General features: G+C 36.4%; 1 protein-coding gene across 1 annotated transcript; it reads right to left on the bottom strand.

Moving 5' to 3' along the window:
- Positions 1-17301: 17301 nt before the first annotated feature.
- Positions 17302-48878, bottom strand: LOC150085677 (uncharacterized). Its single transcript, XM_090374641.1, has 6 exons — positions 46756-48878; positions 39357-39444; positions 31886-32007; positions 23835-23893; positions 17431-17508; positions 17302-17333 (listed from the first exon to the last, which is right to left on the bottom strand). The coding sequence occupies exons 1-6, from the start codon at positions 48876-48878 to the stop codon at positions 17302-17304; spliced, it is 2502 nt and encodes an 833-aa protein (XP_090230767.1).
- Positions 48879-72089: the final 23211 nt, after the last annotated feature.

Consider the following 72089-nt stretch of genomic DNA (forward strand, 5'->3'; position numbering starts at 1 on the left):
AAAATTTCATTGGATATCATCAGACTCACTTTTTCTATTCCCAGTTTCAAATGGATGTTGTTTAAGTTGGCTGTATTGCACATTTATGTGTAGTATTGATTGCAAGTAGAAAGAGAAAACGATGGTGGATTCATCTGGCAAATTCAAATACAAATAGGTTTTTAAAAAAAAAAGAAAAGTTTTTTGTATTATGTTTGAAACACACAGTAAGTCCCCGAGAATTTTTTTTATTTTACAGAATGTTGATAAGGGTTTTGATGAACTTCGAATTATTTTAAAAAAAAAAAAAAACGCAAAATTTTATACAATGATGCAGAAATCAATACCGATGTTTACATCTATGCTTTATGTGCTGTACCGGCAGGCCAACTCCTACTAACTGAAATATTTTCTTTGTTTTTAAAACTATTTTATTTCTACCTGATATTTTGATTCAGAGATGAAGGTATTGTAAGACTCTGTGTCTTACCAAATTACTTTTGGGAACATAAAGGGTAACTTCCTGTTTGATTTTACTGCACGGGGCTTCTCAGAATGACACACCCTGATTACTGTCTTCCCACCAGTTGACATTATTTTCAGATGGAATATTGACCAAGTACTTTCCATCCATTTGAAGCAGAAAACTTTCTCCACTACTCACACCATAACAGAGTACTTTTTATGCAATAAAGGATTAGTGTTGTTTGATTTTACGAATGTACATGCGAAGACGCCAGTTTTGAAGTTCGCAACACAGCTAGCTATCAATAAAAATTTTTTCTTTAGGAGATTAAAAGGTGCTATACCGATATTGATCCCTAAAAACAATTGCAGTAAAGCAAGTTTTTTTTTTTTTTTTTTTATCCAATGCACATTGCAGTGTTATCGGTTTTACACTAATTTTCCCTGTTTCTAGTGGGGCTTCCAATAGATGAATTTCCTCGATTTTGTGTTAGATGCAACACACGTTGAAGAAAGGAAGTACAACTTTTTCGTTTTTCAGAAACAATCCGTTAAATTCTTTTGGTCATGTTTTTTATGCTAAGAAACAGTTGCGTGCATTATTTTTTTCCTGTAGCACACTGACGACTCTGTGATTTGCAGCCTTACTGCATGCTTTCATTGGTTTCACAATTTTCAAAAAAAAAAAAAAAAAAACCCGAAATTATATTTGGGATGAAAGGTTTTCAAAATTCGTTTTGGAAGACACAGCATGTAATTTACATTTGTTAACACCAACGTTAGTTGTACTGCTGCAGGGGATATTCTTCAGCAGTTTTCCCGATTATCTTATTTAATAATAAGGTTCTTAATTAAATTATGTACGTTTGCGATTCCACACACAGATAACGAGAGGAATCTACCAATAAATTGTCTCTGCAAGTGAACAAACTTTTATTTCGTTAACTAATGAAACAGTACTAAAATAGAAGTAATATAAGGTTCAGAACTCGGCTTTCTGTTTCTTCTCATCATTACATAGTTCAACCCAGTTCGGAAACAATTATTTTTCAATTTCAGTACATTTTGCCTTTATTTCTTTGTTGGAGCAATCTTTTAATGATGTGTTGTACAAGGGAGGCCTCCTTTGCATCTCACATTAAGGCCAACCACCACATACACAGGGAGAATGTCTCCTCAGGCTATGCAAACTCCAAGGCATACGTGCTTGTAACATATCCAAAAGCATTCGCAGGCATTTTGCACCAGCTTATGCCGTCCTGTGCGGTGTTCGAAGTGCCCGTCTAGTTTGCATGCCTTTACCCTCTGCTTCCTGTAAAACTGGGCGTTAGAAGGTGATGCAAACTTCAAGTGCTTGTCTAGTATAGCCCTTAATGGTAGAAAAATAGCAGTAACAGCATGGTCTGATGATGGTATCAGTAAGATGCCTGAAATGTTACCTTAATTGTATAGTGGTTTTCAGTTTTCCGTTATCATTTAGGCAATAGACATCTGCCTAGGGCTCCAAAATCACTGTTTCAAAAACTCATTGGGTTTTTTTTTTTTTTGTAATTAGCATTAGCATTAGTAGAGGCATTTGATGCAAGAAAGCAAGCTTATGCAGCATCAGCCAAAAAAATTAAAGTAAAATAAATAAATAAAAAATAACCACTTCCACTTCACCCATTTGTTCATTCGAAATACCTGTCTAGCCGAGCCTTAAACTTATTTAGGCTATCAACTTCCACGACAAGGGATGGAAGTCTGTTCCACCTACCAACGCTGGCTAAAGGCAAATTTCCGCACGTCTATCCTACATCTGTCTTTCCTCAATTTGAATTTATACCCTCTCAGGTGATTATTCTGAGCTAGAGGAAGAATCCCATCAGCATTGAGCATGCTCAAACCATTCAAGGCTTTGTACACCTCTATCAGATCACCTTGCTGGTGCCTAGTCTCCAGACACTGTAATTTGCAAAACTTAAGCCTTTCTTCGTAAGAGCACCCCTTTGTTCCATTCACTAATCTTGTTGCCCTTCTCTGTACTCGTTTCAGCAGCTCTACATCCTTCTTGAAATGAGGTCTCCAGGCCTGTATACAGTACTCTAGGTGTGGCCTGACCATTGCCTTATACAAGGGAATAATCACCTCCTTATCCCTGCTAGAAAAATTCCTATATATCATTGACAATACACCATGAGCTACTCTTTCAGCCCATCTGCACTGCTCAGAGAACTTCATATCTGCCTGCACAACCACCCCCTGGTCCCTTTCATTCTCTACCACTGTCAGTGTAGTACCACAGAGTTGATACGTTGCTCTGGGGTTGCTGTTTCCCCTATGTAGTACTTTACATTTGTCAATGTTAAACTTCATTTGCCACCTCTCAGCCCATCTGCTCAAACTTTCCAGATCCTGTTGCAGCAGCATAGTGTCAGTAGTGTCCTTGACAACCCTGCCAACCTTCGTATCGTCTGCAAACTTGGACATTAAGCTTGATATACCATCAGCAATATCATTTATAAATACAGAAAACAATAAAGGACCCAATACTGAACCCTGAGGGACTCCACTAATAACATTAGTCCACGATGAGCAGTGTCCATTGATTACCACTCTCTGTCTTCTCTCCCTCAACCACCCCTTTATCCATAGCAGTAATTTGCCTCCAATGCCACACTGCTCCAATTTGTGCAGCAGTCTTCCATGTGCAACAGTATCAAAAGCCTTTCTAAGATTCAAGTATATAATATCAAAGTTATTCCCTGCATCATAGTATCCAATCAAATTGGTCAGGTGTCTGAGCTATAACTGAAGTCTTGTCTAGATGCTCCTGCAGTGCTTCTTTAACCAGTGCCTCCATTAATTTTTCCGGGAACAGAAGTTAAACTCGCAGGTCTATAATTACTTGTCAGCCTTTGATCCTCCTTTGTGAATTGGGATCACATTTGCACATCTCCAGTCCATGGGTACCTTCCCTGAGTCCAAGGAAGCTCTCATAATTATGGCTAAGGGTTTGGTTTGCTTACTTCCATTGCTGCCACCTTTAATATAACTGGATAGATTCCCTCCACCCCAGGTGCCTTTCTTGTGTTTATCTTCAACAATTTTTCCTCCACTTTACTCTCAGTTATTACAAGATTCTCTAGCTTACTGCCAGAGTTGAATACACCTCTGTCATACCCCTCGCTGAATAACTCATGTGTGAATGTCGATGCAAAATATTCATTTAGTTTGTTAGCTACCTGAGCAGGATCATCAACAGTTGACCCATCGATATCAAGTGGACCAATCTGATTCATCCCCTTCCCTCTAGAGTTTACATAAGTAAAGAACTCTTTGCTGTTTTTCTTCGCATCCTTTGCCAAGGATTTCTCATAATCTGCCTTCGCCTGCATAACCTCCTTTGTAACTTGGTTACAGATCAACTTGTATCTATCATAGGCTTCTGTGTCACCTGTTAATTTGTATGTATCCCATGCATTTTTCTTCTCTGCCATATGCCTCATTAGTTCATCTGACATCCATTTAGGCCTAAACCTTGAACAATATTTCTTAGTTGGTATGTAAAGCCTAGTAGCTTCCAAGATAAGTTCTTTGAATGCTTCCCATTTTGAATTTGCTGTTAGTAACATCATCAGTTGATCCCACTGAATTTAAATACTGTCTCAGTCCACCGTAGTCGCCTTTACGAAAGCAATACCCCTTCCCTTTACCCCTAATGGTAGTTACCTCTTTGAGTAAATCCCACTTCAGAACACTGTGATCACTGCCACCTAGTGGTTCATTTATCTGCAGATTTTTAATGCATGAAGAATCACTACTGATAATCAAATCAAGAGTATTACTCCCTCTAGTTGCCTCCCGAACATGCTGAGGTAGAAAACAATCATCCAATAAATCCACAAAAGCCTTGCTAGTGTGTGAGTGACCAGCCCACAAATTCCAGTCAATATCTGGGAAATTAAAATCCCTCGTAATAAGACTCTCTGATTTACTGGCCCACTCTATTTCTCTGTACAGATTCTTATTATACTCATCAGTCATTAGGCCTATAGCACACTCCTACTCTCAATTTTGATCTGCCAATATTTATGTCACACCAAACTGACTCGACACTGCACTGTCCAGCGATGTCAACTGGCTTCACTTCCTTGGATTTTGTGTTTCTTAACTAATAGCATAACCCCTCCTCCCTTCCTATCCTGTCTATCCTTTCTGTAGACATTGTACTCCCCAAATTCCAGTTCTGCATTCCTTATATCTGTCTGACACCACGTCTCTGAAATCCCAACAATATCTGCCTTTGATGTTTTGAGCAATACCTCAAATTCATCAAATTTATATACTAGACTCGTAGCATTGGTGTACACGCAAGTATACATGCACCTGCTCTTCCTCTTAGCCTACTGCCAGGCTGCTGCTCATTCCAATAGAAGTAGTGCAAGAATCACTTTCTCCTCTGCCAGTGGCTACTGTTAATCTATTAGTCCTTGTATCCTCCCCAATCTAGCAATTTTCCGACCCTCCTAACACTGCCCCGATAGCATCAGCAAACATTCTTGCACCCTTTCTATTTAAGTGTATCCCATCCCTGTAGAAGCAGTCTCTCCTGTTAACAAGTACAGACCAGGCTGAAAATAATTCTATCCCCTGAGCACTGCACAATCTTTCCAGGGCCAAATTGATCGACAGGGCTCTCATCATATACTCCCTCCTATCGTGTCTGGGCAGAATTGCAGACACTTTCAAATTCAACCCTAATTCAAGTACCTACTTGCCAAGATCAATGAAGTTTACTTGAAGATTGCGTTTTTTTTTTTTTTTCCCCCATTTCCAAAAAAATGGTTTTATTGATTTTTATGAAATGTTATACAGCAGACTCTTGATTAACTGGGGCACTTTAAGGCTTCAAATTAAAAAAAAAACCAGCCAAAAGTCAAATTCCAAGCAATAACTAGAATAGGTATAAACAGATATATTGCAAGTTGTAAATAAGTTATAAGTCGTCGTTGGGAGATTAGTGTGCCTATTATCTTGCAAACCTGCCATTCAAAAAAAAAAAAAAAAAAAAAAAGACCAAATTTTAGTGAGTCGCATCGATTGTTATGTTCCTTTGAAGTGCAAAAGGATAAATTCTTTCGTTATTTTGTGTCAGGGATGTTGGAATTTTTTTATATAGTACTTTTTTTTGTTTAGAAATCGCGAAAATGATGGGTAAACGCAAAAGTGTTGTTTTCAGTTAAACAAAAACTTGAAATTATTCAAAGTTTGAAAATGGGCGAACGTTAACAAGTATCGCACGGAATTCACATTTGTCAATAATAATATAGTAGCAATACGTTATTAGTCATTCCTGAGTTATGTAAAACTCTACGAAGTAAGTAGTCCTGGAACGTATCTCTTACGTATGCCAGAGACTTTTGTATTATCCTGGATTTGTTTTTCACCATCTATCCCAGAAAATCAAGAGTCTACTGTATTTAGTTCCTTAAATAGTTGAGCTAATTGAAAAATAAATACTGCCTTATAAGTAACTGACACTGCTGGGGCCATTATGCTTAAGATGCAGTACAGTAGCAGGTAGTCACAATCTTTATCAACCAGTCTTGGGTGGAGCAGAATAATTCGGCAGTTTTTGATTTTAATAAGTGTAAGGACATTAAATATTGAGTGACAGAAGAAGACGGAAGAGCTGAACTTGGTTCAGCTCTTCCGTGTTTTTTGTCACTCAATATTTAATGTTGATGGGGGCTCCCAAATTCCATTTTACCTTTTCCTATCATTGTATAATGTGCCAGCAGTGGTTTTGGCTAATAAACTATATTATTAATTTCACGGTATAAGAGTGGTTTTAAAATATAGTAATTAATCAGCATGGAAAACAATGTTCTTCCGTAACTGTATTAAACTTCCACATCTGTCAAAATTCAAGGAAGAACTGGACAAACTTCTGGAGTTGAATGGTTTTTTTTTTTTTTTTTTTTGCTGATGCTGTATGAGCTTGCTCTCTTGCATCTCATGCATATGCTAAAGATGGTTAAATTATATCTTTCCTGATATTTTGAAGAGATAGTGAATAGTGTTCTAGAAAGAATGTCAGAAATGAATTTTCTGTACTACTAAAGAGGTCCACCCAATATGCATTGGGAAGAGGTAGTTGCCTTAACGTGCCGTTCTCTTCTTAATGCAACAACATTCTATTTAAGAAAACTAAATTAAGTCGTTTGGTTTTCAAAATAATTATGTAACAACAGTGAAAATGTTACTGCATAAGCCACCATTACTAGAACAAAATGGGACATTTGTACATCCTGTGAAAAAAAAAAAAAAAGATGCCTGGTCACACTAGTTTAACATGAAAAGTTTGGGATCTGCAATTATTCAAATTCTTCAAATTTAAATTACAGAAACTTTCCATTTTTCAAATAATGAATTTCATGATACTATCAACAATGGGATAGAGTTTGAAGGATAGAAGCTGAAGTTTAAAGTAAAGTTAAAATTATTTATCACCTCAGGGGCTGACATCTGGTGAGTGGGCTCGGCACACCCAGGGTACTGAGCTGGATATCATTATTCTTCTCTTTCTTGGTGATTCCCTTTTGTCTCTCTCTCTCTCAGGGTAACTTGATTTTTTTTTTTTTTTTTTTTTTGGGCTGGTGCAGCATAGGTGCAAGAAAGCCTGAGGCTTTCTTGCACCTAAGTAGTAATCCCCTTGAGTTGCTGAATTAATTTTGTGGGTAGTTGCTGATGTAATGTACCATTGAAGTGAACAAAATAAACAATGCAAATGCCACACAGAATATTCCACTTTTTATTTTTTTTTTTTTTTAAGAAATAGCATAATGTTTCCTTTAATGGTGATTGAGAAGGGAGGTGCCTTTATTAATTACTGACAAGGCAGTGTTTTGGCCCATATCTGCAACTCAAACTTTGGGATGGCAGCAAGGACTACCAATACTATGTTGGAAGGGTAAAGTTTGTTTGATAGCTTTGGAAATATGCTTATGGGCCATCCAGTGCCATCAACACCATGAGCACTTCAGGTACACTTGACTGGCTGGATAGAGGGACGTCTAAGAGTTCAGAACAGAGAAAAATGCAGATAAGCACTGGCTTATCTGCATTTTTCTATAACAATATTATAACTGTTATTATAGCTAAAACTATTTTCCTGTCTGTTGGTTTTTTTGGGGCAAAAACGCTCTCTAGAATTTGGGAGGACTTTGAAGAAGTAAAAGCTTTTTAATGAAATTTTTACTGCAAATTTCACAATTTCTTTCATTCATAGTTGACATCTTCAGCCATTTTAAATGATGTAAATTTGTGGTAGCTTTATATGGGGAGATTATTGCATTCGAGAAAAAACTTACCAGAATCAAGTTTTAAAAGTAAACTGCTGGGGAGTGCCCATTTGTAATGAAAGATGTTAGTGACCCAAGAAATACTTGAAAGAGCACCTCCCAGAATTTAAATTAATGATAAATTATGGAAAATTTGAAATCAGTAACAAACAAATTTTCAATGAAATTGAAGTAGCAGCTGCCGAGTTAGAACTTGTTGATATGCAGTCGTCTTTAGCTCTGAAATGTCTTCTCCAACACAAAACTATATTAAAATTCTGGGGTTTTTCTGACTGCACAAAATGTCATTTTTTTTACAAAGAGAAACGTTTAAAGTATTTTCTATGTTTGGATCAGCATACACATATGACAGCACTTTTTCATTAATGAACAATTTTAAAAACAAAAAAGGTACAGATTGTTGACATCACATTTGGAAGAAAATTTGTGATTATCTTTTCATAAGTGAGAAATTAATTTCTAAGGTTTGACATCTCTTCAAGGTATTTAGAACAATATATTTGATTGCCTTAATCTTCCATTAAGTACAGTATGTGTTAGTGCATGTGTTAGTACTTAATGGAAGCAAAAAAAAATGTATTGTAAACTGCAAAATCTTGCTTGCTTAAAGCAAAAGGTTAAGAACCCCTGGTCTAAATAGACTATTAACCTTTTCCAGCCTACATGCATTTATATATCAAATATATTGTTCAAAATATATGCATTTACATATGTAAATGCATATATTTTGAACAATATATTTGATTGCCTTAATCTTCCATTAAGTACCATCTAATCTGTTTTGCAAAATTACTTTTTAAAATTGGAGGAGGTAGCACAATGGCATCTCATGCTACTCGTAGAGCCTCATTTGTCTATTTCTCCTGGCAGGAAGAAATTCTGACTTGAAGTGTTATAACATTGAGTGATCACTGAATTACGACCACCTACCGTGTGGGGTTGCTATTTGCCTAGGTAATGACTCTTCTAGATGAGTCATTGCCTAGGCAAATAAGATCTTCCTCCTCTAGATGAAGATCTGCAGCCATGTCGTGACCTTGTTGGTCCACAGTGTCGGAATAGATGACAGTTACGTGTCCACGTGCCTTACTTCCCAATTCAAAACATCCCACGGGTGTGCGAATCAAGATGGGTGACAGCTTCACTATGTTCCTTGAACCACTCGTGCACAGTGTGGGCCCAATGATTATGGCACATTATCGTCTTGGAAGATCTTGTGTCCATGAAAAAATGCAACATGGCACGGTGCATGGTCTCCTAAGAGCTGCTGGTAGACCTCACTAGTGAAAGGTTGGTCCATATTCACCAGCGGTCCTATTTTTGCCAGCAAAGCATGCCCATGTTAAGCATCCATCACCATCTGCCTGGATAGTGGGCACCATACATAATGGGTCCATGGACTTGTGTTGTTTGTGCAACACACAAAGGCAGCCAGGTATTTCGACTCATCTGGCCAGCCCACTTGTTTCCAATCCTCCAATGTCCAACTAGCTTGTTGCTGACACCACAGCATTCACCATCAAGTGAAGAGGAGAGGGGTGTCTCTTGGGTCATCTGCTATGCATCATATTTGGGATATTGTTCTTGCATTCCCCATATTGCATTGCGATGTAAAGTGTTGCACAGTGACCTTGTTGAACCCATACAATGTGCTGCACCCTTCAGTCAGTAGTTTGACCCATTCTTTATACACCTTAACCACAGAGGGCCATAAGCAACTGACAAGACATGCTTTTTCCGATATGATACGAAAGCATCCTCGCACAAGCTCCCACTTTTGAATTGCCATATCTTTTCTACATCCCATAACTGCTACTTTATCACTTTGACTTGCAGAACCAAATGCAAATTACCACTGCTCTAGCATAAGAAGCTGTTCAGCTTTTAATACTGCAAGCTATTACACATTGCATTCTATTATTTAATAGTTTGTGAAGTGCATTTGTGAATTCTTTTCCATCATAACTTAAATACTGTATGTATTAGGTTCTCTAAATACAGTGAATATGTTACCAACTGTGTAGGGTAGGAGATATCCCCATGCACTTGTTTAAAAAGCTGAAAAGGAAATGGAGCAGAAAATTATCATATTGCTTCCCATTTTGCACTGTCCTGTCATCTCTTCTCTGATTTTTAAACCAGGGCATGAGTGAATGTCACAAATCTAATGTTGTGGAGAGGTAATATAATATGGTAACATGAGTATGATATAAATAGAATTGCTTTCTACAGGTACCAGCATGCACTTAGAAAAGTTGGGTGGCTGTTATGAATATGCCACACATATAGGCTCCACATAGTTTTTGATTTTAAATCAGTTAATATCTATTACACACACACTTGATTGGTTGGTGAGATTAAGTAGAAATTCATTCTGTTGTGACTGTCAAACCATTTCAAGAGATTCCCCACCTCTACTAACAAATTGCAGCAGTCTATTCTTTGAAGTTGAAATAGTTTGGGATACTTATAAAATTTAACTTTCAAGTAATATTTCACAATAGGAAATCAACATGTGCAAGGCATGTTGGTGCTTTTGAAATTTGAATCAATTTTTTTTTTTTTTTTATACTACCTCAATCATCTGTCTCTTTTTTTTAGACACCCAGAATCTACCATAACATGAAAGAAAATTTACACAACTGATAAGCTGATATATTAGGAATCACTTTCCTTGCATGCAAAAGGAATGACAATGTTCCAGTTGGTTGGTTTTAGTAATGAATTCACTGCCAGGTTCTAATTTCTTAATGTATAATCAGTTAAAAACTTTCTTTTGCTTTCTAGGAACTGCTGCCAGCTAGAGTAAATCTTTTGTGACTTCTGCTTTTCTAACTGAAAAAGAAATCTTCAATCAAAATCCTTGTTACCCGTACCTGCCTACCTGGTGACTTTGGCACTCCCGGATTTAAAGAAAGTGAAACTGATGTGAAAAGGCACCTTTTAAATACGTAAAATAACATGTATTTACAATTTGATATACAAAATTTACAATACAGTGTACAAAATTTACAATCAGTGTTTCATATATTTTTTTTGCCTTTTGTAATCACGTAATAGATCATCAAAATTTTGCTCGACATGTTTTTTCTTCCTTTCGCTGTGCTCAGCAAATGCATCTGTAATAAAGTAAGATACAAAAGTATCATCACACTGCAACTATAATACATATATAAAAGAGTTAGTATATCTAACAGCTCAGGAAGCTTGAATGTGCCTCCACTCACTCACACACCTATACATTACTTTCAAACAAAATACCTGCTTGGATTTGAGAGAGGGCTTCTTTTAGTTTGAGTTCACAGTTCCATGGCTGTTCAGGCTCATCATAGCAGAAACAGAAATCAAATAAAAGACCCTCAGAACATTGTGTTCACCCCCAGGTTCATGAGTAACTTAAATTTTCTGCATGTACTACCCCCCCCCCCCCTTCGTATCCTCTTATAACAGACTAATTAGAAGACAAATAGTAACTATTTTAGCAACACAGCTGGTGAAAATGAAAACCAAGAATTCCAAAAAAACATCTAACAAACTAGAGGGAAGCCCTTTGGTTGGAAAATGAAACCAAAATTTTGAACTTATGCACAGAAACCAGAATCTCTGAAACATACACGACTAACTCACCAAATTTTGACAATTTCTTCTTTTGACCAGCCATACTATCCTTAGCATCATATTTCCCCACCCACAACATGGTCTGGCTGAGTTAAGTTCCACCATTTGTCTTTAGAAAAAGCTCACATTCTCAATTACATCTACTTTAAAGGGCCACTAACCTTAACTATTGAATCTCTGCTAGGCCAATCATCAGTCTGTGGGAAAAGTGGCACTTTTGGTACCTCGTCATATCCTTTTAGTTAGAACTTCCCATTTCACCCATCCATTTTTTTTTTTTTTTCTTAAATTTGTTTAAGCTATTAACTTCCACGACAGATGGAAGTTTATTCCAGCAATCAATCACTGGCTGGCTAAAGGAGTGTAATCTGAGCAAGTGGAAGAATCCATCAGCATTGATCTTGCTCAAACCATTCAAGGCTTTATTCACCTCAATCAGATCACCTCGCAGGTGCCTAATCTCTAGATGCTGCAATTTGCAGAACTTAAGCCTTTCTTGGTAAGAGCAACCCTTTGTTCGTCTTGCTAATCTTGTTGCTCGTCTCTGTGCCAACAGCTCTACATCCTTCCTAAAATGAGGAATCCATACATATGCAGTATTGAAGGTGTGGTCTGACCATTGCCTTATACAACAGAATAATCACCTCCATATCATTGACAAGACCCACCCAATAGGCTGTTCTGGAAGCCTGCCACTGCTCAAAAAACTTTGTCTGGCTGCACAGGTCTTTTAATTTTGTACTTTGCATTTGTCAATGTTAAACTTCAGTTGCCACATCTCAGCCTATCTGCCCAACTTTTATAGATCCTGTTGCAGTAGTGCACTGTCATTAACAATCTTGCCAACCTTTGACATTAAGCCTGATTAATTGTTCAAAATTAAGCTTCATCACTGATAAATAGAGAAAACAACAATTGTGCCCAACTTACAAAAAAACAGGATTGTGTGTGTGTGCCATTTGCAGGAAGTAGTTCAAAATATGACTGAAAGCACTATTTGCTCCTTGATGAAATTTGTTTGTTTTTTTTTTTTTTTTTTCCAATGAATTATTGTTCCATATTTTCATCAGTAAGTGAGCTCCTGTATCTTGATTTGATGAATGTTAATGAGCTAAAAGCACTTTCCCAATTCCAGGTTGACACAAACATTAGACCTTTCATAACCCTTGGTTTTGTTGTAAATACATGCATTTTCAATGTACACTGAGCCTCATCTCTTTCAAACCATTCTTTTATTTCCTGCATCCGTTCAGATATGATTTCTACTATGTTAGCAGCAAGCTGTAGCACACTGTTTGCCTTCCAGATTTTTGATCACTTTTTTTGGGGGGGGGATCTAATATTATATCAGTTTCATACATTGTTACTTCATCTAGTAATTTTTAAGAGTGGAAAAGAAAATAAATTCATTATGCATGAAAATCTCAAGTTTTCTTTTTCAAACTCTATCCTGACACACAGAGTTCATAGATGTTTTTACCTATCCTTGAAGACAAATGTTTTGATTGGAAATGTGGTGGGCATCCCTCACAGTGTCAGCAAAATATTTAATGTATCACTGTTTCCAATCTGTTGAAAAAATCAATTTCAATTCTCAATCCCATATCCTTTTCAGCAGTGATTGCGGAAAATTAACTAATTTGGTCATTTCATCCAGGAGAAAACGAAAGTCCCTACTCAGTTTTGAACAGTGTTGCAGCATGTATATTACAGTGCTATGAAATAAGATTGTGATTTGTTTCTTTAAGCCTACCAATAAGCCCACTGCTATCATGGCTGGAGCCCTATCTGTTGTAACAGAGAGCACATCTTTAGTTTCAAGTTCTTTGGCAGTTAATAATTTTAAAACTTCATTAGCATTAGTAGAGGCATATGATGCAAGAAAGCAAGCTTATAGAGCATCAGCCAAAATAAAAACAAAACCCCTACCTGTTCCGCACATCTATTCCACAACTGTCTTTCCTCAATTTAAAGCTATATCCCCTCATTTAAAGCCTTATACACCTCAATCAGATCACCTTGAAGGTGCCTAGTCTCCAGCCGCTGCAATTTGCAAAATTCCTGTATATCATTGACTGACTCCATAGGCTGTTCTGGTACTGCTCAGAAACCCTCAGGTATTTTTCATTCTGCATTAACCTGAGTTTTTCATCAGTAAGTGAGCTCCTGTATCTTGATTTGATGAATGTTAATGAGCTAAAAGCACTTTCCCAATTCCAGGTTGACACAAACATTAGACCTTTCATAACCCTTGGTTTTGTTGTAAATACATGCATTTTCAATGTACACTGAGCCTCATCTCTTTCAAACCATTCTTTTATTTCCTGCATCCATTCAGATATGATTTCTACTATGTTAGCAGCAAGCTGTAGCACACTGTTTGCCTTCCAGATTTTTGATCACTTTTTTGGGGGGGGGGGGATCTAATATTATATCAGTTTCATACATTGTTACTTCATCTAGTAATTTTTAAGAGTGGAAAAGAAAATAAATTCATAAATATCACATGGTTGGTGTTACTGCTACCCATACGCAGTACTTTGCATTTGTCAAAGTTAAACTTCATTTGCCACCTCGGAACCCATCAACTTTTCTAAATTTTGGATTGTTTGTTATTTATTATTTGGGAGCATTAGCAACTAAGGCCATATTGCTCTGTCAATATGTGGTGGTCGTTCCCTGACCTTACCGCATCCTAAATCTTGGTGCAGTAGCATATCGTCCTTACTGTCATTAACAACCAACCTTCATATTGTCTGCAAACTGGGAGATTAAGCCTGATCAATATCATCAATATCACCTTCATCAATATCATTCAAAAATAAATCCTCTTTTGCTACTGTTGCCATGTGCAACAGTAGCAAAAGCTTTCCTAAAAGCCAAGTACAGTAAACCCTCGATTTAATGGACTGATAGGGCAGAAGGGGTGTCCATAAATGCCGAAAGTAACCTGGGGGGAATTTTTTTTTTTTATTGTTCTTAATGTAAAAAAAAAAAAGCTTTAATACAGTACTGTACGATATAAAATTATGTTGCAATTTGGCCTTTGATTTACAGATATCAGAAGCAGTTTGTTTTTTTTTTTTTTTTTATGCTATAAATTTCACAAACACGTGCTACTGAGATGCCTTGTTCTAATTTCTGTGCCACATTTAAGTTCACACACTTTCTTTTAACTCCTCTATCACTTGATGCCATTTTAAATTGTAGGGATTGCAAAATTATTTAATAAATAAAGTCACAATTTAGAAATCACAGAAACACAACCTTGTATACAACCTTGACTTGCGTGATAACTTGAGGCAGACTGAGACCGAAACAAAGTGAGACCTGCAGTTTAGTTTCCCGAGTCACGGGCTGCTCTATGTAATCTAGGAAAACAGCTATTTGAACATGTTTTCAAAAAGAATAAAAAACAATTTCTTGAATTTGATTATAAAAATAAAAGTAGGTAATTACAAAACAATAATGGAAATAGGTAATTATTATTAATTTTTAAATAATAATACTAGTTTTGTATAACCTAAAAAAAATATATGGTCGAGATTAATATGTACATTACTATATTATTTTTTGCATCCAGTTCCTTTGTGACCACATCATATTATCCAATCAAATTGGTCAGACAAATCCAATGAAATCTTAAAAAACCCATGCTGTGTCTGAACTATAACTGAAGCTTGTCCAGATGATCCTGCTGGGCTTCTTTAACTGGTGACTCCATTATTTTCCCTGGAACAGAAGTTAAATTAACAGGTCTGTAATTACCAATGTCATCTTTCAATCAATGAATTGGGGATACATTGGCACATCTCCAGTCTGTGGGGACCTTCCCGAGTCCAAGGATGCCCTTGTAATCATGACTAAGGGCCTGCTTACTTCATTTGTTGCCTTCTTTAATAACTGGATAGATCTCATCCACCCAAAGTGCCTTCCTTATATTTTTCCAGCAATTTCTCTTCTGCTTTGTTCTAGTGTTTACATAAGTAAAAAAATCTATGCTGTTTTTCTTTGTATCCTTTGCCAAAGATTTCTCATAATCTGCCTTTGCTTGCCTAACCTCCTTTCTGACTTGATTACAGACTATCTTATATCTAACAAGCATCTGTGTCTCTTGAAAATTTGTATCTCATTTATTTTTCTTCTCTGCCACAATTCTCATTAGTTCATCTGACAACCTTGAACAGCATTTCTTATTTGGTATGAACAGCCTAGTAGCTTCCAGGATTAATTCCTTGAATGCTTCCCATTTAGAATTTGCTGTTGGTAATATCATCAGTTGGTCTCATTGTACAGAATTTAAAAACTGTCTGAGACCACTGTAATCACCTTTTCAAAAGTAAAACCCTTCCCTTTGCCCCTGATGGTCGTTACATCTTGGAGTAAATCCCACATCAGTACACTGTGATTACTGCCACCCAGTGGTTCCTTTATCTGCACATTCTTAATGCATGAATAACCACTGCTGATAATCAGATCAAGAGCAACTGGCTCTGGGTGCCTCTCAAATATGCTTGCTGTAGAAAACAATCATTCAATAAATCCATAAAAGTCTTGGTAGTGTGTGAGTGACCAACCCACATATTGCAGTCTATATCTGGGTAGTCAAAATCACCCATTGTAAGACAATCTGATTTACTGGCCCACTACTTCGTGCAGTTGTTAGTTGTAATCACCAGTCATTAGGCCCATAACACACTCCTACTCTCATTTTTTCTTTCATAGTGTTTGTCACACCAAACTAACTGTACACTGCACCGGACACACTTCCCTAGATTTTTGTTTCTTAACTAAAAGCATGACTACTCCTCCCTTTCTGTGCACACTGTACTCCCAAATTCCAATTCTGCATTCCTTATCTCTCTGCCTTTGATATCTTCACCAGCACCTCAAATTTATTTACTATACTCCTACCATTGGTGTACATGCAAGTATACATGCACCTATTCTTACTCTTAGTTACCCTAACACAACCCATGTATTTACTTTTCATGATGACTGCCAGCAGATCTTGAAATCCCAAGCACCTAGCTTTCCAGGCTGATGCTCATTCCAATAGAAGCAGTGCAAGAATCACTTTCACCTTGCCTGTTGCTATTGTTAATCTATTAGTCTATGAAGCCCGCCTAAGGTAGCAGTTTTCCGACACACCTAACACTGCCTCGATAGCATCAGCAAATATTTTTGCACCATTTCTATTTAAGTGTATTCCATCCCATTAGCCTTGTGCAATCTCTTTAGGGCCGAATTGATTGAGAAGGCTCTCATCATCCTATCGTGTCTGGGCAGAATTGCAGACACCTTCAAATTTAACCCTAACTTGCATTTTTTTTTTTCAACATTGACCTGTACTTGTTAAGTAAATCTGCTGATCGTGTACAAAGTTTACCCTTTGTGCTGTTCAAAGATGATATCTGAAATGTCATCAACTTTGCCCCTGGCAGACATACCCTGGTCCTATTCAACCTATCCTTTTTTGCACAATATATGTCCTGTCTCCCTGACAATAACTAGCTCCTGTGGGACCAGTGCATTCTGACTTGAAGATTTCGTTTGAGTTGACAAGTCGCACATTTTTTTTAGGCCATGATGAGTTTGAGAATTGCCGCCTTCATTTCTCCGAATACTTTCTTTTGTTGCTCTAGTCTGGGGCACGATTTTCTTTTAAATATGATATAACAATGAAAATTGATAGGATTAATTGATGCCAGTTCCTGTAGTTCAATTAAGTTTTTTTTCACTGTAATTATGTGAAAAAAAAAAAAAAAAACTAACTGCCACCAACCATAATGGTTATTCTGGATTTTCAGCCAATGTAGTTACATGGACTGAAAATCCAGAATAACCATTATGGTAGTAGATTAGGTCCAGGACTCATTTTGCAACTAATAATTTACATTTCCCAAAGATCACTATTACAAATATCTGTTATAAAATTAGCTATACATATTTACTCTAAATGCTAAAACTGTTATATCTGATGTTACAAACAATAAAAGAGAAAAAATAAATGCATACTCACCAAGGTCTCTATATGTTGCTTTTTTCCGGTTGCCATAAGCTAAGATATATTTGGGCAAATCTGGATCGTCATTTCCATCTATGAAATAATAAATCTGTTTTTGTAATCTAAAACACATTTTCAAAAGAGTGAAATATTCCACCAGATAACTTAATGATTAGGATGAAATTCAATATGAATGTATTTAATCTCACTGAGCTCTCATGGGTGTACCCTAGAATGTGAACTCAGTATGATTAATAAACACCCTCTTTGCTGTCATACTTTTTCTGAAAATTTTGAATTTGTTAAAACTGGTTTAAATATTACTGTTTCAGTTCAGTACAAGTAGTACCATTAAACATCTGAGAATTATATATATTTTTTGTATGCAAGTTGACATAGACAATGAAATGGAGATTTTTCCTAATCTCCATTTCAAGTGATGCAAAATTTCAATAGTGGAGTACTGTTATTGAGAAAAATTTTGAAATGTGTTTTATTGTACTTTAATTCAATATTTTTTTATTGTTATTTTGTTTTCACACTTCCTTTTACATAAAATGTAAACAAAGTTCAACAAAAATAAAAGTAATTCAATTTTACATAAGGATATAATTAAATTAATAATTAGTATTAAATTAAAAGTTGTACTTTTTGTGAATGAAATATGATCTCAAAGTTTGGTTTTGTTTTTATGGCGCATGGTCAACTATGCCAGTCTCAAAAAGCAAAGAATATATATATATATTTTTTTTTTCTCTCTCTCTCTCTCTCTCTCTCTAAGATACCTTTGGTCATTGTTAGGATTATGCTGTTATATTAAGTGTTATTTCCACTGCAAGATATGGAAAAACATCTGAATCTGCCTACTTTGTTTTCAGCCATACATTTTTAAGTTTCACATTCATTTTTCCTAACCACAAGTTGTTCATTACAAATGCAACTGTTGCACCCACTGTTCATAAGTTGGCATATCTGCATAAAACTTCAACACCTAGCTTCATAGGTCCAAAAGAACAGATATTAAATTGTCTGAAATTTTTTTTTTAATGAAAGTCTTTTTTGAAAATGAAAGTTTTTTTTTTGCTGGGTGATAGAGTTTTACAACTTTCTGACTTCCTTAGTACAGTAAATCCAGGTATATAAATTATCAAATTAATGACACATTGAGATTGGATGTTTACGTACAGTGCAGAAAAAAGAAAACAGCATCACTTGATTACTGTATTTGTTAAATTTGCCATTTTGAAAGTGAATTCTGTTCTGATATCAGAACAGAATTCACAGATTATACTGCTGTTTTACATTTATTTTTAATTAAAACCCCTCACTATGGCTCCTAAAGTAATAAACCTCATACAGAGAAAAGAAGAACATAAGCTTAGTGACAAACTTGATATAATAAAGAAAATAGAATGGGGGCATAGGTAGGAGTGTTTTAATGGCAGAATATAACATTGGACTGTCAACATTGCGTGATATTAAACATTCAAAGCAAAACTTTTAGAATTTACTGTTTAGAGCCTAACAATAAAATAGCTGATTTTACTTATAGAAAAAGTTTACACAAGCCAATATTAGATAACTTAGATAAAGTGCTGCACGAGTGGTTTTTATTAAAACGGTCGGATGGTATTGCTATATCAGGGTCAATGATTATTGCCATAGCAAAAGGTTTTAAAGAAAAAAATGGACGTTGATACAACAATTGCTTTAAGATGAGGAGTGGAATTAGAAAATTAGACATTGCGGAGAAAAAAAGTCTGCTGACACACCAGTGGCTAAAGAATACAGTGTGACATTTGAGAAACTTGTTAATGACAATAATCTTACAGCTAACCAAATATACAGTGCTGATGAAACTGGTTTCTACTGGAAATGTTTGCCACAAAAAGCATTGATGGGTTTCAAATCAAAAAGTGAAAGTAGTTTTAAGCAAAATAAAGAGTGACAGTTCTTATGTGTGCAAATGCAAAATTGGGCCAACACAGAATGAAGCCTTTAGTAATTGGTAGATACCATAGCCTTGAAAGAGAATTATGCATTTGCCAGTGACTTACGAGGCCCAAAAAAATGGATAAGGAAATTTTCCAAGACTGGTTCACTTGTGAATTCGTTCGAGCAGTTTAAAAGAATTTATGTGATATGGGGAAGAGATTCTTGATAACTGTGGGGCCCATTCTCACAAATCCAAATTAGTTTCTGATTGTGGAAATATTTTTTCTTTTTATTTACCACCAATGTCATTATAGAAGTCATTTTATGAAATGAATGATCAGCAAGGATATTTCCATTCTCAACTTTCAACATGGTTTCACAATTAAAGATGAAATATATTCTGTATGTAGCATTTGGAATACTGTGAAATCCATCACTCTTGTGAGAGCATGGAGGAAATTATGGCCAAGTATCACGTCTGCCGACGAATCTTCCATATCATCTTCATCAGATGAGATGAAGATGATATTGATGGTCAAGGCAGTACAGTAAATCCAGGTATATAAATTATCAAATTAATGACACATTGAGATTGGATGTTTGCGAACAGTGCAGAAATAATACAAATGCAGAAATAATACAAACAGTTCAATCAGTGATAATTCAACAGTGGTCTCACACAGTTTTTAAATTCTGTACAGTGGGATAAACCGACGATGTTACCAACAGTAAATTCTAAGTGGGAAGCATTCAAGGAATTAATCGTGGAAGCTACTAAAAGGCAGTAGCACGCGCTCTTTGAGTAGACAGGGGTTCAAGCCCCTGACTGCTAAATATGGTTAATCTGCCAACCAGCATGGCAGATTATGGTCCATTTCCCTCATTGTGAATTGTTGAGGAGGCTTCCACCCTGCAGTGGGTTGATAATGGCTGCAGGTTTATTTATTTAAATGGTAACTATGAATACTGATACTAATGTAATTCATCAGCCTCACATAACCAAGACAGTGGTTTACAATTCATTATATTTATATGTTCTGTACTGTACTCAAACTATGTTTGCAATTAAAACTCTTTTTAAGGTCTCCTGAGGCCAATCTTACTTTACTTTGTTGCTAAGGGTGTGAGAATTTAGAACAAGAGTAGAGATTTGGATATTGTCCAATTAGATGTCTGAAGGCTAACCTTTGAGCATATTAATTGTGGGTGGGTCTGAATCCGTCCCCAACATAAAGGTTCAAGATTATGTTGGAGAGGGAATCAGAATAAACTTATTGTGGTTCTTATCTTCTCTAATACTGTTCTTGATGGGAGGGGGATATATATATATGGTTATTGTCTATCTGCATGCTTTTGTTTTGGTTAATATTGTTTGTTATGCTATAATGAACAATTCTTTCTATAGTCTGCCTTTTTATGTATCTGTAGGCAGTTAGGACCAGGGTACCATTGAAATCCCATTGGCGATCATCGCAGCAGATGTAGAAAGCTGGATCTGATTTGGTTATTTGGCCATGACCATAGATATATATGTGGTTATTGTCTATCTGCATGCTTTTGTTATGCTATAATGAACAATTCTTTCTATAGTCTGCCTTTTAATATATATATATATATATGGTTATTGTCTATCTGCATGCTTTTGTTTTGGTTAATATTGTTTGTTATGCTATAATGAACAATTCTTTCTATGTATCTGTAGGCAGTTAGGACCAGGGTACCATTGAAATCCCATTGGTGATCATCGCAGCAGGTGTAGAAAGCTGGATCTGATTTGGTTATTTGCTATGTCATATTTATGTTCTTTTGAAGGTTCTCATTTACTTAATGATAACTGATTTTTTATTAACCTAATTAATGACTAATGTAAAAAAAATTTTTTATTTAAAATGTTAAAACTGAATTCTTTACTTGATAGTCACTAATAGCTATTTCTTAAATAATTCAAAACTAAACCTTATCAAATAAGAAATATATAATCAAAATTAACAATTTTATGTAAATCTTATCACCCTAATTTACCAGTTCAGCTGTCTTTATGGTCACTGAAGAAGTACCATGAAACATCAGAGAATGATATGCAATTCTTTAAGAAATTAAAGGCAGTTTACACTCCATGCAAGTTCTCATTATTTCACCAATATCCAGTTCTTGATATATTTGCAACACCATGGTGTTAAAAGAATACAATATTTAAGACCATAACTGAAAATTAGAAAAGTTGAGAAGTGGTTTAGTGCGTAAGTTCCACTTGTTCTTTGGAACATTATGACCAACAATATTTCACAAGGTTAATGGGTGTACTTTTCAGTTAATAGCAAAAAGAAAAATGTCCTCTCAATAATTGAAGTAGATTGCTTCCACATTCTCTTGAGTGTTGCAGCTTGTTTCTGCACAGAAGTGAAAATTATACCTCAGAAATGAATATATTTTGTGTGTAACAGTTTTTACTTATTACCAGTGCTTTTTTTGTGAAAGTACGGCGTACCGGCACCTTTATTAACAGTGACGTGTGACATTTGGATGCAATGCACTTCGAAATTTATAATATTCCGTAAATTTTTTCACATGTTTACCTACTATTCAAATAAGCTTAAAATGATTTAACTAAACTTGCATTTTTTTATTTTCTATATAAAACTGTATAGCCATTTTTATAATTCTAAATTACTCAGTCTGACATCTGTTTAATTATTTTGAATTCCCCTTGGAAGTTACAATTAAAATAATTTCAGTTGAGGGAAGAATTTTTTCGTATAGCGACGGATTAGGAGAGAGTTAACTGGATACGCACTTTTTGCATTTCTGGCCTTCAGGCCATTAGTGCTGCTGCGCGAATTAAGAGAGCTAAAGGGCCATTCTACAACTTAGCGGTACCTGGTAAAATCTATTCGACCACCAGTCCTACATACAGAGAAGTTGCGCTGGTCAAGAGTGAGTAGATCAAGGGGTATTCCCAATGGGCTCTTGCCCATCTTCTGCAGTGGTGTCCAACCTTTTCCAGTAGGAGGGCCATATTCAAAAAAATTCAAAGTTTCTTTAGTGTGTTACATTTTCGATATCTTATTGCATGTAAAATTGAAAATATTCAAAAATTTTATTAAGTACAATACACAGTTACATTTACTGATTTACAGTACAAAATTACAAAACGTTTAATGAGAAAAAATTTTTGATAATAAAATTTTAAATGCTGTTTTAGTTCACTTTCCTTGCTGCAACCCCTTTCGAGAATTAGAAAAGTGATTTTCTTTTACCCCATAAATAATTATCTGTTATTTCGCGGAAGTGTTTCATCCAAATTTTTCCGAAAATTTTCCCCATCTCTGTTTACACTTTACTTTACCTGAATATCCGAATGATACCGATATTTTGGACAGTTTCAAAAAAAATAAAAATATTTTAATTTAAGAACTAGTGACAATACCGATGACGAGAGAAGGAAAACGAAGGTATTAAACCTTCTAAACATGAATTGTTGGCATTTGGCGAAAATGAAGTTAGAAAATTGTCAATTAGAGTTAAATGCAATTTGTGGATACCTAATTGATAAGAAGGTTTCCGAAGAATTGAAGCATTTGATGAACGCTCTGAGTACAATACCAATTTGGAAAAAATGTCTGAAGAACTTCTTTCCGAATACATTGGCAATAGATCCTGTGAAATACTGTGAAGACAAGCAGTACAGAGTGAAGAGCCTCTCTGAAGCTTACAAGCTTGCTTGAACTAGGAAAAGCTATGAATTTGAACTGTTGGACATCTACTTTTAAATGGTACTGTGAATAATTTCCTCTTCTAAAGTTGTCAATAATTATATTCTGTAAATATTGCAAACATGATTTGTAAAAATTGCCATTCTTGCATTTTTGTACACTTATACACAGCCAACCGGCTAGAAGGTTGGCTGTGTGGGTGAACTTGCTATTATAAATAAACGGATTTAATAATAATTTCACCGAGTGAATGCGAATGAGGATTTTCAGAAATAAATCTGATCGCCAACCAGTGCTTTGTTAATGACAAACAGTTTCTTCACTACTGTTTCTTAAAATTGTGAGCCGTCCGCTGACCTGCTACAATCCAGTAAAATATGTCATTCGTGGCTGCTTTGGATTTTGCAACACACACACAAAGAGGAAGAAAAGAAGTCAGCATAGGGTGTCGGATGAGAGCTTAATAAAAATTTGGAATATTCTACAAAAACTTTATTATGAAATTATTTTACTCACATTTTACTTATTTTTTATATACATGAATAATAGATTTATGCTTAATAAACTGTGTTAATATACTTAATTTCTTGTTCTTATTCTAAAAAAAAAAAAAATACTACTAAAGGAACAATATTGGGGGGGGGGGTTAGAGTACTTTTCATATCCTTTTTATTTTCAATTTTTCTCGATAGCAAAGAATGAGTACCAGCACCTATTTTTTTACAAAAAATAGCACTGCTTATTACTAAAATTAATTTTAAAAAAACTTACGTTGAATAGCTTTGGCAGTTGCTTCTGGAGTTGCATAGGTCACAAAGCCATAATTGTTACTGAAAGAAAAATAATTACCACACATTATTAACAATTCACGATTCACCTAGAATATTCAACCATGTTTAATTCTGATTAGTAAGCCTGTCCCTTATTCTGTTGATGATTACAGCAAAGGAAATTAATTAAAAAAGGACTACTGAAGCTCATCAACAGTTTCTAAACAAACAACCTAAAACTACAGCTCTAATTCACTGTTTCCCGGGGCACCTGCAAATATCCACCACTTGTGATTCCATGTTGAGTTATTCACGTAATGCAGTAAAGCAACTGAAGCTGTGCTACACAATATATGATGTAAATTATTTAAAGTTCCCATTTTAGACAATCATATCCCAGTTGTTATAGCATTTCACATGCTGCATCTTTTTTCTTAAAATCCTCTGTGGTTTGCTCTTTGATGGGTACCCCATCCAAAATGGTGTCAAGGAGAAAGCAGTAGTGACTCCGCCCAGTTACTGCTTTCTCCTTGACAGCATGTTACAGGCACATGTGTCATTACTATATGTTTCAGCTCCGACATTACAATATGTCGGAGCTGAAAATAAAGAAAAAGAAAGGGCAAAATGGCTTTTTTTTTTAAAAATTAAGTAACAAAAATGAAGGTGATTCGGTTATCACAATATGTCAGCTGAAATGAAGAAAAAGAAACTGCAAAATGCAATTCTCCTGTTGTCTTTTTGATAACCAACTCACAATGTAAATAACATTTGTATTTTGTTATTTGCTGTAAACCCTTCTGGCATCTGCTATGTAGGTTAAGTTGTTGCCAGTTAGTAATTATGTAATTCTCTGGCAAATAAAACAAAATAATTCATTTATTTTTTCCTAGACATGACTCCTACTGATTTCTTGCTCTTATCAGAACTTGAGGACAACTGCATAGGGGAGCTCCATATTTGACAGACAATTTTCACTTGTGTGCATTAATGGTTGTAAAGTGATTATAGCACCAATATTTGTCACTGAATAGCACAGATGACCCCCCCTTTTGGGGTGGGGGACAAACTGCCACTTGCATTTACTTTCCATGCAATTTGCACATTCACTAGTAGTTCGTGAGCAGCAATATTTGTCCTGAGCAATACTAGAAATTGGTAAACATATTTCTCATGCACAAGTCAAAAAAAAAACTATGTGAAAGTTTTATATGGTCTTTCTTTGGTTATGACTTCAAATGCACTTGTTAATTTCTTTCTTTCTGTGTGTTATTCATTTTTTTTTTTTTTTTTTTGATTTGGTAGTTGTTGGCGCATCGGCTTCTGTGGCCATATTGCACCTCCCAAGGTTTTTGCAGTACTTTGATCCAAGCCCGAGGCGGGAATCGAACCCGCGACCTTTGGGTTGCCGGGCAGGTATTTTACCCACTCGGCTAGCCCGGTCGGCTGTGTGTTATTCAATTTGGTGGGCTAACTACGTGATGAGAGAGTTCCCAAATCTATGCTGGCATATTAAAACAGAAAATAAAATATACTGCTCAAGTTGGAAAAAATATTAGAGCTTATGGGATATATGCTTCTTATAGCAAAGGTAAAGAAAGCCACCACGGGAGACTTACCGGGCGAACCAGTTTCCCACTACCGCAATTTCTCCCTGCATTCTCAGTTTGTTATTTGTTTTTTAGGAGCATTAGCAACTAAGGCCATACTGCTCCGGGAATACCCTGCATTCTCAGTAAACAGATGGTGCATGTTATAGGTAGTAGCAGTAGAAGTTGATTACGATGTATTGATTAGTTTTTTCTCATTATTAAAAGCAGATTGTTGGAGTTCGTGAGTGTAATGCCTTTGCAGCTTAAATTTACTTACTGGTACATCCAGACTGCTTCAGTCTTAGAGTGTGTATCCCCCTTCCAGCTGTTTTAAAATAGGAAAACGACTTCTACAGATGGTGCATGTTATCAGTAGTGGCAGTAGTTTGTTTCCTATAGGGAAAAAACAGCGGGAAGGGGGAATAAACACCCTGACTGAGGCAGTCTGCAGGATGTACTCAAATTCCAATAATCTGCTTTTAATAATGAGAGAAAAAAACTAATCATTACATCGTTATCAACTTCTACTGCCACTACCAACAACATGCACCATATGTTTACCAAGAATGTAGGGAGAAATTGTGGTAATGGGAAACGAGTATGTTAAGTTTCCCATGGTTCTTGTGTTAACTACCTTAACTGCTCTTATTTAAAAATCAGAAAAGAATGAATCAAATGTTATTTTTTTATGCAGTGGGTTCTGGTTATTTGGGGCACATCGGGACTAGTACATTTTGGCCCAAATAAGTGGCTGCCCTAATTAGCATATGATGCAAGAAAGCAAGCTTATATGGCATCAGCACAAACAAACAAAAAAAAAAAAAGTCCCATTTCACCCATCAATTCGCTTCAAAAGTTTGTCTAGTTCTGCTTTGAATTTATTTAAACTGTGAACTTCTGACACAGATGCAAGTTTGTTCAAGCAATCAACCGCCTGCTGGCTAAAGCCAAACTCCCGCACATCTCTTCTACAACTGTCTTTCCTCAATTTGAATTTATGTCCCCTCAAGGTGATTAATCAGGGCAAAGAGGAAGAATCCCATCAGTATTGAGCATGCTCAAACCATTCAAAGTGAATAAGAAAGCAGTGCACCAGAGTCTGTAAAAAGTAGGGGGTCAATCTGACACAGTTCCTACAACTCTAGTTGCTAATGCTAGCTCAAAAAATGATACTGTAAATATAATGAAAATTATTTGGCAATGGATTTCTCTTGGGATGGTGATGAGACTATCCTATGCCAATTTGTATTGTGAGTGATGACAGAATCAATGGTTCCAAACAAGGTGGAATGCTATTTTGTGACAAAGCACAAGAGCCTTTAAAACAAATAAGCTAATTGCTTTAAAAGGCTTTTGGCTTGTAAAAAATACAAATGGAGAGATTTTTGAAATTGATTAAAATTTCTGACAAAGCTCAAGAAGCTAACGAGTTAGTTTTGCTGAGGGCCTTATTTTGCCAGCATGCCAAATAATGGTGAAAACCATGTTAGGAGAAGAAACAGAAAAGGAAATTATGAAGGTACAAATTAGCAGGCAAATTTTATATATGTCTGAAGTTTTGAACAGGTTATTGTTCATATCACATCTGGAGCAGTTTTTGCATTACAAGTACATGAGTCAACAAACCAGCAGAAAAGCTCAAGTAAAAGCTCATTTATCAGATTTGTTGTAAATGGAAATATGAGTCAATTTCTTTGTTGCAAAGAACTGTCTGAAACAACTGGTCAAGACATTTTTAATGTCATCAATAATCATTTCAAAAAACATAAAATATCATGGGAGTCGTGGATTAGTATTTGTAAAGATGGAGCACCATCAATGACAGGGTCAGTTAAAGGGTTTTCATGAACATAACCCATGGATTATTACCTGGCACTACTTTTCACACAGGGAAGCTTGAGTGGCAAAGTGTATTCCCAGTGAGTCACAACAACAAAGTGCTTGATCAAGTGGTAAAAATGGTCAATTACACCAAAAGCAGACCTTTAAAAGTTCATTCATTATTATACTATGTGAAGCTATGGAACCTGATCATTTTATATTGATAATTCACACAGAAATATGACTGCTGTCAAAAGAAAGAGTACGATCATGTTTTTTTTCAAATGCAGGAAGAGTTCCTTACATATTTTTTGATAGAGGAAATGAATTTTCTGATTATTTTAGTGACAACATTTGGTGCTCAAACTAGCATTTCTTGCTGATATACTTGAATGATAAAATTATAGAACTTATCACAAATTCATTGACACTATTTGACCAAATACTTCAACAGTACTTTTCAATAATCGATGTTAAATGTTTTGATTGGGTGGTTGTCAAAAAGCTACTTTGAAACATCCCAATTGTATTTGGAAGATGAGCAAGATTAAGGAATTATTATTGTTATTTTTCTTACTGAGGAATGATCGAACTCTTCAAATTAATAATAATGTTGAGTTAAGCAATTTTTGATAACCATATCCAAAGAATTTCCAGCTCTGTCTAAACAAGTTATGGTGGTAATAATGCCTTTTCCCACATACTTTTCTATGGCACTACTCGAGATAAAAAGGGAAAAAATTCTGTACCAGGTACATAATAAGTCCTGCTGCTAGTATACTTAACATGACTTTACATTTAAGTCATTGGCAAGCAATAAAAACGTTTTAATTTCCAGATATTAATAAAATTCATGGATATTCAATAATATAACAGTGTTTTCATTTTATTAATAATAATTACATATAGGTTACTGAAAGTGTTGTCTGTGATGACTAAAGTAGGATATATAATTTTTACATTGAACAGATTTTAGTTCATGACTAAATACACAATCTATAGTTGTTCCATTACATGTAGTATGGAACAAAAGACCTGATGGCATGTCCAAGTTGAAGAATGTTTTCATAAATGTGCAGAATTCTTCCGGCAGCCTCTGAGTTTAATTGTAAAGAAAAATATTACGTTCAATCTGAAAACACCAGGTGACTTGAAACCAGATGCATTTTCGAATTAACACATTTCCCAGTTTTTTTGTTATCTTAAAACCTTAGTATTTCTGTTTCTAAATTCCTTAGTTTTCCAACAATATGCTATACGTCCACATTATCCAGTTTATTACATGAGAAATTTTCCTTGATCACATGTTCATATTTTTCACTATCCTGGAAAAACAAATGCAATTTTCAGAGGTTTGACAGTTTTTCCTCTAGTATAAAGCTAAGATGAAGTTCCATGCAAAATTTCATTAAATTTGGTCCATTAGAAGATAAACTGTTGTTGTTGCCACCATACAAGAATGATTACAACAATACAAGTTACAATAATTCGCTTCTGGCAGAAGCTGAAGATGATGTCACTTCTGTAACACTTTTCGCATGACAGTTTTTCATTACAAAATTTTTGGAACGCCAGTAAAAACGTTTTAATGTAAAAAAGCCGTGAATTAGGGTTGAATTTGAAATTGTCTGCCATTCTGCCCAGGCACGATAGGAGGGAGTATATAATGAGAGCCTTGTCGATCAATTCGGCCCTGGAGGGATTGTGCAAGGCTCAAGGGGTAGAATTTTTTTCAGCCTGGACTGTACTTGTTAACAGGAGAGATTGCTTCTACAGGGATGGGATACACTTAAATAGAAAGGGTGCAAGAATTTTTGCTGATGCTATCGAGGCAGTGTTAGGTGGGTCGGAAAACTGCTAGTTGGGGGGGGGGGGTACAAGGACTAATAGATTAACAGTAGCCACTGGCAGAGGTGGAAGTGATTCTTGCACTGCTTCTACTGGAATGCGCAGAAGCCTGATAAACAAGATGCAGGATATTTCAGAGACTGCTGGGAGTCATTGCGGTACAAGTAAACACATGGGTTGTGTTAGGGTAGCTAAGAATAGGAACAGGTGCATGTATACTTGTGTGTACACCAATGCTAGGAGTTTGGTAAATAAATTTGAGGCATCAAAGGCAGATATTGTTGGGATATCAGAGACATGGTGTCACACAGATATAAGGAATGCAGAACTGGAATTTGGGGAGTACAATGTGTACAAAAAGGATAGACAGAATAGGAAGGGAGGAGGGGTTATGCTATTAGTTAAGAAACATAAAATTCAAGGAAGTGAAGCCAGTCGACATCGCTGGACAGTGCAGTGAAGTGCTGCAAATAACAAGGCAGTCATGCAACCAAGTAGAAGCCAATTTGGCTTCTACTTGGTTGCATGACTGCCTTGTTATTTGCGGTACATTTGTTAAGCTGATGTTATGCGAGAGAGAGACTACAAATCTGTTTACTTTTGCAGAATTAACTGATATGTTTTAAAATTATAGTGAAGTTCATAAGAATCTGTAGATACTGTTACCAGATACATTGAAAATTTCCAACTTGACAAGTACCAAAATTGTATAAAATTTGCTGCTGTAGAGAGAAAACTTATCACTCAAACTTTATAAGCAAACATTAGTAGAGGGAGAGCAAATACTTCATGCTGTTCAATTGTCTCCTATAAAAAGTACCATAAATGTTTCATCTGCAAGCATATGTATGACATATGCAAAGGGCAAATGTATCCTTTTTGATATGTCTGTAAATGTAGAAATGTATAGTATCTTATGTACAGTGGCTCCAGAACATTAGTTCAACTTCATCTTGGTACACTGTGATAAATACAGAACTCTGTTAAAGGCCGTAGCAGATTGGTCAGGAGTGAGAAAGTGAAGTAGTATGTGCTCTTTGAGTGGACCGGGGTTCAAGCCCTTGACTGCTAAATACGATTAACGCTTATATTGATTTATTGTAAACTCCACTGACTTGGTATCGTGGCAGAGTATAAAGAAGAAAAATTGTGTATAACGTTATGTTTGAGAAGCCTCTGTGTTGTTTAATTGTTTCTGGCAAATTTTTCTAACAGGAAGGCAATCACCTGAAAAGCCAGCCCAGTGCCCATCTACACCACAAGGAGGTGGGTAGGCCACAATTACGCTTGCATTGATTTATTGTAAACTCCTGACTTGGTATCATGGCGGAGTATAAAGAAGAAAAATTGTGTATGTTATGTTTGAGAAGCCTCTGTGTTGTTTAATTGTTTCTGGCAAATTTGCTAACAGGAAGGCAATCACCTGAAAAGCCAGCCCAGTGCCCATCTACACCACAAGGAGGTGGGTGGGCCACAATTACATGTGCATTGTGATGGGCCTTAGGTACTAAAATTATTGTCTTCCCTAATGGCCAAAATCCAGCACAAGAATTGTCACAAGATATGAATAAACAAAACTTTTTGTCTATAGCTCATTCTGAAATGTACACATGATCTTTAATTTCTAAGTCATGTTTTGGTTAAACATGAATCATGTTTTACAAGAAATGGAACTATCAACTCTCTAAACATCCATATATGGACAGAAGAAAACCTATATATAACTGTCAGTATTCATTATCAACATAACTTTTCCTTTAATGATTGGTGGGTGCTCTTGGGGGCAGTCCTATTACTATCAGCAAGGCTTTCTGGAATGGCATAATGCATTTTCTTCAGAAAAAAATTGTGAGAGCTATTGGAAGACCCTTGAAAATTATAGAAGTTTGAGTTTATGTCAATGAAGTGCCCCACTTTAACATGGGATTACCTGAACACTATTTGAATTTAAAGACAATCTGAGAAACTGCATTTTAGAAGCTACTGAAACCACAAGGATAGTCCTGAAACGAAACAATACATGCCAGGGAATCATGAAATAGTTATGCTGAATGCCACAATGAACAAAATTCCTTCTTATTTTTTGTAATTCAGGATTAATGTCTGTATCTCTGAAATGAAGGCTTTCAAGACATGTTTATTGGACATTTTATTTTCTATTCAGCTGTATATAATAATGCTTCTACATGTGTTCCGTGTGTGTGTTGTGTTGTGTGTGTGAGAGAGAGAAAGAGAGAATTACTCGCTGTTATATTCCTTCAGTGTACCTTGCAGGTACACAGCAGATATAATCACCATCCTTCCCACACAAGGTGGAAAATACCCCAGGTTTGAATCCTGTCAAGGAATTTTTGTGAGATTTTTTTTCAGTGTGGCTGAATTAGTTGGCGAGAGTACATATTTCTCCTAGAAACTTGGGTTTTTTCATTCAGTTAAGAACTAAATCGTCCACAGAATAAAATGCAATTTACAGACACTATCTGACACCTCAAGGCCTTAGTTGCTTTGGTGCTTAACACAGACACACATACATCCTATTGTATACTATAATTAGTCAATGAAAATAACTGAAAAAAAAAAAAAAATGATAAAATTGACTAATTTTTAAAATATTTCCTCAAGTCTTTGGCTTACAACATCTGTAAGCCAAAAGGAGGAGGATAATAGTGTTATGGCTAGTAACAGGAAAATTAAATAAAAAAACTATTCAAGTTCAAGCTTTAGAGAGCACTAATTATGCTAAGCTGAAAATAGTTCTCACCTATGATCTATAATAACAAGCAATACTTACTTGGAATTCTTTATGTGAAGGTTAACATCAACAATGATTCCAAATTTACCAAAACGATCCCGCAGGTTTTGTTTTGTGATACCTTCACTAACTTCACCAATGTATAATACCTTCAAATCTGTCTAAAATAATAAGATTGCTTTTCATTACATAAGGCATAATTGCTTTCAACAGTATATTAAATATTATGCTGTTCAAAGCAATTCAAATTAATAGCAATTATCATATTACAATTTATACCTAAAAAACACCATTGCTTTTCGAATCAAGGTAAATCAATAATTTCCAAACAAAAACCTATCATCAGCTACTACAAACAAAAGAATGCACAGTTGTGAAGCTGCACAGATGTAAGCAGCCCATGTGTCGTTTCTGATTGCATTCTCAATTTCAGCTGTTTCTCCTTCCTGTAAAAAGATGTTATGTTTTTAAATTTTTTTGGTTTTTAGGAGCATTAGCAACTAAGGTCATATTGCTCCGGGATGTGCGGTGGTCATTCCTGACCTTTCTCCATCCTCCGTATTTGGTGGTGACAGACTCAAACCCCGGTCTAATCAAGAAGCGTATGCTACGCACTGCTGCTCCTTCCCACCTGGCTACAGAGGCGCCTGTAAAAAGATGTCTAACTCTGAAGATGAGCCAGTGTATCTGGGTGCCTTGGTCCTAACAGATTTCATGGGTGTCCAGAGGGCAGAAAAGATTATCAATAATGCTGATACAAATTGAAGGCGTCTCAGTCACTATCAGGCATGAACTAATTAGACATGTGACAGAGAAGAAAAATGCATGGAATACATAAAAATTAACATGTGACACAGAAACCTATGATAGATATAAGCTAGTCTGTAACCAAGTTACAAAGGAGGTTAGGCAGGCGAAGGCAGATTACGAGAAATCTTTGGCAAAGAAAAACAGCAAAGAGTTTACTTATGTAAACTCTAGAAGGAAGGGGATGAATCAGATTGGTCCACTTGATATCGATGGTTTGACCGTTGATGATCCTGCTCAGGTAGCTAACAAACTAAATGAGTATTTTGCATCTACATTCACACATGAGGAGTTATTCAAGGAGGGGTATGCCAGAGGTGAATTAAACTCTGACAGTGAGCTAGATGATTTTGTAATAACAGAGCAAAAAGTGGAGGAGAAATTGTGGATGATAAACAGAAGAAAGGCACCTGGGGTGGATGTGATCTATCCAGTTATATTAAAGGAGGCAGCAAAAGAAGTAAGCAAACCCTTAGCCATAATTATGAGAGACTCAGGGGAGGTACCCATGGACTGGAGATGTGCAAATGTGACCCCAATCCACAAAGGAGGATCAAAGGGAGACAGGTAATTACAGACCTGTTAGTTTAACTTCTGTTCCAGGGAAATTAATGGAGGCACTGGTTAAAGAAGCATTGCAGGATCATTTAGACAAGACTTCAGTTATAGCTCGGGCACAGCATGGGTTTGTTAAGGGGAAATCTTGATGTAATCACAAAGGAACTCGATGCAAAGAATAACTTTGATATCATATATTTGGATCTTAATAAAGCCTTTGATACTGTTGCATGGGAAGACTTCTGCACAAATTGGTGCAGTGTGGCATTGGAGGCAAATTGCTGTTATGGATAAAGGGATGGATGAGTGGGAGAAGACATACAGTGGTATCAATGGACACTGCTCTTCGTGGATTAATGTTATTAGTGGAGTCCCTCAGGGTTCAGTGTTGGGTACATTGTTGTTTTCTGTATTTATAAATGATATTGATGATGTTATATCAGGCTTGATGTCCAAGTTTGCAGACAATACAAAGGTTGGCAGGGTTGTTAATGACACTAATGACAGTACACTGCTGCAACAGGATCTAGAAAAGTTGAGCAGATGGGCTGAGAGGTGGCAAGTTTAACATTGACAAATGTAAAGTACTACATATGGGAAGCAGTAATCCCAGAATAACGTATCAACTATGTGGTACCACACTGACAGTGGTAGAGAATGAAAAGAATCTGGGGGGTAATTGTGCAGGCAGATATGAAGTTTTTTGAGCAGTGCAGACGGTCTGCAATAGTAGCTCATGGTGTCTTGTCAATGATATACAGGAATTTTTTTTAGCAGGGATAAGGAGGTGATTATCCCCTTGTATAAGGCAATGGTCAGGTCACACCTTGATTACTGTATACAGGTCTGGAGACCTCATTTTATGAAGGATGTAGAGGTGTTGGAACGAGTACAGAGAAGAGCAACAAGATTAGTGAATGGAACAAAGGGTTGCTCTTACAAAGAAAGGCTTAAGTTTGGCAAATTACAGTGTCTGGAGACTAGGCACCTGCGAGGTGATCTGATTGAGGTATAAAGCCTTGAATGGTTTGAGCATGCTCAATGCAGATGGGATTCTTCCTCTTGCTCAGAATAATCGCCTGAGAGGGCATAAATTCAAATTGAGGAAAGACAGTTGTAGGATTCATGTGCGGAAGTTTGCCTTTAGCCAGCGGGTGGAACAAACTTCCATCTGTCGTAGAAGTTGATAGCTTAAATAGATTCAAGGCAGTTTGGAGCGAGTGGATGGGTGAAATAAGGGTGTTTTTTTTTTTTTTTCCAGGACTATGCAGTGGTCATTCCCTGACCTTTCCGCATACTCCGTATTTGGTGGTGACAGGGCTGATGCTATATAAGCTTGCTTGCTTTCTTGCATCATGTGCCTTTGCTAATGCTACTATAATCACATTTAAATAAAAAAAAGTAATGCAAATTGGAAGAAGACAAATATAAACATCAAAATCAACAGATAGAACAAGTACAAAAATTCATATACCCCAGGCTCTTTAATAACTGGAAACATAAATAATATTGATCAAATTAATCACAGACATCAGAGTGACAAATATGAACAAACTCAAAAACATATGGAAGAGCAACAAAATGTCAAACAGTCTAAAAATTAAACTATACAAAACAGTCATCACACCCACAGCAACTTATGGATCAGAGACGTGGAGTATAAATAAGAAAGAAAGAAAGGCAAAAGATAATGTCATTTTAAATGAAATGATATGTCTAAAGAAAATTAATAAAACAAATTGGAGAGAACACAAAACTAATGAACAAGTAAGAAAAGATATAAATTTTGAACACAGCATAATAGAACTAATCTACAAAAAAACAACTTCAGTGGTTTGGACATGTGAATTGGATGAAACAACAAAGGCTCCCAAATATAGTATTGACAGAAAGAATTGGAGATAAGGGACCACCAGGAAGACGTAGAGTGTTATGAGTTTTTAGCATCTTGCAGACAATGAAGGATGTTTTAGGAAAGAAACTTAGCATTATGGGAAAAATATCACAACCCACCCAGATTTTCACTCTGCTTACCATACAACTATGGCAAGCAAGATGCAGTTTTTGTTCCTCTGCAACCATCCCACTGGGCCCAGCTTTGATTCTGCCAAATCTTTCTTTTCCCAAGAAAAAATTTGGTTCTTGGAAAAACGTTCAACTCAGCATCAGGGAATACAACACACTGAAAAAATAGCACCCATCATCATGGATAAGAAATAGATATTATCAGAAAAGTTGAAGGGGGCAGTTAGGCCCAACCCACATTAAAACAATATTATATTACACTTTTTACTGTCAAATTAATCGCACCGCTGCAAAAGGAACACAGTCTTTACTGATGAGAGCTATCCTGCTAAATGAGGCTTCTCAAGCTATCTCTCAGAAGCCTGATGACAGAAGAATTTAAAATAAATATATATACAGTCGAACTTGGTTATAACAAGTATCAAGAGACCGACAAAATTTCCTCGTTATAACCATTACTTGATATATCAGTGATAGCGGAGGCGGGGAAACCCCTGAGGCTGTTAGACAATGAACACTTTATATCAGTGATGAGCTAAATCTACCTCCACCTCCTATTTTTGTTTTTTTTTTTTAATTTCTCAATAACTTGATAAAAAGATATTAGAGAAAAAAAAATAATATAAGTATATACCTGCATATTAATATGCTTGTACAAACTACAATACACTTAATACTAAAACATTTATTTCTCTACAATTAAAAAAAAATTCTTTAATAATAAACACAATTTCAATTAGTCTTTATTAATGAATCTTAAAATTGATGTTTGTTTTAAAGATTTCACTTTGATAATTCTTAGGTTTCCCCTTAAAACACTGAACATGTTAAAAGTCTCATTACTTGCCTCAGTTCCTTCAAAAAAATTGACTAATGTGACCATTGCACCTTGAGCTTGTGAGATTGTTAGCATTGATTTTGATTCACTTTCACTTGTCATTATATTATCATTCTCTTTGTTGAGCACAGCATCTACAATGTCACTCTCTGTAGGAAGACCATTAGTTAATAAGTTGCCATCGACTCGTACAAATTCACCGATGTTATTTGTGTTAAAACCTACAACATTGTTATGTAGCAACCATTCAGATAATGGTAAGTTGTTTTCTTCATTTCCATCATCTACAACTACGATTGAAATTTCATTTGAATTTAATTTCAATTTCTTGAAGAAATCTGATATGGTTGTTGAAGTAACATTGTTCCACGCACCATTCAATAAATTTATAGCATCCAATATCAATATAGACTCTGTAAGTTTCTGTTATCTTTGACTGATCAGATGTAGAACTAGAAATCTTTTATAAAATCCTTTCAAATTCTTGATTACACCTACGTCCATTGGTTGTAAAATTGATGTATTGAGAGGCAGAAACACCAGCTTAATGGTGGACAAATTTTGAATCTGGGGATGTGCAGGACAGTTATCAACTAACAATAAAATATTTTTCTTTTTGAATAGCTCCTTATGCCAATCATTTACATGTATTGCCGAAAAATATCCGAAGTCGTCCAAACTGTCTTGTTTGCAGTGTAATCCACAGAAAGTTTCCTTATGTTTTTGAAACACAGAGGTTTTAACAATTTTTCGATAACAAACAGTTTTATTTTATCAGTTCCTGTCATATTTGCACATATGAGCATCATCAAGCAAGCCTTTCATTGTTTTCCACTAACACATTTCCCCCTTTTGAATTTAATTATATTTTTAAGTGTCAAATTATAAAAAAGTCCTGTTTCGTCTGCATCGTAGATGTCTTCGTCATTGAAATCTTTCCTGATTTCTGCCCAAACACAGCCAATCCATTCATTTGCCATTATTGGATCTGTAGATCAAGATTCTCCACTAATTTTTGCATAAACGATGTTATATCGGTTTTTAAATCAATCCAGCCAACCGTTGTTACATACAAATTGTTTAACAAATTTTTCCGCTTGAGCCTTTAAGATCGGACCGTCTATTGAAAATCCAGCACTTCTTTGTGTGGTGAACCATTGAAGCAATGCTTCAATGTTTGTAACCTTGCACTTTCTAATTTTTTTTTTTTTTTTTGGTTATGTTCTTTTCCAGTGCCGATATGTAAACATCTTTATTCTTCCACAATGTCAATACACTTGAAGAGGACAAAGAAAACTTTTCACACACTTCTACATTTTTTGCACCACGTTCCAACTCACAAATAATTTCAACTTTTTCACGAATCGAGACACACTTTCTTTTTTTAGTAGACATGTATCCGAAGGAAGGGTTCGTATCTAACTGATTTTACTTTAAAATTATAGTAAAGTGATCTACACACAAAATTTTTAGAAGCCCGATATGCATACAACATTCTTAGAAGTCCCGAAATAAATTTATGGTTCAGTGAATACAAGGCAATCTGTAAATGCAACAAGCACTAATGCACTATATAGTACAGCCCCTGTCTCCGAAAGGGCAAGATCAAAAACCGGCCACTAATCCAATGCAATGCAGGTGGTCAGAAAAGCTAAGTCACCCTTTTCATTTTTCTCTATTCCAAGAATTGGGTTTCGACTACCCAAGTTACCAAAATTTGTTCAGTATATTCGTGTAGTACACTCGTTATAACAATGAGCAATTATATGAGAATATGCATAAATTAAAATCATTATGGCTTTTTGCTCATTACAGCTGCGATCTCATTATTTCCATGCTCGTTATAACCAAGTTCGACTGTATATACAAGATGTAATATTAAATAACGAAAATGATGCAATAAAATAAATATAATGAATATTTCATACCTTGGCTATCCCCTTCAAAATAATTGCCTAGGGCTTGTACACATATACTGTTCCATACATTTCTTCCAAGCACAGACACATTTCTGGAAGTCATCTTCTGCAACCCTTTTACCACTTGTTTTTTTTACTAAATGTCTCAATGGACCAAAAAAGGGTTTCCTTAAGTAAACTTTTCAGTTTAGGGAAGAGAAAATGGTACAAGGGGCTAGGTCTGTCAAGTAGGGTGCATGTGTGCATTATGGCCACAGAAGCTGATGCACCAACAACTACCAAAAAAAAAAAAAAAAAAACCAGCCTTGTCAGACCTTCAATATAGTATGTTTGATTGACAGTCTGATTTGATGGGACATATTCGGCTCTAATAATTCCTGTAATATTGAAAAAAACATTTTTGTTTTTGAAATTCTTGCTTTTTTTATTTTTTTGGTAGTTGTTGGCGCATCGGCTTCTGTGGTCATAATGCACCTCCCAAGGTTTTTGCAGTACTTTGATCCAAGCCCGAGGCGGGATTCAAACCCGCAACCTTTGTGTTGCCAGGCAGGCACTTTACCCACCCGGCTAGCCGGGTCGGCGCTTTTTTTTTTATTCTGTAGGATTGTTTTGTCTTCCATTACAGTCTGTATTTTAGTTTCTGTGTCATACTAGAACAGCCAACTTTCATCACAAGTAATTACTGTAAATACTGTAATTACTATGTCTCTATCTTCTTCAATTTTTTTTTTCAAAATGTTCATAAACTTGGAGTCTTCTCAATTTTTGGGGCACACTTTTTTCATGCCCAAATATTCAGTTAAAATTTGTCTGTTTCTTTATCCATATTGAGTTGTGATGCAACTACTAAGGCTTAAATGTGTTCACTTCGAATCAATGTCCTTATCTGCTTCATATTTTCATCTATTTTATGCGAATACCAGATGGCCTAGTCATTCATCATCTTCCACATTCTCACTTCCTTATCTTACCTTCCTATCTTTTATGCCATTCAAACGTGCAATGTTGTTCAATTCTTGTGTGTTATTCTTCCTGCAAAATGCAAAAACACAAGGTAATGAAACCCTGTCTCACAGCAAAATGAATGTGCATGTTGGAACCATGACTTGGAATGTGGTGCAAGGTCAACTTCGATGCCTTTGTTTCACAGGTGGTGCTTTTGTGTGTAGTGGCTGCATGCAAAGTCTCATTATTGAATAGTCACACCTTGTAGGCTGAACCTCAGAAATTTTTTAATCCTACCCTATATAACTTGTAGTTTGTGTGTATGCCATATGCACAAACAATTTAAACCACAGAAAAGTAAAATCATAATAGCCTATTTGTATATATATAATATTAATTTTGTATGTATAATACTCACCACATTTCTCCATTTCTGAATTCCTGTTATATGTTTGTTAGCTAATATGTCTTTTTCACTGGAAGAGGATCGTGACCTTGAGCAATACCTACATGGGAGGGAATTATAAGAATTATATCCATTATAATATCCGTAATATATCCGTATTAAAGAAGGGAAAACAAACAGCAAAGCTAGATAACTCAGTTGTAAGCTGCTAGTTGGTTTTTGGGAGCATTCAGTTAAATATCATTTAATTTCAATATTTACATAAATTGGAGAACTGATTAGTCAATAGTGCTGCTCAAAGAACAAGCTTTGCACAAAATGAAAGGAATTAGTTTCAGAAAAATTAAAAAGTAACACATCTTAAAATTTCCAGTTGTATTGTATGACATGCAGTGGAAATATACTGCTGCAACAGTGCTAGCAGATTTCTTCTTGTTGTCAAAACTAAAATTTTTACCACGGCAAAAATTTTGTGTTTCAAAAATCTATTAAACAGAACTGGATGTGCTGAAGAGGCTGGAAACAAAGGCACCATAAATTCTTTCAACAATGACATAATCAATAGACAGACTCATTAAATTCACTTTGAAAGTAAATGCCTGGTAAGTTGTTTTTAACACACACACACACTGGAAACTTGCTAATCACACCATATACACTGAAAGGACAGAATTCATAGGATACCTGGTTCCTGGTAATGCGGCGCTGTCACCCCTATCACTAGTGGACGAACCTAAGCCTGGCGGGTATATAGGTACACTGCATTCATGTAGATTCGATGTCAGTACTTTTAATTTTCTCAGCATTTTCCCTAATTCATCAAATGCTAGATTCATTTAAGCTGTATTTCTTGGCCAATGTCACAACCTTTTTGCCATTTTCTAACTCCTTAACGATTTTTAATTTTTCCTCTAAATTTAAAATGTTTTTTGTTGTAGCTTTCTTCATTTTAGGCACTAATTAAACACACACTTTATATAGACAAGAAATATTAAATCAGCAAAAGCAATGCTTACCAATTAAAACACTTTACATTGTGCGAACCAGAAAAATATTCTGTCTGAACAGCTAACATAGGATAACTAATTAAGAGGGTTTCCAAATGAGGAAGCTGTTTCAAAAATAACCAGACAAACACGCCACTGTTTATGGCTATGTTTGGTTATAAGAATCAGTTTTGAATGCCATTGTGATATTTTTCTAAAGCACATTTCTGGAGATCACGCCCATAAAACAATAAAAACATTTTTGCACTTTCTGGTTTATTGGCTTTTCTGTTAGTGCAATCTAATTATAAACGGTAGTAAACCTAATCTTACTGCATTTGCAATAATACTGACAGCTGAAATTCTGTGGGATTCTACATTATTATGGTGAAATGTATTTCTTCTTCAATGAAATCTTCAATCATGTAAAAAACAAATACATTTTCAAAATCTGCTCTTTATTCCTATTTTTGAAGGTTCGTAAACAAAAATCATGCAGGTAGCAAAACTCGCCACACAATCTAAAATCTAAAATTTTGGTAGTAAATACCTGACCATGCAATAGCAAAACCGCACAAATTGAGGGGTGTGTGTGTGTGTGTGTGTGTCCGCAACTTTTTTTGATTTTTGAAGGGGTCTGTAAATCTCATTAGTTTGGAAACCACTGCCCTAACTCATTCATAACACAATTACACTTTATATAACCCCATTTGATTTTGATGCTGATAAAATATCATTAAGCTCAAATCATAGAGACTGTGTACATATCTAAATTTTTTACTATGTCAGAGGTATAAATACATAAAGCATGATCAAAAATTTCAGGAAACTAAATATAACTCAAAATGGCAGCATCATAATGAGTTGGTAGTTGCTGCAACGTCTTGGGCATCTAGAATAGTAATGTACCAAACACCTATTTACCTACAGATCTGAATTAGCATAAACTGAATAGGTGTATTATGTGTTTTGCTGAATCTAAAATAAACAATTTTTACTGAATCAGTACATTTGCATTGTTTTGTTTTAAATTAGAAAAAAGCTGCAACGGTAGCCATGAAATATTAAACACAACTTTCAAATAAAATACTGTGAATTTTTCAAACACTTTTCAGCAATTTGCAAAGTTTAAAGAGGACTGCTTGTCCATCAAAGATTATTCTTTCTCTCCTTTCAACTTCCAAAACCAATGATCTGAGAGGAGTGCATCATATTTAGATATTTCTGAAGTTGCTAGTGAAATTGGTATTTATTATGGGACACAGCACTGAATTTTTATCAGTTGAGTTTATACTTCACATTCGCACCAATGATCACAGAGATTGGAAAGTTCTTGAATGTCAGATCCCTCATTCCTAGTGACAAATCATGGATGAATGGCTATGAGCCAGACCCAGTGCTCTCAATGGAAGACTCCATCTTCTCCAAGGCCCAAAAAAGCAAGACAATCTCAATCAAATGTTAGATTATGCTTATCATATATTCTGAGTCAAAGTGCACTGTTCATTATGAATTTTTTCCATGTGGTCAAACAACTACACAGCAGTTCTATGGCAATTGCACAATGTTGTTCAGAGAAAATGGCCAGAATGAGTTTTAGTGAATTGGAAATCAAATCATGACAATGTTCCCGCACACTTATCACTTTCCATCCAAGAATTCTTTGTGAACTACATAAATATGGTCTCCCATCCACTATACTCACCAAATATAGCTCCTTTGACTTCCCCTATACGTAACCCCTTCTGAAAGTTTAGATTTGCACTGCCTGAGAAAATTATTCTGAACTATTAGCATAAGAAATCTATCAAAAACTTCCAAAAGTTTCAGAAGCATTAGAATCACTGTATACAGATTAAAGAGAATCTTTGAAAAAGAGCTTTATCTGAAGAGCTAGTAATTTCATTATTTCAAAATATTAGTTTTCAGTCCTCAAAATGTTTGATCGCAGTCCATATATTTGGACCTCTCTATTCACAGGGGTTACATTCCTGAAGATGACTGTAAATGGCACATATACAAACAGTAAAATTTAATACTTAAACTGAATTTTAATGTGTATAGACATGATGCATTTGCACTAACCTAAGTCTGCAAACAGTGAAGTTAAATGGACTAGAAAGACGACACATGGTTACAGCAAGATAAGAAAGTTGTACAGAGTTTCTTATGCACAGGCTCCTGGGAGCACATATGTAGAGGTTTTTTTTTCATGTTCATTTCAAATTGTGTGTCCATTTATGTATGAATTATTAGTTTTCTTACATTAATCTATAAAGTTTTTACTATAAAATCACTACTACTGGGCAAAAGTCCAGTTATGTACAGTACCATCAAAACTACCCAGATGTGTCTGTTTCATATCGCATCAGTATCACTCACTTCAGTAGCATATTGATCCTTCCTATGGCTGTCAATAACACACTCCATTAATGAACAACAGATGTAACAGGTGCATGGAGTCCTCCCAGAGAAGAGTTAGCAGTTGAGCTGCTGATGTATTAATAATGGTAAATGACATAAGGAAGCAAGCTTATACAGCCTCAGCCAAAAAAACACTACTATCTATCGCTTTTGTCTATCCCTGCTGATAATTTGTCCCATATGATGGTCTATGGTCTGTCCAACCTGGTGGCAAATGCATAATTAATTTCTGGTTGAAAACAATTTTTGCACAGCTGTTCTACAGCTACCCATTTTAAATTAAATGTCCCCTTATGTGTGTTGTCTGAGAAAGGGAAAGGACATTGGTATTTAGTCTGCTCAATCCATTTAAAGCCTTAAGTGGATCTCCTCACAGGTGCCTATTTTCCAAGTACTGGAATTTATAGAACTGAAAAGGTACTCTTACCATTTTCATGGTAAGTGAAGTGTATCCATTTTTTGTGTCCCTAACTAATCTTCTTTCCCTTCTCCACACCTGTTCAAAGAGAACCACATCCTTTTTAAAACGAGACTTCGCCCTGTATGCAGTACTTAAGATATAGTTTAACACATTGCCTTACACAATGGGATAATCACTTCCTTGTCCCTGCTGGCAAAATTCCTGTATATCAATGACAAAATCCCATAAGCTGTCCAAGCAGAATGCCCACACTGCTCAGAAAACTTAGACTGTACAATAACTGCTAGGTCTCTTTCTTTCTCCACCATCTTGATTATAATACAACTCGCTGTTATGTTATTCTGGGATTACTACTGTCTATAAGCAGTACCTTGTATTTCTCGCATAGGATGTGTTCACTTGCCCTCCCCTGACATTTCAGATCATCCCACAGGTGTTGCACATTCAAACTGGACCTCTGTGGTAGTCATTCCAACTTTTGTACATTCATGGCCATGAACTATTCTCAAGTGGCACCGGCAGTATGGGTTCAAACAATATGCAGTTGAAAAAAATGGGTTTGTACCAAAGAACTGAACTGACACATTGTAGGAAGCATGTAATTTCCAAAATGTTAATTTGGCATTGTCGTCCATGGTTCCCCACACACTTACTAAGGTTCTAGGCTAGGGATGGCAAACATTTTTCCTCTTGTAGAGCCATTTTGATATCATATATTTGATATCTTAGAAAGGCTTTTGATACTGTTGCACATGGAAGACTGCTGCACAAATTGGAGCAGTGTGGCATTAGAGGCAAATTGCTGCTATGGATAAAGAGATGGTTGAGTAGGAGAAGACAGAGTTGTAATCAATGGACACTGCGCTTTGTGGACTAATGTTATTAGTGGAGTCCCTCAGGGTTCAGTGTTGGGTCTATTGTTGTTTTCTGTATTTATAAATAATATTGATGATGGTATATCAGGCTTAATGTTCAAGTTTGCAGACGATACGAAGGTTGGCAGGGTTAAGGACACTAAAGACAGTATGCCACTGCAACAGGATCTAGAAAAGTTGAGCAGATGGGCTGAGAGGTGGCAAATGAAGTTTAACATTGACAAATGTAAAATACCACATATGGGAAGCAGTAACCCCATAGTAACGTATCAACCCTGTGGTACTAGAGTTGATACGTTACTCTGGAGTCGTGCCGTCTGACACAAACATACTATACTATGTTCGTGTCAGACGGCACCTAGGATTTCTCCCATCACCGCGTGTGTTCGCTGTATCGAGGACAGTACACTATCAAGCCAGAGACTTGAAAGTGTGTGGGCCTGTGCAGTGTGACGTGTTGTGCCCATTGTTTGTCCAGCTTATTGGCCGCCAGGCTCTAGTGGCCCATAACTCGCCACGTGGAGGCTAGCTGGCTGTGTCCAGTATCACAACAAGTTGCTCTGGCAGGTCCTGCCACCTAGTTTCCTGGGATTTCAGAGGGTAGGACCTTAAAAAAAAAAAAAAAAAAATTACACATTTTACATTAATGCTTTATGGGAATGCTGTTAGGAAATCACTGGTTGGGGTTGAATGCTAGAGAGATGTTAAAGTTAACATCCTTTAAAAGTTAAAATCTAGAGAGATGTTAAAAACACTAGTGTGTGTTAAAAGGCCTAATAAGTCGGGCAAAATTTTGATGTTATTAAATTTACTATACACTAGATAAAAGATAAGTGTTAGACTATACACTAGATAAAAGATAGTGTTAGTTGTCTTAGATACGAAACCGATAGAATTTAAATGTTGATTAGAATTTGGCGGCATTGTTAAGGGGTCTACTCGATTGGTTTAGTCAGAGAGGGGGGGAGACTGAAGACTGGAGGGAAAACAGATAGAAGAATAGGGATGATAGAGTAGGCATCCCCAAAGAGGTCAGTGGGGATGAGCTCCACCAGGTGAAGTATGAAGGGGAGAGAGGCCTGTCTCCTCCCTCCCTCCCCTGCCTTGGGATGGGGTTTTAAAGGGAACCGGGTAAGAGTACCCAGTTCAGCTCACCAATGCACCTCAACTTACTGTTATTCTTCAGTTGTGGTGCAGACCTAGCCGCAAGTTTTTTTTTTTTTGCAAGCCATGGGAGAATGCGGTGATAGCATTTACGTGGTTAGTAAATGTTTGTTAGTATATATAAAGTAGTGGAAGTTATTTTTAACTTTGTATTCTTTCAGCCAAAGTGAAGTATGTCTTTGTCAGTGATGGTTGTCATGTCCATGCAGTGTCGAATCCGGTAAGAAGGTCAAGCTGCCCATCCTGCTCTGGGGGTGGGATATGTCAGCTGGCAGCAAGAACCCACCAGGCGAAGGGGTGGGAGAGAGAGACACACATTTACTTCATTCATATTCTGCATTTTCACTATATTTGCATTCTTTTTTTTTATTACTTTATTTCTTCATTTATCATTCCCCCCCCCCCCCAAAGTTTTATATACTATATATATATATATATATATTTTTTTTTTTTTCACTCACTCATTCATCTTTTTCTCACACAGCAGGGGGGATGCAATGATGTGTAATGTAAATTTAAATACTAATTAAAACTAGGGTTAGTGTGTACTTAACTGTAGCATTTGTGGTTTGTGTTCTTTTTCTCACACACTTACACTTTTATTCATTCTTCTAACTCTTATTTCATTTATTCGACTTTTGCTTTCTACACTGCACTCTCTGGGCACCTCAACTTACTGTTATTCTTCAGGTGCAGGCCTAGCTGCAAGTTTTTTTTTTTTTTTTTTTTGCAAGCCAGATTGTTTGTTATGTTATTTTTGGTTTTTAGGAGCATTAGCAACTAAGGCCATATTGCTCCGGGGATATGCGGTGGTCATTCCCAGACCTTTCCGCATCTTCCGTATTTGGTGGTGATGGGCTCGAACCCCGGTCTAATCAAGAAGCATGTGATACGCACTACTGCTCCTTCCCACCTGGCTACGGAGGCGCCTCACAATGTACTATTAATGATCAACGGAGCCTTCACCAACAGGGAGAAGAATGTTATTCAAGTCTGGAGATATCACATAAAGGATATATAACTTCTAGAGACAAAGAAGGGAGTGCTAACGGTTGTCCCTATGAGGAACATCTTAAAACAGATTGCAGAGCCTAGGAACTAGGCATATCAGCGGTGACTTTTAGATGTGTTTAAGGCCTTTAAAGGAATAAACAAAATGAATGGGGGAAGTATTTTCATGTGGGAATAAAAAATAAAATTTTGGAAAGCAAGGGACGTTTAGAATGCATGAAGATCACCTTTGGGCAGCATGTTGTTGATCAATCAGAGAACTTGCCTCCTGTGGCAGTTGAGGTAGGATCTGATAACATTCAAGGCAGGATTGGATTATTTTGACCTAATTAAACTATATTTTCACAAACCTTAGTAAATCTAATGGTGACCCACTGCTCTAAACAGTTTCATCAAAGCTTTTACAGCCTGTATTTGATCCAAGATAAAACTCAATTAAGTTCAAAAGTATTGAACTCTTAACAATTTAAAATTGTATATTATTTTAATACAAGAAATTATCTTTAGTATCTTTAGTTAAAAATAATTACCTTCTGTAACTTGATCTACTTTTGGAATGATGCTTGTAGAAATGATGTGGAGGGGACCTAAGTTGCCTAGAGTGAGATGAAGGTGATCTATGTTTTCTTGCAGAAGATCTGGAACTTTTTGATGGGGACCGCAATTTTGCAACATAGTACTTGTGCCTTCTTGAAGATCTAGATTTCTTATGTCTTCTAGGTGAAGAAGAAGATGGTGAACTAGACCTTGATCTCTTGTGTCTTCTAGGAGAATGAGATGATGAACTAGACTGTCTATGTTTTCTGCAAGAGGACTGTGATCTAGAAGAGTCAGAAATCCAACTTCCGCACCGAACTGATCTATTCTTAGACCTTGAATTTCTTTCTGTATTTAAATTAATGATATAATTAAAATTATTATCTATAAGTGCACTGGACAGGTTCTTATTCTGTTGATTATCACTAGTAAGTTTTTGATTGTCACCTTCTGAAGAACTATTTTGGCTTCTGATGCAAGAATGGGACTGTTTTAAATCTTTCTCTTCAGTTCTCAGTTCTGACTGTTCCCATTCCTGACTAGTGGCCTGCTGAGGAACTGCATTCTGGTTAACAGACTCCACATTTACATTAACAACTTTATCCTGAATGATAAAACTCTTATTAGTTGTAGATTGCAATTCATCTGCCATATGTGGGGGAGTTGGAGGAAGATTTGGAGGAATCACCAGCACATTTTTGTCTTTGGATGGTGGATAACATGAAATGGATTCTGGACTTTCTGGAGATGATGGTGTCATTGGAGTCTGATAACCTTGCAGCTGCTTCACCCTACAAAAATGTTTTGTAGAGTGAAGTACTTTATAACTATCACACTTGATAGAACATATCAATTTCTTCTCTATTCTGTTACCACTAACTTCTAATTGAGGTTTCATATCTTTTTCTTTGTGTGTAACATATGTTTTAGTTACCTTTGAATGTGTGGCCAGCTTTGTTGCTTGTAAAATGTTTTCATTGTTTATATTCTGCACAGAAGTATTTTTCTGATTATGTGAAATATTCTGCTTTTGCACTAATGTCAATTTTGAATTTTGGTCAGAACACTGTACACGTTGTGCAGATGTCTGTTTTGAGTTAGGATCTTTCTCATCCACATTTATCCTTTGGGTTAAAAAGTTTGGGGTGAGTAGTAATGGAAGGTGAGAGTACTTTTTACTTTCTACTGGAGAAGGCAGCACTGGTTCTTTTAAAGGAGGAAAAACTTTTTTTAATTCTTTCATTATCTCTTCTAGAGGCTTTTGAGAGTTTTGTAGTTGACCTTCTTCATAAATCACAGAATTCTTGAGAGATTTATTCACAGTTTGTTGCACTGGCATAAGGCATGGCATATTCTTTTGTCTATGAGCCTCATTTTTCTCTTTTGATTTCTGTGTGATGATAATGTCTTTATTCTTTTGAGGTTCATCTTCCTTTACTGCAACTGTTGGGATGGGAACTTCTTCAAATAGTTTTGAATTACACTTATGTACTTTTTGCTCCTGAATATGAAAAATGTTCTGATTAGGTTGCAAATTTTTCTTCTGTATGTGTTCTTGCTTCTCCAGTTGTGGAAATGATTGAGAGCAGAGAGGCAATTTGGAATGTTGCTTAAAATTTCGGAACAATGAATCTGAGCTATTGGTTTGTTCCCTGCACTTTCTACTTTGTGATATTTTACTATTATCGTATTTTTCACAAAATGAGGAACTATTTAATTCTTGCTTTCTGAATGGCAACACAGTCTGTTGCAATGCTGTTGCATTTTGATGGACTCTATTAATTTTCTTCTGTACAGTTTGACCCCATGAAGAAGAGCTGGGAAAGTCAAGTGCCTGTAGTGGTGATCGATATTCCATTAGTGCTTCTTTTGTTATTTTAGTTTCAGATGAACCCAACATTTTCTTTTCACTCTTGTTGTCAGAAGATATTAATGATACCTTCATTTTATGATTTTCCTTCAATGACTGGTTTTCTTTTTGCTGATAACTACTCTTATCATTGATGTTAGAAGATGAGGAACGAACTTTATTTTTACAGAAGCTGACAGCAGACTTTTCGGAAAGTTTCTTTTCATTTTCCAATTTTAAAGGTATCCTGAGTGGTTTATTTTGCATTCTTTTTTTGGAAATGCACTCCTTGTCAGTGTGTAAATTACCTAAAGAACATGCCAAAATGAAAATACACAATTAATAATTCAGATTCTTTTGCTTTAATAGATAATGTCTATATATTTATAATACTTATATAAGTAGTTCTCCAAGCATATACAAAAGCTTATATGTTTTGAGAATCATTTCATCTGTGTGGTTTAATAAACTTGAAGATCAAATGAAAATTAAACATTAATTAAAACTACTCAGATAGTGTGAAAATGGCCCACTTTTCACACTGTTTCATCAACACTAGTGAAATTAAAATCAAGAACCTAAGCAGTTAAATTTTGGATATGTTCTTCAGCTGGGCTAAAAGTTGGTATGACATATAAAGTGATATTAAAAGAAGTGTTTAGTAACCAATGATGCACTCTTAATTAGGGTTGTAAAAACAGAATTCCAAGTTAAGCAGGAGAGATTTTTTCATTGGAAACAATGTAAATAATTTTACTTTAGCTGTGTGCTATAGAATCAGTGTTTCTGGCTGAATTTAAAGCACCATTTCTCTATATAATAAATGTAGCAGAAACATTTAAACCCTTTAATATAAACTTTAAGTACATATAGGCAATAAAACATAAAAACAGTATCTGTTAAAGAAAATGTATCCTAAAATTAGAGAACTTTATATGTATTCTGTATTCGCATTATTTACAATAACAGTTTGCAATGCTGTTAATTTTCATATTACTCAAAACCACTAAATACAGTGTAAATCAAACACTCCCTTTTTTTAGAATGTCCGATTTAGTTACCAATGACAAGTTTTTCCAATAACTTTTCACCTTTGTTATGATTCACTATATCTATTTGAAGGTTGTTAAAAAAAAAAAAAAAGTGGAGAGAGAAGTTGAAACTACCTATGCAGTACAATGAAATCAATCATGCAGACACAAAATGCACTTAAACAACACATAAACCAGAACTGACTGGAAACCAAACCAAACTAAAAACATCGTTGGGTAATGCCAGTGTGCAGCTAAATGCAATGCCAAAAAATTATTGTTCCTAAAGAAAATTTATAAACAACACTTTAGTTAATTAGAAACCCCAAGTAAGTGCTCCCTTTCCCCCATAACATAGCCTTATGCAAGAAATTGTACATGAGATCACTGGTTTTTACAGCCATGGACACAGGAAACTTGTGCCAGTAAAAACAGCTACAGAAAATTAACAAAGCTGCAGATTACTCTTGAACATAAAATGTAACATTTGAGACATTAAACACACTTCAAAGTTTCTTCTCATCATAAACTGGAATTTACTCATTACTTTTAGTATCGGTTAAAGCCAATTTTTAATGGGAAAAACAAAGAACCCATCTTTTTGATGGCATACACTGTGAATAACAGTTGATTTGAAAGTCAGACTGAAAAGCAAAATTGATAACTCCTCCCAAAATATTTGGAGACAATAACACTATTCCAGAGGAAGAGCAGAACTCTGGTGGAGAGTATAAAAATATATAGTGCACGCAAACAAATGAGTGAACAGCACCAGAAGGAGAACAGCTGTAGCATGGTTCCCTCAGTATTTGCTATTCAAACACCTTAACATTCCTAAAAAATCAAGTTCTCTTTACAGTTGATGAAATTTCACTGGAGTATTCAAAACAAACTCTTATGCTTTATTTGTAATACAAATTACAAATGGTAGTTAAAATTATTTTGCAGTTGATATTTTTGTGTTTAACCAAAAAAAAAGTCATTTGACATTTTCTTTGTTTACCAGAAATGTACTTACAGCCTAAGCTAACTTGTAAAGTACTAGAGAAATACAGTAGTCCCACCCCCCATTATCTATGGTTTCAGTTACCCACAGTTAACTGCAGTCCAAAAATATTAAATGGAAATTTCAGAAATAAACAGTTCATAAGTATTAAATTGCACATGAAATCTTGCTCCGTCCTGCCCAGGACGTGAATCATCCCATTGTCCAGCATATCCACTACCTACCCGTTAGTCACTTAGTAGCTGTCTCAGTTATTAGATCGACTGTCACAGTATCGCAGTGCTTGTGTTCGAGTAACTCTTATTCTACTTAATAATGGCCCCAAAGCACAAGAGTAATGATGCTGGCAATTTGGATATATCAAAGAGAAGCCGTAAAGTGCTTCCTTTAAGTGAAAAGATGAAAGTTCTCGACTTAATAAGGAAAGAAAAAAAATCGTATGCTGAGGTTGCTAAGCTCTACAGTAAGAATGAATATATCCGTGAAATTGTGAAGAAGGAAAAAGAAATTCATGCATGCCTCAAACTGCAAACGTTATGGCCACAATGCGTGATAAGTGCTTAGTTAAGAAGGAAAAGGCATTAGATTTGTGGGTGGAAAATATGAACAGAAAACATGTTCCGACTGATGGCAATGTATTGCCACCAGAAAACGTTGAGCCTATAAGAAGACTTCAGCAAGGGATCCCCTGAAACGAGTGACACAAAGCCATTTACTGCAAGTAAGGGATGGTTACACAGATTCGGGAATAGGTTTGGACTGAAAAATATAAAAATTGCTGAAGTGGCTGCATCTGCCGATGAAGAAGAAGCTGCCACATTTCCAGCAGATTTGAAGAAGTTGATTTAGGAGAAAGGATACCATCCAAAACAAGTCTTTAACTGTGATGAAACTGGACTCTTCTGGTAGAAGATGCCCAATAGAACCTACATTACATTCATAAAAGTATAAAGGACGCACCAGAGCCTAAAACATGGAAGGAGAGATTAACTCTGGTACTGTACTATGTGACAACGCTGCAGGGCATATGATAAAGCCAGGCGTAGTGTACAGAGCAAAGAACATGCACACTCTCAAAAACAAAAACTATCTGCCTGTATTCTGACAACATAATCAGAAAGTGTGAGTGACAGCCACCTTGTTTATGGAGTGGTTCCACCAGTGCTTCATCCCAGAAGTGAAAAAATACTTGGAAGAAGAAGGGTTGGAATTTGAAGTCCTATTAATAAGGACTTCAAATAAGGACAATGCACCTGGCCATCCTGAATCTGTTTGCTATGAAAATGTCAAGGTTGTATTTTTACCTCCAAATACAACGTCATTGCTTCAGCCCCTTGACCATTCGGTTTGTCAAGGCCACGTACACAGGCCTGATTGCAACTGATGCAGATTCTAATCTGGATATAACTCAGTGCTGGAAATCAATCACTACTGCTAATGCAATAACATTCATCAAAGCTGCAATGGATGAATTAAAACCAGAAACTGTGAATGACTGCTAGAAGAACTTATAGAGTGAAGTCGGGAATAATCTTAAAGGCTTCCCGGAGATCAATGGAGAAGTTAGGAAAATCATTCACACAGCAAGGCAAATTGGTGGAGAAGGATTTGCCGACATGCTTGATGAAGAAGTGGGAGAACATATTGGAGGCTATCAAGAAGTGTTAACAAATGAGGAATTGAAAGAACTTATTGAGTCTTCTACAGAGGAAGATGAAGAAGAAACTGAAGCAGAATCAGCAATGTGGACATTACCAAAATTTGCTGAAGTGTTTTGAATTGCAGACATTAAAGGGCAAAATTTGGAATACGGTGCTCAGATGGAATACAGCATAAAAGTCACCCATATATGATCACTGAAGGATTACAACCTCTGCAGCAACATTTTGATGAGCTAAAAAGAAAGAGACAAAAACTTCTGATTACAAAGTTCTTCCAAAAGAGAGAGACCACATTCACATAACTTTTATTACAGTATATTGTTATAATCGCTCTATTGTACTATTAGTTATTGCTGTTAATCTCTTACTGTGACTAATTTATAAATTAAACTTACCATAGGTATGTATGTATAGGAAAAAACATAGTATACAGGCAACCCCCATATATCACGGTACTTCTACAACACAGATTTGCTCTAACAATATTGATAAATTGTGGCAATCCTCGCACAACACCTTACTTATATAACATGGCTTCGCTCTAACACAGTTAGAGAATTTCGGTAAACCTCACATAACAGGGTATTTCTGAGCTTTTGTGCAGGGAAAACCCTTCTATTATGTTGGATGTAATTTTTCAACATTTCCATTCTTTTTGAATCCCCACTGTTGACTTGCTAGTCAAAACAAAAATTGCTGAGAAATCCCTGTATTTCATTTTGTTGGGAAATCCTACAGTTACGTTCTTTGCTATTGAACTTGTGGAAAAATCTAGATTTCAAAGTTTTATTACTGTTGGATAGTACGCCAGGCCATGCAAAAGATTTAAGTCATCTAAACATTGAAGTTATGTTCCTACCACCACAGTTGTACTAAGTTAATATAACTTGTTTCTTTCAGCCATTAGATCAAGACAATATATCCACCTTTAAAACTCATTCCATCAGAAAATCGTTACAATGGAGTTTGGAAAAAAATGATTCTGAATCTACTGAAGTAATGCAGGCATGGAAACATTTCTCAATTGTACTGTATCAGAATCATAGCTTTATCGCTGAAAGAAGTAAAACCGTCAAAGTTAAATGCATGTGCGGAAAAAAAAAGAGTCAGTTTATTCAGGAAATATGATTGAACGGGCAGAAAATGGAATCGGTGCGATAGTAGAACTTGCTACGCCGGTAGGAACGGAAGGTTTTGATGATATGACTACTGAAGCCCTCATGGGTAGGAAAAGTTGATAGAATTTCCACCTTCCCCACACTGGCTGGAAAATACCCGAGTTCGAATCCTGTCGATGAAGGGATCATTATCGGAAGGGAAGTACAGTATTCCTGTACTTCCAATTGTTTCTTATTCTCCAAAAAAAAAAAAAAAAAAAAAAATTTATTAAGAGGCAAAGTAGTTGAGTCCTGTACAATGACTGGACAAGTGTGTCTGGTTGCTGTGACCTAATACTTTTGAAATAGTGTTAATTAATTAAATGAAGTGTTATTTATAGTTTTGGTTTTTCTGATTAAGTCCCCCAGAAGTGGTGATAGTACTCACTCAGCTAATAGTAAACATTATATATAAGTACTTGTTTTTTTTTTTTTTTTGTTTTTATATATTTTATTTTATTTTTTTATTATATTTTATTTTAGTATATATATTTTTTTTTATTAAATTTTATTTTTGTATATATATATAAGTGTCACCAATGAAAGTAAAATAAAATAAAATAAAAATAGATGGAGAAGTTATTAACTTCTCCATCTATTCTAACATTCTTTTACCTGGTCATCTACCCACTACTTCATGACCAGGTAAAAGAATGTTAGTTGACATTAATTTGATGTTTATTTAATGTTTGTTAGAAATATATATAATATAAACTTCATTTATTATTATTATTTCCATTACATGTACAGACCCCCAGGAAGAAGTTAGACTACACATGCTAACTGGTTTTCCTTTGTTCCCTATACACCTAAATACCTATATAGATAATAAATAAATACCATAAAATAGATTAAATCGACCAAATCGAAGCAATTTATTCAATTAACCAGTATATATATATATATATATATATATATATATATATATATATATATTTTTTTTTTTTTTTTTTTCACTCTACACACTATTGTAAACTTTTCTCTTTTATTTCATGGGATGGCTATCTCTTCCCCTTATCTTCTATCCAACCTTCCCATCCCTTCCAATCCCCATACTCCCAGGTTTTCTTACCTAATAGCCCCGGTAAGAGTCTCAGCTAGAAAGTGGACCCTGGCGCACCTCCTCGTGGCCAAGGTTGGGAGTCAGTGGGCAGGGGACCAAGTGCCCCCTGGGGGCCGCAAAGTCACCAGTGCTGGCACTCAACATAACAAGACACATACTTACACACCTACATACATACACTTGCCGGCCTTCACCTTTTCAGATGCTACATTGGCATATAGGGGAAACCCTGGAGACTGCTACTGAAACAAACACACCTTGACCTTATTCTCTACTACCATGGGGGCCTTAGAGGAGAACAGGCATTCTGTGTGTTATCAGACACGAAGTCTAAAACACTAAAAGATCCAATATCTTTCTATTTCAGAAGATTTAGGAGATGTCCGGTTCACCTGCCTTCCTAAAATCCACTCGTGCACTCCTTCTCGATGGTAAGCCCTGTTACTTCACATAGGTGGCAACATGTAGTGTGGGTCTCTTCAAGACACCTGATCAGCATGAAGAGGAAGAGACCAAACCCTCCAGCACATGACAGTAAGGCGAAACAAATGGCCCTCAGTCCCCCGCGGCTTTCACTCCCCCTCTTACGGCAGCGAGAGGATCAGAGTGAAAGCAGAAGGTGCTAAGAATCTCTGGGTATGACCAGGCTGCCATGCATGGAAACTGAACTTGGCCTGTTACAACGAAAGATCGCTCATTGGTGAAGACAGGATATTACAGCTGGAAAAGGAACTAGAAAATGTGAATTGGAATATCATCAGTTTGGCTGAAACAAGAAGAAATGAATCACTTATAAGTTTATCAAGTGGAAATCTGCAGTACACCAATGGAAACAGTGAAAGTAGTGAAGGTGCAGTTGGTTTTCGGGTCCATAAAGATTTAAAAAACAACATTTTGGAATTCAAAAGTACATCACCAAGAGTGTCAAGACTACTACTCAGGATTTCTAAGAGGTATAAGCTAAAAGGTTATGATGATTTATGCACCAACATCGAGCCATGGTGATGAAGAGGTTGAAGTAATGTACAATGAAATTCAGTCTTCTAGATGAACAGAAAACTCACTACACTATCATTATGGGGGACTTCAATGCTAAGGTTGGAAACAGACAAAACAGCACAGAAAGGGGAACTTGTGAAAAAATTAGACAAGAAACACTTGTCATGATGAACAGAAGATGACAAATGAAGAGCAAAAAAAAAACACTGACAGGGAGAAAATTGAGTATACTGAGTTATGCAAAGCCATTAGAGAGAGACTCAGAGAAGACATAAGAAGATTTAACACAAAAGTAGAACAAGCATTAAAGGAAAACAAAGGATTTAAATCAGCAGCAATGAGCAGTAATACAGAAAGACAAATGGTACTGAAACTGAGGAATAGCGATAGTGTACTTATAAACAGCAGAGAAGGCATAATTCAAATAGCAGAAGACTACTATAGAGAATTATACAAGGAGCTAGGGAATGATGCCAGCAGTGGGGAATATGGATTGCAAAGTAGCAACGCATACGACATACCCGATATTCTTCCTGATGAGGTAGAACATGCATTGAAGAAAATTAAGAATCAGAAAGCCCCGTGGGGAAGATGAAGTTACTGTAGAGTTGTTAAAATTGGGAGGAAGAGACATAACACAAAAAGTGGCAAGGCTTTTCACAAAGTGCATTAGAAAAGGTGTGACGCCTAAGCAGTGGAATAATGCAATCGTAGTTTTGCTGCATAAGAAAGGAGATAAATCAGAAATTGGAAATTACAAACCAATTAGCTTGTTATCCCACATCTACAAGTTATTCACAAGGTTCATTACTAACAGATTAGAAAAAATACTTGATGAGAATCAACCAAAAGAGCAAGCACGCTGGCTTTAGGATAGGATTCTTAACTCCATATAGCATAAGGCAATGTTTCAAGCACTGGAAAGATAAGGCATAGATACCCCATATATTGTGATTTTGAAGAAAACATGAGAATGCTACCTCCTTTATTAGACCAGACAAAGAGAGTAGTAAATTTAAAATTGAGAAAGGAGTTCAACAAGGAGACACAATATCTCCGAAGTTATTTACTGCTGCCCTTGAGGAAGCTTTCAGAAGATTAGACTGGTCGCAGAAAGGAGTCAATGTGAATGGAGAATACCTAAACCATTTACAATTTACAGATGACATTCTGGTCATAAGCCACGATCCCAAAGAATTAGAGGAAAATCTTAATCAGTTATGCAGAGTTAGTAAGGATTTTGGACTAGAGTTGAATATGGCTAAAACAAAAGTAATGATGAACAAGTATGCCACAGAAAGTGACATAATGATTGAAGGAGCAGTAATTGAAAAGGTGGAGTCATAATTATCTGGGACAAGTCGTTAGCTGTAATAATGATAAATGGCTGGAAGTCAAGAGAAGGATAAATTTTGGATGGATGGCATTCAAGAAATATAGTCACATACTGAGGAGCAATATCTCAATTTGTCTGAAATGTAAAATAATGAACCAATGTATACTCCCCGCTATGACTTATGGAAGTGAAACTTGGGCACTCACCAAAAGAATGGAAGAGAAACTGAGAACTACACAGTGAAGAATGGAATGAATTATATTGGGAATCAGACTGTTAGATAAGAAGAGAAACACATCGATTAGGCAGCAAACTAAAGTAAAGGACATTCTTATCAAAACTGAAGAACTAAAATGGTCTTTGGCAGGGCACACAGCTCGAAGACATGATGACAGATAGACTAAGAAAATAACAGAATGGTACCCAAGAGAAGCTAGAAGAAAACCTGGAAGACAACGGTGGAGATGGATAGATGAAATTCATGAGTTTGTGGGTAGTAAATGGATGGCCATTGCACAAAACAGAAGGAACTGGAAAGTTGCTGGAGAGGCCTTCATCCTGCGGTGGATTGAAAATGGATGATGACCATGGATGTGGTATCAAACAGTTGACACATTAATCTGGGACTACTGCTATCCATATGCGGTACATTATATAAGGATAGCAGTAATCCCAGATTATTACTGATTGCAACAATAACACTTCTCAGCCCTTGCAATTGAATAACATCATCCAGTAAGTAAATCTGCTATTCATTAAAAAAAAAACGAAAAAAAGCAATATTATAACCACTTTTGGACTTATTTTGTCAAACAACAGATAACTTCCAATTAGGTCAAACAAAAAATAAACATATCAAATTTAAAATGGGTAGCCAAGAAATTCAGAAAAAAAAACTTGATTAACTTTTATTATTTAGCAGCAATTTAGTAAAGAGGAGTACTATTTAGTATTATTGCTGGCAATTTAGTATTAGTAAGAAGGCCAGCCTATAAAAATCAGCCAAAAAAATAATCCATATTATCTGCCCATCAGCCCTAATAATTTCCCTGGTTCTTCCTTGAATTTATTCAAACTACCCACTTTCACAACAACAGCTGGAAGTTTGTTCCATTGATCAACCACCTGCTGGCTGAAGGCAAACCTCTGCACATCTATCCTGCAACCATTCTTCCTCAATTTGAAGTATACCCCCATATGTGCGTAGTCTCAGCAAGAGGAGGATTGCCATCAGCATTGAGCTTGCTCAATGCATTCAAAGTGATAAACACCTCAATCAGATGGCCTTGCAGGTGCCTAGTCTCCAGACAGAGTATTTGCAGAACTTAAGCATTCCTTGATAAGGTCACCCTTTATTCCTTTCACCAATCTTATTGCCATTCTCAGCACCCATTTCAGCAGACCTATAATCTTCCTAAAAATGAGGGCTTCAGAACTGTTACAGTACTCGAGAATCTACATAAATTTGATGAATTTGAGGTATTGCTCAAAACATCATATTGTTGGGATATCAGAGACGCGGTGTCACACAGATATAAGGAATGCAGAACTGGAATTTGGGGAGTACATCTACAGAAAGGATAGACAGGATAGGAAGGGAGGAGGGGTTATGCAGTCGACATCCTGGACCGTGCAGTGTCGAGTCAGTTTGGTGTGACATAAGCATTGGGAGATCGAAATTGAGAGTAGGAGTGTGCTATAGGCCTAATGACTCTAATGAGTATAATAAGAAACTGTACAGGGAAATAGTGGGCCAGTAAATCAAAGAGTCTTATAATGGGGGATTTTAATTTCCCAGATATTGACTGGAATTTGTGGGTTGGTCACTCACACACTAACAAGGCTTTTGTGGATTTATTGGAATAATTGTTTACTACATCAGCATGTTCGGAAGGCAACTAGAGGGAGTAATACTTTTGATCTGATTATCAGTAGTGATTCTTCATGCATTAAGAATCTGCAGATAAAGGAACCACTAGGTGGCAGTGATCACAGTGTGCTGAAGTGGGATTTACTCAAAGAGGTAACTACCATCACGGAAGTGTTTTTGCTTTCGTAAAAGTGACTACAGTGGTCTGAGACAGTATTTAAATTCTATACAGTGGACCAACTGATGATGTTACCAACGGCAAATTCAAATTGGGAAGCATTCAAAGAACTTATCTTGGAAGCTACTAGGCTTTATATACCAACTAAGAAATATTGTTCAAGGTTTAGGCCTAAATGGATGTCAGATGAACTAATGAGACATACGGCAGAGAAGAAAAATGCATGGGATACATACAAATTAACAAGTGACACAGAAGCCTATGGTAGATACAAGTTGATCTGTAACCAAGTTACAAAGAAGATTAGGCAGGCGAAGGCAGATTACGAGAAATCTTTGGCAAGGGATGCAAAGAAAAACAGCAAAGAGTTCTTTATTTATATAAACTCTAGAAGGAAGGGGATGAATCAGATTGGTCCACTTGATATCGATGGGTCAACTGTTGATGAACCTGCTCAGGTAGCTAACAAACTAAATGAATATTTTGCATCGACATTCACACATGAGGAGTTATTCAGCGAGGGGAAGCCAGAGGTGTATTCAACTCTGGCAGTAAGCTAGAGAGTCTTGTAATAACTGAGAGTAAAGTGGAGGAGAAATTGTTGAAGATAAACACAAGAAAGGCACCCGGGGTGAATGGGATCTATCCAGTTATATTAAAGGTGGCAGCAAAGGTTTGATTTGATTTGATTTGATTTTTTGTTTATTGGCGCAAAAACAGGCAGCAAAGGAAACAAAGGAAGTAAGCAAACCCTTAGTCATAATTATGAGAGCTTCCTTGGACTCAGGGGAGGTACCCACAGACTGGAGATGTGCAAATGTGACCCCAATTCAAAAAGGAGGATCAAAGGCTGACACAAGTAATTATAGACCTGTGATTTTACCTTCTGTTCCCAGAAAATTAATGGAGGCACTGGTTAAAGAAGCACTACAGGATCATCTAGACAAGACTTCAGTTATAGCTCGGACACAGCATGGTTTTGTTAAGGGGAAGTCTTGCCTGACCAATTTGATTGGATACTATGATGTAGTCACAAAAAAAACTGGATGCAGGGAATAACTTTGATATTATATACTTGGATCTTAGAAAGGCTTTTGATACTGTTGCACAAATTGGAGCAGTGTGGCAATGGAGGCAAATTGCTGCTATGGATAAAGGGGTGGTTGAGGGAGAGAAGACAGAGTGGAAATCAATGGACACTGCTCATCGTGGACTAATTTTATCGGTGGAGTCCCTCAGGGTTCAGTGTTGGGTCCATTATTGTTTTCTGTATTTATAAATGATATTGATGATGGTATATCAAGCTTAATGTCCAAGTTTGCAGACAATACGAAGGTTGGCACGGTTGTCAAGCACACTACTGACACTATGCTGCTGCAACAGGATCTGGAAAGGTTGAGCAGATGGGCTGTGAGAGGTGGCAAATGAAGTTCAACATTGACAAATGTAAAGTACTACATAGGGGAAACAGCAACCCCAGAGCAAAGTATCAACTCTGTGGTACTACACTGACAGTGGTAGAGAATGAAAGGGACCTGGGGGTGTTGTGCAGTCAGATATGAAGTTCTCTGAGCAGTGCAGACGGGCTGCAAGAGTAGCTCATGATGTATTGTCAATGATATATAGGAATTTTTCTAGCAGGGATAAGGAGGTGATTATTCCTTTGTATAAGGCAATGGTCAGGCCACACCTAGAGTACCATATACAGGTCTAGAGGCCTCATTTCAAGAAGGATGTAGAGCTGCTGGAACGAGTACAGAGAAAGGTAACAAGATTAGTGAATGGAACAAAGGAGTGCTCTTATGAAGAAAGGCTTAAGTTTTGCAAATTACAGTGTCTGGAGACTAGGCACCAACGAGGTGATCTGATAGGTGTATAAAGCCTTGAAAGGTTTGAGCATGCTCAATGCTGATGGGATTCTTCCTTTTGCTCAGAATAATCACCTGAGAGGGCATATATTCGAATTGAGGAAAGACAGATGTAGGATAGACGTGCGGAAATTTACCTTTAGCCAGCGGGTGGTTGGTTGGTGGAACAGACTTCCATCCCTTGTCGTGGAAGCTGATAGCCTAAATAAGTTTAAGGCTCTGCTGGGCAGGTATTTTGAACGAACAGAGGGGTGAAGTGGAAGTGGTTTTTTTTTTTTTTTTGGCTGATGCTACATAAGCTTGCTTTCTCCCATCAAATGCCTCTACTAATGCTAATAACCATTGTCTTGTACAATGAGATAATCTCTTTATCCCAACTTCCAAGGTTCCTGTATATCAATGATAAAAGCCCATAACATGTCTGCACTGCTCAGAGAACTCCATATTTGACTGCACAATTATTCTAAGGTCTTTTTTTTATTTTTATTTTCTACTACACTGAGTGTAATACCACACACAATTGTTACTCTTTGATTATGCTACCCACATGCAATACATTGCATTTGACAATGTTGAACTTCAACTGCCATTTCTCAGCCATCTGCCTAACGTTTCTAAATCTTGTTGCAGCAGTAACATACCTCGATTACTGTCATTAACCACTCTGCCAACCTTTGTACCATCCACAAACCTAGGCATAAAGTCTGATATACACTGGTGTTCAAAAAAAAGTGCTCACCTAGGAATTTCACATTTCTAACCCTTTTTCACAATGGTATGTTACATTAATGACTAACACAAATAGAAATATAAACAAAAGATATTTATTTATAGTTAAGGCAAAGCTAAGTAATATTTGACAGATGCTCTCAAAATATTCCAAAATGAGCATTTGCAACCTTTATACAACAGTTTTGGTAAACACGACAATTATGGCTGAAATGTTATCAGAAGCCCTCAATTTGCTTCAGTTTATCATTTTAAATGAAAATTTCACCAGGTGCAAACAAATATTTAGTTGAACTGCCTCTGGCCATGATGACAGCAGCACACCGTCGAAGCATTGACAAGATCAATTTCTGAAAATAATCAACTGATAGTTTGTGGTTCCAAACATGAATTATGGCTTCCTGAAGTTCAAGAAGGGTCTTTGGTTTCTTTCTGGCAACTGCAAATTCCACACGACGCCAACAGTTCTCTATAGGATTCAGGTGCACGCTGTTTCCTGCCCAACTAAAAGTTGTAATGAACCGTTCTTCCAACCATTTTCTCACTTGTAACAAATGTAAACACATTACTGTCAAATCTCTAATGCAGAAATGAAGCTAAAATAACTACAGAAGTGCCTACTTACACTTTTTGCCCGATGACAAGGAGCAGCGTCATCCTAAAAGATGCAGTTACTTGGCAGGTTGAAATGGTCTCTAATGGTTGGCAACAATTTGCCTTCCAATATAGCCAGGTGGCATTTATGGAACCTTTTATAAACTGCACGTGACCTACTCAGTGATACGAAATGCACCCCCATATCATTTAGCTGGTAGGGAATTCACTGTAGATACCATACAGTCTGGATGGTATTCTTCACCACGTCTACGGTGAATCGTTTGTCTCCCATCAGAGCCATGCTGGTTGAATTTCTTCTCATCCAAGAAAATAACTGACTTCCACTGCTCGGGGGTCCATTTGACATGCTCCTTACACCAAATTAATCGGACCTTTTTCATTTTTTGTGTGAGGAGGGGCTTCTTCTTTGGACAACGGGCTACAAGTCCATTTCTGAAGAGGTGTCTTCTGAGTGTTACTGCACTTGCTACCACTCCTGTATGTTCTTCCCATTCTCTTTTCAGCTCAGACAAAGAATCTTTATGGTTTTTAAGGCATAAGCACTTCAACGCGCGGTCCTGTTTTGGCATAGAGACTTGTTTGTGTCCAGTTCCTTTTTTCCTATCAGCAGAACCAGTGTTCTTGAATTTGGAAAGAAATCTACTCACTGCCAACTGATTACAAGACACTCTATAAGCAATTTGATGGGAAGAACATCTGTCCTCACTTAAAGCAACAATAGCACCCTTTCTTCGTGGCGTCAACTGCGCGTAACTCGCTATCCTGACACAAGTAAGGAATGACTGCAACTCTTGCAGAGCGTGCTTATATAGTTGAAAGTAACAGCTGACACAATATTACATCATCACCTACACATGTCAATCTTATGTGGTGCAATCTGTAAGAAATATTGCCATATACTTACGTAATTCGGATGAAAATTGCTATTTTAAGGGTGATGCACTTTCACTGAACACTGATTTACTTTCATCAATATCATTGATAAATATAGAAAACAACAATGGCCCAACACTGATCCCTGGAGTACACCACTACTTAAAATTAATCCATGAAAAGCTGTTTCCATTAATAACCACTGTCTTCTTCCACTCAACCATCCCTTTATCCAGAGCAGTAACGTGCCTTTAATGCCACACTGCTCCAATTTATTCAGGAGTCTTTTATGTGAAGCAGTATCGAAATATTTCCTGAATCCAATTGAGCAGAAAATCCAGAAAGCCAGTTCCTGGGGATTTCAGGAACTGCTGGGGGTCATCAAAAATTTGAAGAGCTGGTTAAGACGCAAATATTTTTGGGATATCAGAGACATGATGCCATCTAGAGATATAAAGGAAGCAGAATAGGAATTTGGGGAGTACAATGTGTACAGAGAGGATAGACAGGAAAGGAAGGGAGGAGGGGTTATGCTGTAAGTCAGGGGTGGGCAACAGCAGGCCCGCGGGCCACATCCGGCCCGCAACGATGTTGAATCCGGCCCCCACGGTAAATGTATAAATATAGAAAATCCATACCTAACTACACTCGCCGTAAACGTTCAGCTTAATTCGGTTCAATCGGGAATCGCGGCCAGTACAACAGTAACCAAGTGATTCTACGCAGTGTCAAAGAGTTATTTCCTAATTATTATTGTAGCATCGATCGAACAAAGTTCCTTTGGGTTTGACTTCTTATTGAAAAAAAATAATATTTGTGCGAGATATTTTATGTTTTATGCCTTTTCTAATTATTATAATTTTTAATTTAATATAATTTATAGCCCATAAAATGAGCCAATTAAAAAAAAAAGAAAAATTGATGCCGAATGCCGCATTTTCAATGATAATTGGACATTCAGATATTTTTTTTAAAAATACATTAATAATTTGGTAATTCAAGTAATATAACATTTTTTAGGTTCTGATTTTTTTTATTAAATCGTTCAATCTATTCCGGCCCACATCATGATGCGAAAATTTCATTCGGCCCGCATCATGATACGAAAATTTCATTCGGCCCGCTGACGAAAAAAGTTGCCCACCCCTGCTGTAAGTTAACAAATACATTTTATGTGTTTCTTTAAGAAACAGAAAGGATAGACATGATAGGAAGTGAGAAGGGGGTTATGCAATTAGTTCAGAAACACATAAAATCTAAGGAAGTGCAATGTTGAGTCAGTTTGGTCAGCACTGGAAAAGCAAAAATGAGGATAGGAATTTTTATTATAGGCTTAATGACTCTGATGAGTACATTGAACAATTAGATAGAGAAATAGAGTAGGCCAGAAAATCAGATATAGATAACTTCGCAGATATAAACCGCAACATGTGGATTCGTCACTCTCACACTATCAAGGCTTTTGTGGATTAAACGGATCATTCTTTTCTACAGCAGCACGTTAGAGAAGCAATGAGAGGGAGTAATACTCTTGATCTGATTATCAGCAGTGTTTATTCATGCATTAAGAATTTACAGATAAAGGAACCACTAAGTGGCAGTGATCACAGTGTACTGATATGGAATTTACTTAAAGATGTAACAGGAGTAAAGGGAACGGTTTTTGCTTTCGTAAGGGCAACTACAGTGGTCACAAAGATTTTTTAGGTTCTATACAGTGGGACCAACTAATGATGTTAACCAACAGCAAATTCTAAATGGGAGGCATTGAAGGAAGTAATTTTGGAAGTTACTAGGCTTTTTGTTCCAACTAAGAAATACTGCTCTAGGTTTAGCCCAAATGGATGTCAGATGAACTAACAGGCTCATGGCAGAGAAGAAAAATGTATGGGATGCACATAAATTGTCAGGAGACACAGAAGCCTATGGTATATATAAGCTAGTTCATAATCAAGTCACAAAGAAGGTTAGGCAACTGAAGGGAGATTATGAAAAATCTTTGGCAAAGGATGCAAAGAAAACCAGCAAAGAGATTTTTACTTATGTAAACTCTAGAAGATAAGGGATGAATTAGATTGGTCCACTTAACACACATGGTGCATCTATCGATGATCATGCAGCTGATAAACTGAATGAGTATTTTGCATCTGCATTCACACATGAGGAGTTATTCAAGGAGGGGAATGTCAGAAGTTTATCAAACTAACAGGGAGCTACGTGATTTTATAATAACTGAGAGCAAAGTGGAAGAGAAATTGTTGAAATTAAACATAAGGAAGGCACCTGTAGTAGCTGGGAACTATCCAGTTATATTAAAGGAAGCAGCAAAGGAAGTAAGCAAACCTTTAACCATAATTATGAAAGCTTTCTTGGACAGGAGAAGTACCCAGGGCCTAGAGATGTGCAAATGTATCTCCAATTCAAAGGGGGATCAAGGGGTGACACGAGTAATTACAGACCTGTTACTTTGACTTCTGTTTCAGGGAAAATGATGTAGTCACTGGTTAAAGAAGCATTGCAGGATCATCTAGACAAGACAGCAGTAACAATTCAAACACAGCATGGGTTAGTCAAAGGGATATCTTGTCTGACCAATTTGACTGGATACTATGATGTGGTCACAAAGGAACTGGAGGCAAAAAATAATTTTGATATCCTATACTTAGATTTCAGGAAAGCTTTTGATACTGTTACACATGAAAGACTACTTTTTTTTTTTTTTTTTTTTTTTATGTGAACCGAAAACACGAGTGGTATTAGAACGTATAGTACTTAGTACCGTGCTTGGGTTGGAGGTTGAGAAGACGAAAGAAGATATTTGTTGACATTGGACTTGAACTTCTGTAGATTGTAATTTTCAGGAAATACATATGAAGGAAGGTTGTTCCAGAAAACGGCAGTTGAATGAATAAATGAGGAAGATGAAAAGTTGGTTCTGTAGTTTTGAAGTTGGACAGTAAATGGATGTTGGCTGGTGGCAGCACGTGTTCGGACTGTTTTGAAAGAGAGAGAGAGAGCGCGAATTATAGAAGCCAATTCAGAAGAACAGTGCCCATGGATTTATCTGTAGAAGAGGCATACAGCAGAAACAGTGCATCTATGAGAAAGCGAGTGCAGAGAGACTTAGAGATGAATCATTAATTAACCTAACTGCCATCTTCTGAATGGAATCAAGAAGCCTGAGAGAGGTTTTGGGGGCACCACCCCAGTTATGGGAACAATATTCCATGGCAGGGCAGATTTGCGATTTATACAGAGTGAGAAGCTGTTTGGAAGAAAAGTAGCGCCGAGAGCGAAAGAGAAAACCAAGTTTTTTAGATACAGAGGAAACAATATTTGTAATGTGCTTGTACCAAGAGAGATTAGAAGTCAGGGTAATCCCCAAAAGAGATATATCATTTTGCCTGGAAATCGGAGTGTCACTAAAGATAAGCATAGGAGCAGAAGAATCCTTTTTGCGAGATATAAGACAAGACTGAGTTTTAGAAGGGTTGAAATCAACTAAGTTGTCTTTGCCCCACTGGAAAATTACCTGAAGATCGGCATTTAAGGAATTGGTAGCAAATTTTCAAGAAATTCAAGCTGATTGAGCAGGACAAGGTTTCTCAAAATGGAAAGTGGAATGCAATGTGCTATCATCGGCAAAACTATGGATAGGATTTCCAGTCAATGGAAGAAGGTCATTAATATACAAGAGGAAAAGAGCGGGGGAAAGAACTGAACCTTGGGGGACACACTGGCATTAGTGGAGAAGTTAGAAGACAGAGAGCCATCTACCATCACCCTCAGTGAGCGATCAGAGAGAAAACTGGATAACCAATTACAAAAAACAGTTGGCAAACCATAAGATGGAAGCTTGTTTAGAAGACCTTTATGCCAAACACGATCAAAAGCCTTTGAGATGTCAAGAGCAAATACTTGCGTTTCACTGAACCTTTCCACTGAATTAGTCCATAAATGGGTAACATAAGCCAGAATATCACCAGTGGATCGACACTGACAGAATCCATACTGGCGATCGTTGATCAGACGGAAGGTTTCTAGGTAGTTTAAGAGTTAGCGGTTAATTGATTTCTCCATTAATTTAGAAAGATTAAAAGTAATTGCAATGGGACGATAATTAGATGGGAGGGATTTGTCACCCTTTTTAGGAACTGGCTGGATATGAGCAAATTTCCAAGCAGAAGGAAAAACACCTTTGGAATTAGACAACAGAATTAGAAGTGACAACAGAACCAGATGGTTCTGTTGTCACTTCAGCCAAGGATAAAGCTGACCTGCTAGCATCCCATTTTTCTTCCAGCTCATGTATTAATGATCTTGGTAAAACACCTCCCACCATTCCTAACACGCTCCATTCAATGCCTCCTGTGCTCTTCCGTCAAAAGGATATCAGAAGGATTTTGAAGAATCTTGATGCTAAGAAAGCTCCAGCTCCTGATGGTATTTCTCCACTTGTTCTCAAAACCTGTGCTCCTGAACTTACTCCTATTCTTTGCCGCCTTTTTTCACTTTCTTATTCCAAAGGTGTTTTTCCTTCTGCTTGGAAATTTGCTCATATCCAGCCAGTTCCTAAAAAGGGTGACAAATCCCTCCCATCCAATTATCGTCCCATTGCAATTACTTCTACTCTCTCTAAAGTAATGGAGAAATCAATTAACCGCCAACTCTTAAACTACCTAGAAACCTTCTGTCTGATCAACGATCGCCAGTATGGATTCCGTCAGTGTCGATCCACTGGTGATATTCTGGCTTATGTTACCCATTTATGGACTAATTCAATGGAAAGGTTCAAAGGCTTTTGATCGTGTTTGGCATAAAGGTCTTCTAAACAAGCTTCTATCTTATGGTTTGCCAACTGTTTTCAGTAATTGGTTATCCAGTTTTCTCTCTGATCGTTCACTGAGGGTGATGGTAGATGGCTCTCTGTCTTCTAACTTCTCCACTAATGCCGGTGTCCACCAAGGTTCAGTTCTTTCCCCCACTCTTTTCCTCTTGAATATCAATGACCTTCTTCCATTGACTGGAAATCCTATCCATAGTTTTGCCGATGATAGCACATTGCATTCAACTTTCCATTTTGAGAAACCTTGTCCAGCTCAATCAGCTTCAACTTCTCGAAAATCTGCTGCCAATTCCTTAAATGCCGATCTTCAGGTAATTCTCCAGTGGGGCAAAGACAACTTAGTTGATTTCAACCCTTCTAAAACTCAGTCTTGTCTTATATTTCGCAAAAAGGATTCTTCTGCTCCTATGCTTATCTTTAGTGACACTCCGATTTCTAGGCAAAATGATATATCTCTTTTGGGGATTACCCTGACTTCTAATCTCTCTCTTGGCACAAGCACATTACAAATATTGCTTCCTCTGCATCTAAAAAACTTGGTTTTCTCTTTCGCTCTCGGCGTTACTTTTCTTCCAAACAGTGCTCACTCTGTATAAATCACAAATCCGCCCTGCCATGGAATATTGTTCCCACATCTGGGGTGGTGCCCCCAAAACCTCTCTCAGGCTTCTTGATTCCATTCAGAAGAGGGCAGTTAGGTTAATTAATGATTCATCTCTAACAGAGTCTCTCCACTCGCTTTCTCATAGATGCACTGTTTCTGCTGCATGCCTCTTCTACAGATACTTCCATGGGCACTGTTCTTCTGAATTGGCTTCTATAATTCCCGCTCTCTCTTTCAAAACAGTCCGAACACGTGCCGCCACCAGCCAACATCCATTTACTGTCCAACTTCAAACCCACAGAACCAACTTTTCATCTTCCTCATTTATTCATTCAACTGCCGTTTTCTGGAACAACCTTCCTTCATACGTATTTCCTTAAAATTACAATCTACAGAAGTTCAAGTCCAATATCAACAAATATCTTCTTTCGTCTTCTCAACCTCCAACCCAAGCACGGTACTAAGTACTATAGGTTCTAATACCTCTCGTGTTTGGGGTTCTCATAAAAAAAAAAAAAAAAAAAAAAAAAAAAATTCATTTACAAAATATAACTTTCATATATTAAAATTATAGTTTCATACTGGTCATCTTCAAACCTGTTTTTTTTTTTTTTTTTTTAAAGTATTTTTTGCTTATAATAATGTATGATAAATATTTGTTGTGATATTTATCAGAAAAAAACTGACAGGACATGGCCCTCAGGCATTCTTTAACATCTTTTTGCCCTCAAGTGCATAAAACGTGGTCAACATTAACTGATAATAAGTAAAATAATTCTCATGAAAACAACATCTAAGAAATAAACCATTAGTAAATTAATACAAGGCAATTACCTGCAATTTCACTTTGATCTGGAATGCAATGAACTCCATCTAACCTACAGGATTGGATTAATAGTAAAATTAATATTATAATTCAATTTTTTTTTTTTTTTTTCAATATAATTTAGATAAATTAAGTTATTTTAATGAATAGTAGATAAATTAATGAAAATATAGTCAGTTGTTGCCCACTAAAAGTAAATCATACACATCAAGATCAAAGAAATGAAACTGTTTTTTGGTATTCAATGAAATTTTTTTCTTTGTTTCATTGTGCATTATCATTTATATGCAATATTTTATTATTTATTATTATATGTCGATATATTTCCCTACTTAAAACTTATATCAAAACTTAAACTGTACTGATGACACAAACAAACAAAAAAAAGAGAAAAAAAGATTTATTATGTATTTCATTTCCACTTTATGTATTTTAGTTCCACTGCATTCATTATCATTGAGTTGAAGCTGTGATATCAAAAACAAGAAAAAAAAAATTAACTTCACTAGCAATACTGATTATTTGAGTGGCTTATCTAAATATAAAATATGACAAGCAAGAACATGTAACAGCTTGTCTAATTCAAGGATTTAGATAAACTGTTAGATGTTCTTGCTCTGTTCATTAAAAATAAACTTTATAATTCAAAGTAAAACTAGACAAACTGTTAGAATGGATGGACAGGTAATACGGGAACTGTTGGGTTTTGTTTTATTTATTTTATATTTTTTTTTTGCGGATGCTACATAAATCTTTCTTTGCATCATTTTTTTACTACTAATATTAATATAGTACAAATGAGTCGTAATCTGTGCCAGTCATAATAGCTGCCCAACTCACCGCTAGAGCTCACTTTTGTGCAACAGGCAACACAGCAGCAATCTTCAAGGCAGAATACGCTGGTCCCACAGGATTGTCAGTGCCTCAATTTTCAGGGAAACGGGAAGTATATTGTGGATAGGTGGAATAGGACCAGTGTATGTTTCCCAGGTTACAAGGGCTCATTACATTGTAGAGCAGCAGATATCACCTTTTAAGGGCACAAAAGGTGATATCGTACACATTGGTAGTAATGACATTAAGAGTAGATCTGTAGACTTATTTAACAAGTACAGGTCAATGTTGAAAAAAAAGTCAGGAGTTAGGGTTAGAATTGAAAGTGTGTGTGCAATTCTGCCCAGCCATGATAGGAAGGAGTATGATTTTTTTTATTTTTGTATGTTGTTTCATTATATTATATGTGAGATATGTTATAATTCTTTTCTTTTTCAATAAATTAAAAATAATTATTTACGTATTATCTCATTTTTTAATCGAAATATTTTGGGGTGGCAAATTGGATTTCGCTTACTGGCAGCACAGGCTCGCAGCAGCCCTGAAGATAATAAAGACAGGCTATTACCACTGAGTGCTCAATTGACCTTTTAATACCCTTGCTGTTCCAATTTTTAGGCCTACCATAACAGGTGCATTATCAACACTAAGTGAGAGATAATTTTATGAAAGAATCTCACATACTCTCTGAAGATTTCCAGTGTTGAATGCTGTAGAATCACCTTCCAATGATGGCACCGAGAGCAAGCTGCTTTCAATATTTTATTTTTTTTTTTAATCACTAAACATTGCCAAAATGGGATCTAGCATGGAATCACTTTTATTACTGCCAACTGTGATAATCAAAAATGGCCCATTTTTCAAACCCAACACAATTAATTCTTTCCCTATCTGTGCAATTTCACTAGCAATGCCTGTTGTTCATCATCATCATCACCATACATCATCTATTTTTGCATTTCTTTTAGGCACTACATGTTTATGCCTATTTCTTTGTGAATGTCTCATTACACTGTTTCCCAAGAATCTGATACTACTGGTAAGAGGAAGATGTCATTTTGATCTGTAATTCAGTTTCAGGATGAATCTTATTTTTCATAGAAATAAAAACAAACATAATTCTGTGCTTAAAAATCATAGCAATTACAGCCATAACTGAAGTCCAAACTTCAATTCTGTTAACTGAGACCAGGAGTTCTTGCTGCAGAATTCATAATTTTTGCTGGACATGTGATCATGAATCTGCATACTGATAAACTTGCAGTGTTTCAAATATCTTCCAGTGTTATGCTTTCAATTCTTATAGCAAACAGTGTGCCGCTTCACTTGCCTTCCTCCACTATAAGCATTTGAGAGGAATGCATTTTGATAATTAACCTAAGAAGTCCTGTCTTCTAGGAAAGTCTGAATACAAAAGTTTTTTTTTATATGTAAACCCCAAACACGAGAGGTATTGGAACCTATAGTACTTAGTACTGTGGTTGGGTTGGAGGATGAGAAGACAAAAGAAGATATTTGTTGACATTAGACTGGAACTTCTGTAGACTGTAATTTTCAGGAAATACGTACGGAGGAAGGTTGTTCCGCAAAACGGCAGTTGAATGAATAAACAAGGAAGATGAAAAGGTGGTTACGTGAGTTTGAAGTTGGCCAGTAAATGGATGTTGGCAGCACGTGTTCGGACTGTTTTGAAAGAGAGAGCGGGAATTATAGAAGCCAATTCCGAAGAACAGTGCCCATCGAAGTATCTGTAGAAGAGCCATACAGCAGAAACAGCGAGTGGAGAGACTGTTAGAGTTGAATCATTAAATAACCTAACTGCCCTCTTCTGAACGGAATCAAGAAGCCTGAGAGAGGTTTTGGGGGCACCACCTCCAGATGTGGGAACAATATTCCATGGTAGGGCAGATTTGCGATTTGTACAGAGTGAACAGCTGTTGGAAAGAAAAGTAACGCTGAGAGCGAAAGGGAAAACCAAG

The sequence above is a fragment of the Mastigoproctus giganteus genome, chromosome 5, assembly GCF_048544385.1.
Source record: "Mastigoproctus giganteus isolate SK-2022 chromosome 5, ASM4854438v1, whole genome shotgun sequence".
NCBI classification, from domain to species: Eukaryota; Metazoa; Arthropoda; class Arachnida; order Uropygi; family Thelyphonidae; genus Mastigoproctus; species Mastigoproctus giganteus.

Coding starts and splice junctions, on each gene's coding strand:
- LOC150085677 (XM_090374641.1), bottom strand. CDS start 48,878: ATGCAAAATAAACCACTCAGGATACCTTTAAAATTGGAAAATGAAAAG. Junction 39,445..46,755: donor AGTAGATCAAGTTACAGAAG/GTAATTATTTTT, acceptor CCTCCCATGTAG/GTATTGCTCAAGGTCACGAT. Junction 17,334..17,430: donor AGCAACATATAGAGACCTTG/GTGAGTATGCAT, acceptor ATTTTATAACAG/ATATTTGTAATAGTGATCTT.